This window comes from Carettochelys insculpta, chromosome 14 (genome assembly GCF_033958435.1).
Source record: "Carettochelys insculpta isolate YL-2023 chromosome 14, ASM3395843v1, whole genome shotgun sequence".
Lineage (NCBI taxonomy): Eukaryota > Metazoa > Chordata > Testudines > Carettochelyidae > Carettochelys > Carettochelys insculpta.
Window position 1 is genome coordinate 21,177,233 of NC_134150.1, and position 63,726 is coordinate 21,240,958.

The 63,726-nt window shown below is 45.0% G+C and overlaps 1 protein-coding gene and 1 long non-coding RNA gene across 5 annotated transcripts; one reads left to right on the forward strand and one right to left on the reverse strand.

The window, feature by feature from the left end:
* Positions 1-21,395: 21,395 nt before the first annotated feature.
* LOC142020557 (uncharacterized) lies at positions 21,396-28,227 on the reverse strand. The gene is made up of 3 exons (XR_012647440.1): positions 28,093-28,227; positions 23,808-23,943; positions 21,396-21,525 (listed from the first exon to the last, which is right to left on the reverse strand). It is a non-coding gene; the product is annotated as an uncharacterized LOC142020557 (long non-coding RNA).
* A 78-nt stretch (positions 28,228-28,305) lies between these two features.
* On the forward strand, positions 28,306-41,953 carry PLEKHF1 (pleckstrin homology and FYVE domain containing 1). 4 transcript variants are annotated; one of them, XM_075008522.1, is made up of 3 exons: positions 28,306-28,443; positions 36,516-36,581; positions 39,133-41,953. In XM_075008522.1, exon 3 carries the CDS (start codon positions 39,138-39,140, stop codon positions 39,966-39,968), a length of 831 nt encoding a protein of 276 aa, XP_074864623.1. In that variant the 5' UTR covers positions 28,306-28,443; positions 36,516-36,581; positions 39,133-39,137; the 3' UTR covers positions 39,969-41,953. The 4 variants fall into 4 exon arrangements, with proteins under 4 accessions (XP_074864623.1, XP_074864620.1, XP_074864622.1 ...); XM_075008519.1 differs by lacking the exon at positions 36,516-36,581 and having other exon boundaries at positions 28,311-28,443; positions 39,133-41,952; XM_075008521.1 differs by lacking the exons at positions 28,306-28,443; positions 36,516-36,581 and adding an exon at positions 28,457-28,870.
* Positions 41,954-63,726: the final 21,773 nt, after the last annotated feature.

Sequence of the window (63,726 nt, forward strand, 5' to 3'; positions counted from 1 at the left end):
CACTAAAGAAGGCCCTGGCACATGAATTTGTAGACCACTGGTTTGTCTCCCCGCTCCCCAATTGTGTAGTGGGGCCAGTTGTTTATGCCCAGTTTTTCAAAGCCAGGTTTCCCTACCTGCAACAGAATGGGCTGCAGCATCAAGAAGCCCAAATATCAATATTTAGGGCATGGCTTTGTGTGGTGGAAATTGGAAGTTAGAGAAGCTGTGTAATACTGATCGCATAATATCAGATTCAAAAAGTTAACTTTCTGGGCCTAAGTTTTCAAACTTGGGTGACTAATATTAGGTGCCCAACTTTAGGCATCCAAATTTGAAACTCTCAGCCCTGGCTTTTCATACCAAGGACCTTGCATGCAACTGGTCGGCACTAGGCCCCTTATCCTGCACTGCACAACTTGTGATCTAACTGCAGATGTGCAAAGTGGGGGGTACACCACTAGCATTCTGATTTGCACACACCCTTCAGTTGTGAAAATGACACAAGCTGTTAGGCTGTGGCTAATCCATGTATAGTATTCTCATGCCAAAAGTTTTATACCCATGAGTTTATCCTCAGTGCAGGCCCATCTAACTTGTTGCTAACAAAACTGCATTATTCTTACTCGCTGCTTGTTCTTCTCTATTGTATGCATAACAGTATGACACATTTTTGCATTAGTACCAAAAGGTGGCGCACCCTCCTCACAAAGTGAGTTTTTCTAGCACTGCTGACACACTCTGGGAGCCAGCATTGCTGGCCCTAACTTTGAGATGTCTGTAAGACCACAAGGAGCTCCCCAAAGTTCTTAGGCTGCCACTCCAACATGTCACAAAAGACGGGACCCACATAATGCAGTTTGCTAGGCAAGGAGCCACCTAAGTGAGCTAATGGGAATTGCTAACAAGCAGGGGGTGGGCTAATTCCCTATGTGGCTCTGCTTCCATAGACCTCTTGTAAGGGGCCCATTCCTAGCTCCCCAGACTCCTGTGTTGTGCTCTTGTGGTGTGTACTAAACACTCGTTCTCACATCTCTCCCGCACACATTACTGCGTGCTTACTGCCCTGGCATGGGCTGCACCTCTGCTGGAGCTTCCTGGGTAGTTTGCACCATTGTAAAACCAGGTCAATAGAAAGGACAGGCTCTATTTACCAAATGATGCCAAAATTGTGCCCCAGGTACAACTCTGGGTCTTTATCTGGCATACCAGTCCTCAAGCCTAGCTGGCTCTGCGTTTGCACTGCCCAGTTAAACACAGGTCATTTACAGCGAGGGGAAGGGTGCTGAATCACTGGACCACGATCCCAACTTTGCATCACAACTGGAACCCAAAGCCTTCCACTAGCACACACATTTCCAGGCCACTCTGATTCCAGGAACTTTAGTGCACTTGTATTCGAACTGAGGCTATGTCTATATGTACCACACATTTGGCGCACTGCAGTTGATCCTCTTTCCATCCCAAGAACAAGTGTGAAAGAGCTGTTGTGGTATGTCAAAAACCCAACTGCATGCTGTTGCTTTGGCAGTCTGTTCCTTACAGGCTCTCCAATGTGGCAGCAAAGGGGGCAGTTGCCTCTGGGCCCAGCATTCCACAGGAACTGAAGCTCCAGCCACTGCTGCAGTAGCAGCTGTGACCATGGGAGCTCCAGGCCTCTTTGAAGCTCTGTGTGGCTCTGTGCTGCTGTTCCATGCATGGTGGGGGGCACTAGGGCTGACTGCCCTAAGCCCTGCCCCTTCCTCCCTGGGCCCCACCCCTTCCAGGAGCAGCAAGATACATTCCCTCCCACCATGCCTACAGATCTGCAGTGTCTGTTCCTATTTCCTATTTCCTATTCCTATTTCCTGTTCCTTGTTCCTATTATCTACAGTGCAAGAGTTTTGAGGTCAAACAGCAGAAACTCAAACATGGTCACACATCAAAGATGGTATGACAATCCAGGAGGTAGCTATGTCACTGCCCTTTTCTGGCTGTATAAATTAGGATCATTACTTTGAGGTCATGGCATGGACAGACCAGACCTGTCCTAACCAGAGTGTTATTGACAAACCAAGCAGTCCCCGAACAGCGCCACTAAAGATTTGCCTTGGGTAACTGCAATGAAACCCAATGGCAGCTGTTTGTTTCACTGCCAGCAGTCTGTATCTCACAGGTGTCTTCATTGTACTGTGTTAAGTATTGGGGTTTTGCTGAGACCTTTCCCACTCACTTATCCAAGACCTCTGACTACAGTTTTGCCACTTGGGTTTCTTTATGAGCAGCCCTGCAAACTACACTTGAATTCATTAGACCACAGTATACCACATCTCCAAAGTTACACAGCAAACCCAGCTTTATATACATAACAAACTACATTGCGGTTACTATGCATCGCCCCACATTTGGGGATTGGCTTGGTTGTCTTTTAAGAACCAATCCCTGTACAGCATACACTGTCCACACACATCATGTATGGCACACTTTTTAGTCCATCTTTGCATTCCTGACTTCTCTCAGCCATTGTATCTTGGCCATTGTAAATAGTTTCCTGAGTGGTTCCCTTATTTTTGCTAGTGCAGACATTCTGTTTCCAATTTGCTGAGCTGTTTATTGCTCTAATACTGTCGCCCTAAAAATGCTGTTGTGCTTAAAGCACTGCATGGGGTCTTTTTCAGGGTGATAAGACACAAGGCCACATTTACTGGTAATACATATATCAATCAACACTGCTTCATCTCACTCATGCACACACTCACACTCCGCCTAGTTCTTACCAACTTGTTGCCCCACTTAACTTCACTGGCTAGGTGAGTCAGATGGGAGAAGGGGAAGAGCTGGGCTTCTGCCAATACAGAAATATATTCTGATGTTAACAAGATGAGACCAGGGTCTCCTGAAAGACACCTTACATTTACATTGGCCAAACTGGACAGTCTCTGTGTAGAAGAATAAATGGACATAAATCAGACATAAGGAATGGTAATGTACAGAAACCTGTGGGAGAGCACTTTAATCTCCCTGGACACTCAGTAACAGATTTAGAAGCAGCACTCCTAAAACAAAGAAATTTCAAAAATCAAATGGAGAGAGAAATCTCTGAGCTGCAATTTATTTGCAAATTTGACTCCATCAATGAAGGATTAAACAGAGACTGGGGGTGGCTCACCCCTTCCAAAAGCAGCTTCTCAGCCCTGGGTGTTAATATCTCCCCATTAGATTCTGACAATTGGCCTGTCTGATCTGGCTTGTTTTTCACGCTTTTGATACATACTATTGATAATGGGCCATTTCCACCTTGCTGAATAGACCTTGTCAGCAGCTCTGGCCCTCTCTCTTACTGGGACCCCACTCTTTAAATAGCCCTCGGACCCGCCCTCCACCTCTGATGCATCTGATGAAGTGGGTCTTGGCCCACGAAAGCTTATGCTCCAAAATATCTGTTAGTCTATAAGGTGCCACAGGACTTCTTGTTGTTCTTACATTTATAGTAGCTTCCCTCTTATGCAAATCTATTAATCATCCTCTGCAAATGCACGTACTCTAGCAGTGTCAGTTAGTGATCTGTGGTGCATTTTTCCGGGTGTTTTCCTCAATGCTGCCACATTCAATTTCAAAGAGGGTTTTGAATTTGCTTTCAAAGAGGGTGCTTGCCTCTGACTCCCAAGGCTGTCAATGTGTCTGACCTTTGATCAATGAGCCCACCTGACAGGTCTCAGTGTCCTGGGATCTGGCTCCTGTCCCGTTTCCAACTGTTGCAGCTGTTTCAAGGTACTTGCCTTCCACGCCTTAGTCATTCCCACCTCATTCATTCAACAGGGCAATCAAGTCAAAGGGGAGAGTTCTTTTCTGCTCCTGGTTAAAAGACATTTTCTTTGCCTTAATTATTCCTAAGGACTATAACATAAGTACCAAGTTTCTCTAATATAAAAAGACAATACAAAGTTTCAATACAAAGTTATATGACAGGCCTCAATACAAAGTTATATGGAAGATATAATACAGGGCTTTAGCTACAATGCAGCCTCAGCCATCTCCAATTACTCAGATCAAACCAGGCCTCCAGTGAGAAGCAAACGTCTCTGGCTAACGTGTTACAAGTTGTTTGTTAAGCAGAGTAAAGCCATTGAGAAACTGCCACTGGCAGTGGCTTCCTTCAGGCAGTACCTGAAACACACAGTCATAGGTATGGAATTACCCAACAGATCAGTATCTTCAAGTGTCATATGTCAACAACAACAGAGTAGCAAATGAGGCTTATTGGGCAAATGTTTATGAAACCAATTAAGAGCCAAATTGCATAGGCTAAGAAATAAAACACATATGTCATCCATGGTGCAGAGGTGGGTTACAGCAGGAACAAGCACTCACTATGGTTAACAATTGTACGGTGTCACCCACCTTGCTCCGGATACATGTGGTAGGAAGATGACATTTAAGCCAATAGTGCAGGACACCTTGTTCCTAAAATGATGTTGTTGTTGTCATATGCTACAAAAGCCGGTCTCCCCTTTGTGCAATGTAGCTGTGAGAGTATTTGTGCAACAAGGAGATGAAAACCCCAAAACTGGGTGTGTTCTCATATTTGCAACTGTGACAGTGACACATGTTGCAAGCAAAACAAGAAGTGCTGTGGTACCTTATAGACTAACAGATTTATTGAAGCATAAGTTTTCATGGGCAAAGGCCCATTTCGTCAGATGCATGTAGTGAGAAAGTGGGTCTTTACCCATGAAATTTTACATTCCATTAAATCTATGAGGTGCCACAGGACTTTTTGTTGTTTTGTAAATACAGACTAACACAGCTACCCTCTGATACACATAGCAACAGTGTATTGAAAACATTAGACACATTCTGAGGGAGGCAGTAGAATTGTCTGAAATATCTGCAAATTGCTGTGATTGTTTTTATGAGTAAATATAGCTCAAAGGGGTGTTATTCAGTAGCTCATAGCTATATGTCGGGCTATATGTGTACTTAGTTATACTTTGTTACTAGCACGATATAGTCATGTAAGACATTCTGCAGCCCTTCTGCTAAAAATCATTAGTGTCTGCATCTACACTACATTCCTCTTTCAAAAGGGGACTGCAAATGAGTGAGATCAAAAATGCAAATGAAGTTCTGATTTACAAATCTCATGCTTTATTTGCATAAGCTCATGCAACCATGTTGTTTGGAAGAGACTATTTTGAAAGCAAAAACAGCCATGTAGACAGTGTTCCTTCAAAAATAAACCCCATTTTTGAAAGAATCCTTCTTCTAGAAACAAAACAGGAAAAAGGGTTCTTTTGAAAATGAGGTTTATTTTTGAAGGAACCCCATCTACATGGATGGTTTTGCTTTTAAAATAGTCTCTCCCAAAAATGCAATTGTGTGGGATTATGCAAACAAAGCCCAAGATTTGTAAAGAAGTGCTTCATTTGCATTTTCGATCTCCCTCATTTGCATTCCCCTGGGGAATGTAGTGTAGATGCCACTAATGTTACATAAATCTGTTACAGGTATTGTATTCAGTGACAGTAAGAAAATAATAGTTGTACTGGGTGTGCTTTCTCCCAACTTATTCAGAAGAAAATATAACATCAAAATGGCTGTGTCTACACGTGCCCCAAACTTTGAAATGGCCATGCAAATGGCCATTTCGAAGTTTACTAATGAAGCGCTGAAATGCATATTCAGCGCTTCATTAGCATGCGGGCGGCCACGGTGCTTCAAAATTGACGAGCCTTGCAGCCGCGCGGCGCGTCCAGACGGGGCTCCTTTTCGAAAGGGCCCCGCCTACTTCGAAGTCCCCTTATTCCCATGAGCTCATGGGAATAAGGGGACTTCGAAGAACGTGGCATCCTTTCGAAAAGGAGCCCCGTCTGGACGTGCCGCGCGGCTGCGAGGCTCGTCAATTTCGAAGCGCTGCTGCCGCCCGCATGCTAATGAAGTGCTGAATATGCATGTCGAAGTTTGGGGCACGTGTGGACACAGCCAATATGTTTTATAATTAGGGGTGAGGGATCTCGTTATCTGCACAACTTCAGAAAAATAGCAGACCAAACAACTTGTCTCAGATCAATCTGTTCTACAAATAATGGCAAATAGTTGCTAGATTGCACCGTACAAACAAGCTCAGCATTTTGTTTTTACAATTTTTGCAGAAATGTGTGACCACATACATAAAATATACCAGCTGGGGTTAAATATTTCCCAAACTTTCCAGTGATGCTCTTTTGAATACACAGTTGCATTATCAATTGCATTTAGCCTATCTGTTTAACTTTGACAAAAATTGAACCATGTTTCTATGAGTTATGACTCTTCTGTGATTTTATGATTTTTTCAGCTGATTTAAACATTACATAATATATTTGAAAAGAGTCTACATCTCTTTCCACATCTATATCCACCTTGGAAATGACCACTATAGGCCTAATGTGGTAGCAATAAAATTTGTTCTAGCTGATGAGTCACCCTTTAACCTCCAAAAACGAATACCAGCTCGTAGACTAACAGAGGAAGAGGGCTATAAAATCAGGACTGGTGTGAGAAATGTGCATAAAGAAGAGTTATTTGCTCCTCCCCATAACACAAGAACTAGGGGTCACCAAATAAAATTAATAGGTAACAGGTTTAAAAACAAACAAAAGAAAGTACTACTTCACACAATGCACAGTCAACCTGTGGAACTCCTTGCCAGAGGACGTTGTGAAGTCCAAGAATATAACAGGGTTCAAAAAGATCTAGATAAATTCATGGTGGACAGTCTCTCAATGGCTGTTAGCCGGTATGGGCAGACATGGTGTCCCTAGCTTCTGTCTATCAGAGGCTGGGAATAGGTAACAGGGAATGGATCAGTTGATGATTGCTTGTTCTGTTTGATCTCTCTGAGGTTCCTGGCATTGTCTTCTGAAAGAGGATGGGATGCTGGGCCGGATGGACCTTTTTTTGACCCAATATGGCCATTCTTATGCTCTTCGGAAGAGAGACACTGCTGCAGTATATGGAAAATGTCCTATCACCTTCCATGAACTTAGCTATTTTACTGCACTTCTGCCTGTGGCCCCTAGTGCGTGTTATCTCCTACTGCCAGTTGCTGTCCTCTATTGTTTCTAACACAATTCAGTTTTTCTTATTAAAAATATGTTCCCTAAATCACTTTCCTCATCAAGATGAAAATTGGATACAGACCGAAACCAAATCAAGCATTTTCATCTTCTGAAACATCACCTTTTATTTCATCATCTAAAGAATACATTCCTAATGGAAGCTGCACACATTACAGACCCATTCATCAAACTGAGAATACAACCTCTTGGCTACATCTACACATGCACGCTACATCGAAGTAGCTAATTTCGAAGTAGTGACATCGAAATTGCCTATTTCGATGAATAGCGTCTACACGTCCTCCAGGGCCGGCAACGTCGATGTTCAACTTCAACGTTGCGCAGCCCAACATCGAAATAGGCGCTGCGAGGGAACGTCTACACGCCCAAGTAGCACACATCGAAATAGGGATGCCAGGCACAGCTGCAGACAGGGTCACCGGGCGGACTAGCGCTTCCGGGGCAACAGCTAGCCGCTCCCTTAAAGGGCCCCTCCCAGACACACTCAGCCTGCACAGCACACGGTCTGAGGAGCCATAGGCACACAGACCCCAGGCGCCGCAGTCATGGACCCCCAGCAGCAGCAGCAGCAGCAGCAGCAGCAGCAGCAGCAGCCAGAGGTCCACCCAGCCCTCCCGGCAGGAGCAGGGCTTGCCCTGCTGTGTGTCATGCGGGAGGCAGCTGAGCACCTCCTTGCCCCAGAGGAGGAGATGCCCCCAGGGCAGCAGGGCTCAACCCCTACCCCTGCAGCACCCCGCCCCCCCGCCTCACACGCTGGCGGCTGTGGAGCTACCCCACCAGCACCAACTGGTGGGAGTGGCTGGTGCTTGGGGAGTGGGACGATGACCGCTGGCTCAGGAACTTCAGGATGAGCCGGCAGACATTTCTGGAGCTGTGCCAGTGGCTCACCCCCGCACTCAGGCACCAGGACACCGCCATGCGGCTTGCCCTCACAGTGCAGAAACGGGTCGGCATCGCTGTCTGGAAGCTGGCCACTCCCGACAGCTACCGATCCGTGGGCCAGCAGTTTGGTGTCGGCAAGGCCACCGTCGGGGCTGTCTTCATGGAGGTAAGCGAACCCACGGGGGGAGGGCAGGGCAGGGCAGGGCAGGGCAGGGCCACGCACACCCTGCTCACCCCTCATTGGTGCTGTCCCATGTGCTTTCTCTGCAGGTTGTGCGTGCCATGAACGCCATGCTCCTGCACAGGCTCGTGAGGCTGGGGGACCCAGATGCCACCATCGCCGCCTTTGCCACCCTGGGCTTCCCCAGCTGCTTCGGGGCTCTGGATGGGACTCACATCCCCATCCGCGCCCCGCATCACAGTGGAGGACAATACCTGAATCGCAAGGGCTACCATTCTGTGGTCCTCCAGGCCTTGGTGGACAGCCGGGGACGTTTCCAGGACATTTATGTGGGCTGGCCTGGCAGCACCCACGACGCCCGGGTTTTCCGGAACTCGGGCCTGTGCTGCCAGCTGGAGGCGGGGACCTACATCCCCCAGCGGGAGATCCCTCTGGGGGACACCACCATGCCCTTCTGCGTCATCGCAGATGCGGCCTACCCCCTCCGGCCGTGGCTCATGCACCCCTACATGGGCCATCTCTCCGCTAGCCAGGAGCGCTTCAACCAGCACCTGAACCATGCGCGCCAGGTGGTGGAGCGCTCATTTGGCCGCCTGAAGGGACGCTGGAGATGTCTTCTGACCCACCTGGATGCAGGCCCCAACAACATCCCCCAGATTGTGGGTGCCTGCTGCGCCCTGCACAATTTGGTAGAGAGCAAGGGAGACACCTTTTTCCAGGGCTGGGCTGCGGAGGCCGGCAGGGCAGACGTCCAGCCACCTGCTGCCCCCAGTCGCCAGGTGGACCCCGAGGGGACCCGGGTCCGGGAGGCCCTGCGGGCCCACTTTGATGAACAGGCCGCGGGGTGAACTCTGCCCAGGCCCCCTACTGCCCGCCCCTTCCTCCACCACACTCCTGCCCCAACGTCTACACCATGGAGCACCCCACCGCACCCCCCTGCCACTTGTCCTGGACAAATGACAGCACGCACTTGTGGCTGAAATTAAACTTTTTTTTTTCTTTCCGAACCTTTTTTTTGTAACTGTAAATAAATATTTGAACCAAAAACCAAAAACTATGTACAAACATGTTGAACAAAAGCAATATGTACAAAAATAAAACAATACAAAGAAACAACAGTCCTCAATAATCAAAAGAAAACCAGGGAGGATAAAGGGGAGAACTGTTTACATGGGGGGGATGGGGCAAACTGGGGGCAGAAAAGAACAGGGTCCAACTATATACAAGGGGGGGGGCCACGTCCCGGGCCCCTCGCCCCTATAGCCCGGCACCGGGCGTTGGCGGCCGGGAGCCCCGCCGCGGTTGCAGCCTGGTCCGTGGCTGGGTGGCGGCGGGCTGGACTGGAAGGTACGGTGGCCGGCGAGTGTCAGGTGGCTCCAGGGGTCCCTCGGCGCTCCAGCCCTCGCCGGTGGGTGGCGGGGCGATGGCGGACAGGACGGCGACGGGCGGAGCAGCTGGTGGTGGGGCTGCAGGAGCAGGCAGGGCGGGCGATGTGGCGGCCGGCGCGGCATGGGGGGGCCAGGTAGTCCACCAAGCGGTTAAATGTCTCCATGTAAGCCCCCCATGCCTCCTGGCGCCAGGCCAGCGCCCGCTCCTGCAGCTGGAGGTGCTGCTCCGCGACCTCCAGCTGCCGACGGTGGATGGCCAGCAGCTGGGGGTCCGTCGCCGTCGGCTGTTGGTGGCGCGGGGTCCGCCATCTAGCCCACCGTGGGGCCGGTCGGTCCTCGGCCGAGGGGCTGGCCTGGAGCGATGGTCCCGGAGGGCTCTCCGGGACGACTGACGCCTCGCCGGCGCTCTCTTCCGGTCCTTCTGATGGTGCAGGTGCAGGACACAGGAGAGGAGGGGGGGAAGAAGAATGGAGACAGGCGTTAGTGTGGGCAGCGAGCCGTGGCCTTTGTCCCCCCAGCCCTGTGCTGCAGGTTCCCCATCCCCGTCCCCAGGAGATGCTGCTGTGATGGATGGGGTTCAGGGGTCCCCCTGCCCTGCACCCCGTCCCCTGGTGGGAGTGACTCTCACTTCACCCCCCAGGGTCTGACAGCAGGAGAGGTTTCTTAGGCCACAGATGCCCAGTTTCTCCCAGGAGTGACAGCACCAGCTGTCGGAAGAGACAGTCCTTCCAACCCGTCCTGGGGAGAAGACCCCAAGGGGTGCCCCTCTGGGATGCAGCTTTCCCCCTCCTCAGGCTGGCTGCCTTCCAGCTCTCCCTTCCCCTAGCCTCTACCTGTGGGCCCCGCCCTCCCCCCCCAATTCCAAGCCAGCTGGGCTCCTCTCTCCTCTTTGTTCAGGGCAGAGGTGTCACCTGCCAGCTGTAGCCCCAGGATCCTCCTTTGCCCCTGGGAGCTATTCGGCTCTTGTTGCTCATATGTAGCCTGAGTCTCCCTTTGGCACTCCCCCCACTCCATCACATGCTGCTGCTGCGGGGTGTCCCACCCCCTTCTCCCGGGGGCCCCTCGAGGTTCCGCTCCCCCCTGGCCCGGGGATGGGGCATGGCACTGTCGTGCGGGTTGGGGGGCGGGGCAGGGGCTGATGCACTGCTGTGAGGGCCATGGCCCTGGTGTCCTTGGGGCCATGGCCATGTGAGCATGTGAGGGGCCCTGGACACATATCTCTTACCCCCGCCCCTCAAGCCCAGGGGTGTCCACCAGAGGAGGGTACCTACCTGTCGGTCCACTCCCACGGTCTGGAGATCCACAGGTGGCGGAGGCCCTGCTGCTGCTCCGGGATGGCAGGAGGAGGATCTGCAGCCCAGATTCTGCGGAGGAGGAGCCCCCCTCCTCCTCCTCCTCCTCCTCCTGCCGCGATGTCCCGGGGGTGGCCTCCGGGGGGGGCCCCTGGGGTGCGGGGCTTGCCTCCAGGGCGGACTCTGGCTGCAGGGCCTGCTGGGGCTCGTCGGCCGAGGTGTCAAGGGTGGCCGGAGGGGAGGAGGTGTGCCGGGGGCCCAGGATGTCCCTGAGCTCCCTGTAAAAGGGGCAAGTGACGGGGGCGGCCCCAGATCGGCTGGCCGCATCCCGGGCCCGGGAGTAACCCTGCCGCAGCTCCTTGACCTTACTCCTGACGTGGTCAGGAGTGCGGGCAGGGTGACCCCGGGCAGCCAGGCCATTGGCCAGCCGAGCGAATGCATCCGCGTTCCGCCTCTTGCTCCCCATTACCTGGAGCACCTCCTCCTCGCTCCAGAGCCCCAGCAGGTCCCGCGGCTTGGCCTCCGTCCAGGAGGGGCCCTGCTGCCGCTTGCCAGCCTGGCTGCCCTGGCTCCCCTTGGGGGGGGGTCCCCTGGGGGCGCTGGGGGGGCTGCTGGCGAGCCATAGCAGCTGTGTGGGGGGCTGAGGGTGGTGCAGGCTGGCTGCGTGTGCAGGCTGCAGCCTGCACATTCCCTCAGCATCCTGCACAGGAAGGGAGGGGGAGGGGACCTTTAAGGGGCCGCTCCACGCGGCCACGAGTGAGCTGAGGGGCTGGAGAGAGCGTCTCTCAACCCCCCAGCTGATGGCCGCCATGGAGGACCCGGCAATTTCGACGTTGCGGGACGCGGATCGTCTACACGTGCCCTACTTCGACGTTGAACGTCGAAGTAGGGCGCTATTCCTATCCCCTCATGAGGTTAGCGACTTCGACATCTCGCCGCCTAACATCAAAGTTAACTTTGAAATAGCGCCCGACGCATGTAGCCGCGATGGGCGCTATGTCGAAGTTAGTGCCGCTACTTCGAAGTAGCGTGCACGTGTAGACGCAGCTCTTGTCTTGTTCAAGGCCAAACAGCTATAGATATAATATTGTGCTTTTTCTTTGTTCTCAGGATTCAAAATACAAACAAAACCATATAACTTTTACAAACTGAGGAATTTTATTCTCTTGTCAGTGCTTAGGAGGTATAGCTCTGGACAACTCTTTTCATTATAGCACAACAATTCATTCATAATGAGCCATGTGTTGGTATAACAGTGATATTTGCACTGGCTACAGGAGCCTTTAACCACCCAGGACATGCACCAACAGTGCATTATTGTCCATCTCATCAGGGCTTGTTTTTACTAGAGTAGGGCTCCAGCATTTGACGGTAGTATAGACCAGTAGAACTGCTGCTCTGTCTCAAAACCTGGTTCCCAACTAGCACCAAGAGAAAGTTTTCTACAGCTTGAACCTCTCTAGTATGGAACTCTCTTATCCAGCAAGATCTGTAATCCAGCATAATTTTAGTTCACTAGACAACCACTTATCATGGGTGTGACCAAGTTTCCTGTGATCCCATAAAGTTGGTTTACAGCCACCTGTCCTGGCTCTCAGTGGTCTGTGCTGTTATTTAGCTGCAATTTACCCCTAAATGTCTTCTAAGAGCCCAGTAAGCAGTGGAAGTGTTGGTAAAGGGCTGGACAATACTGACCTCTTATGGTCCAGCAAATTCTCCTGTTTAGCAACAGTCAGGTGCCAAAGTACAGAGGTTCCACCTGTGCTGGGTCAGCCGCTGTGCCCTTCCCATTGTGCTTCAAATCTGACAAGGCTGGACTGCTTCTAGTGTGAAGAGAGGAATACAGTCTTCAAGCCTGTCCAGTCCTGTGCTTGGCCTTTTCTGCGACTACAGACAACCAGGCAAATTAGCTTCCACTGGGGGATGGGTTTTACCATAGCTGAGGCTGCTGAGTTGCCAGTACTCAGTACTTGCAAATATCAGCAAAAAAAAAAAAGCACTGGGTTTTACATTTACCTGCTAGGAACAGGCCTGAGAGCCATTACGTCATTCAACAAGCACCACTGAACAGCCAGCAAATCAATTTTGTTTTCACATTCCCAATGGCAGTGCTTACATAGAAAGGGCTATTTCCAGATCTGACAAAGTGGGTCTGTCCCATGAAAGCTCAACTGACAAATTATTTTGTTAGTCTTTAAAGTACAACACGATTTCTTTTTTTTTGTTTTGTTTTATTAAAAAAACGGCAAAGTGCACCATCCAACTGGAGCCAAAGTCTCCCTCTGGAATCCTGCACAATGATGACTCTAGAGCCTAGGGGCCCAGCACACTGCAGTCAACTGAAGAACTACCACTGCCCTTAATGAGCTTTGGATCAGTCTTCTAATTCATCATTCTATGATTTTTGAGATGCATATTACTGTGTGAAGCTATCAAGCAGCATTTATGGTGAGCTGAACTGCGTGTCCTCATAAAAACTTCTCCCTGATGTGTGACAGTCCTCAGCAAGTTTAGTTTTGAAAATGGCTTGTATTTAATTCCTCTCCGCTACCCCACCGAGTAGTTTCTCAGCTTTCTTTTTTACCTCATGGGGTCATCACTGTAGTATATTAAGATCTATTAATGCAGGATCCTGTAAAATGTCATAACATGCCTGAAACATTGTGAAGGAAAGGAAAGGAAATCACTGAACTGATTTATTAGAACATCTTCAGAAGCTGCCTACTAAAACTTTCATTTATTGGCTACTCAACTTTGGCTGTCTCAGTGAATTAGGTGAAAGCTCAAATAATATGAGTTCTGATAAAGTTGGCACATATCTGTGGGTTATAAGGCTTATTTTAAAAGTAACACTCTGCCATTAAAAGTCATTTTTCCATGTTACAGGTCCTCCAGGATCAGGGTGGTGGCACATGCCTGTAATCCCAGCTGCTTGGGAGGCTGAGACTAGCAAATTGCTCAGGAGTTCTGGGCTGTGGTGTGCTATGCCAATGAGCTATCTGGTGCTGCTGAAGGACTGGCTAGAAGAAGGCCAATGATGGGTTGTGAGCGGCACGCTCTCTGTAAGTCTTGCTGGACTGATTGATCAAGGTGATATGTCCTAGGTGCTTAATAACATCCTCAAGAATTACACTGGAATTTTTTTAAAATTATTTTCAGTAATTCTTTTTGGTTACATTTCATTAAGTTTGGACTTTTAAAATAGCCTGGTCAGTTTCACATTTCCTTACTTCTCACTTTCATTTTCTGGTTCTCATTCATTAGCTCAACAAGGGAATTTTTCAGGTGAGAGGCGCTCCACAGCAGCATTAAAATGTGCCCTACTGTATAACTTTAAAATCTAAATACTTGATTTTTAAAAATTAAGTCAGGAATTTAATCTTTATGGTGTTTCTAGTTGGAGAGAACCTTTTTGATCAAATGCATTTTCATTTTTCTTCAAAAGATGCTGGTTGTTTTAAGTGGAAAGATCGTGTTGAAACATTAATTTCAGTGATATTTTTATGACAGCTTGTCATACATATAGGACACTTTGGTCACTGGCCTGACGAGACAGAATGGGAGAAAGAGAGAACCTGACTTTTTCACCTGAAAATGGACATTCTGAAACAATTCCATTTCACTTGGAAAGTGTTGTCTTTGTTCCAGTGAGTGAAAACAAATTTCAGACGCTCACAGTTACCTTGAAAGAGAATTATCAGCCTCTGGCCTTGTCCAGTGGCTTATGAAACTCAAACTTTTTCTTTTTTTGAAGAAATCTAAATTTGTGACTGAAACTGCCTAACTATTTGGATGCAGCATCATTTACCATTTTGACTTCTCTTTTTCTCAGCAACACTTGCTTACATGTTTTCATATAACCATTTCCCTGTCCCTTTTCCAAATTACTTCATTTTCTTGTGAACAATACTTTCTTGAAGAACAAGCATTTAATCCATGGAATTGTAAATGCATGCGCACTAGTGCCCTGACCAGTTAGCTAGCTAATTTGTTGTCATGATGCCTTTCTTGACTTGAAATTATTGATGTCTTAGCACTTTTGGGTCTCACTAGGTGGAAAACACAGGTTAAAAATGACTGACTGTGGATTGTCATGCCAATAAACTGTCAGGGAGCAGGTAAAGAGTGGTGCTTTTTCTGCATCAAAGATTGATTAATTTTTTGAAAGTAGTTTCACCTTGTCCTTCTTTTCCCTTAATAGAAAGGTATTTCTAATAGCCTGATCATAGATTTGGTAACTGGGAATCCTGGATTGTAATCTCAGCTTTCACACAAATGCCTTCTGAGGGTTCACTCACTTAAAAGCTCTGACTCATTTTCTCCCTTCTGTAAAACCGGGATACGAATTGCCATTTGAACAGGGATGCTATGAGAGCTAACTTGTAAATCATCCCAGGGATGGTAAAATCCTGAATAAAAGGATGGTAGTTACAGTGGGAGAGAGGTTTTGAAGGGCATGTGTGAAAATAGAGAGGGAGACTTAACTATGGAGATATACTTCACTCATAGAACTGAAAGGGTCCTTGAGAGGTCATTGAATCCAGTCTCCTGCCCTCACAGCAGGACCTAGCACCACCCCTGAATTTGTTTTTTAATCTATTTGCCCCAGATCCCTAAATGGCCCCCTCAAGGACTGAGCTCGTAACCCTGCAGGCCAATGTTCAAACCACTGAGCTCTCCCTCTCTTCCCTGGGGGAACTTTCAGGTCAATGAGGGAAGCAGAGAGACTTTGTATGTCTGTAATGTCTGCAACATAAATTGCTGGGTTAGGAGAGCAAATGTATCACGGAATAAAAACAAGGCGTCCTACCATGAACCTCACGTCCCCATATTTATTCCTGTCTAAATACAGCAGCACACAGCTTATAGAAATGGTTTTACGTCTAACTTCAACCCCAAGTGGTGAAAAAATGGATTGTGTCGCACAACATAAATTTGCATCTACCATCATTTAATGGCTGTTTTATAGAGGCTATGTACTACTGTGTTTTTATGGAAGGCAAAAAAAATGAATTACTTGGGAATTTGTTTTTAATTAAGCAATAAGTCTCAATGGGGTATTGCTAGCATGCAGTAAAACCACTCCTGGGGTGTTGTGAGGCATTTGGTCCAGATGAGTGCTTCAAATCACCCCCAGATTGTGATTAGATGATTACTCCCTGGAGTTAATATTCAATGGTTCTCTCTAGAGTTGTCTTATTGCTTATGTAAAAAGGCTTTGAAGTGGGGAAACTAAGTAGCTTTTGTGCTTGAAGAAGATGAAGTTGGCAGTTTAAACTGTTGAGCAGCATGTCTTAGCTCTGTGGCTTCCATAGATCAATTCACCTATTTAATATGCTTGAAAGACAATCACAATGCATTCCCTTGATCCAAGCAGATTTACAATTAAGTGACTTTATTCTCCAGGAGGTGGAAAGATGCAAAGGGGTAAATAGCTCCAAAATAAAGCCAAACAAGGGGCTGAGGTATTTGATTCTGAGATATGCATTACTGCCTCTACCCCCTTGTAGTGAATAAATGAATCCTAATCAGAATTATGCTAATTGTATGAATGAAGGATAATTCATGCAGTGATAGCAAGAAATTCTCCCAAGCTGGGTGCCGTGTGAGGTATGGAGCCTAAGGCATTAGAGGAAGCCCCCATTAAAGAAATTCAAACAGCCAAAAATGTATAGAGGCAAACTAACAGGAGTGCCCTTTACAAATATTACCAAGGGGAGAGAGGGAGGAGGCTGGAAAAGGAAACCTCTGATTTCGAATCAGAAGAAATATATCTTGTGTGCATCCCAATACACCAGAATGAGAAACAGCTAAAAGTATGAACTCATTCAGACCCCATTCCTCTCCTCATTCCAGGCACTGAAGTTGGGGAGCAGGACGCTAGGGCATGCTCAGAGCATGTGACATGCCTTTTGGAACTGGAATGCAGGGAAGAAGTTCCTAGTTCATCACCAACTCCTGGGATATATTGCCAGGCAAAAGGTAGAGCTCTCTGTCCCATCTTCCATCCCGAAACTTACCCTCTTACCCAGGGACAGAGTGCCACAGGGTCTCCCTGAGCTGCCTGGAAAACTGGTTTCCCTTTCACATGCTTTTCTGTGAGATGGGATTTAGGGTACCATATCTGACCTTTCCAAAATGAGAACACCCCTGGGAAGGAGTGTATCTATATCAGTAACTACCAACTCATGTTGTATTTATGTACTCTAGCAATTGTGTTGCTGTCTTTCTCCTCCATACCTTCTCATCACAGTGTTTCTACAGAGGCTGGGCGTGGGAGAGTGTCATTACTGGGCAGGAGCATCACTAAAAAGGCAGTCCTGGCCTGTGATCTGAATACAGTCAAAGGAGGGCTCAGCCTGAGCGCTGGGCTCATGCAGTTAAAGGCATTCTGACTGAACACTTGATGGTTTTATCCTGGGCTTTCCTAGTTACATTGATAACAGGCCTACCAATGGCGGGAGGGGGAAAGGGCGCAGTTACTCCAGGACCCAGTGGTGCAAAAGGGCTCAGAACTCCTGGCCACTGCTACCACAGCAGCAGCAATGGCCAGAGCCTTTGCCCCTTTAAATTGCTGCTGGAGCACCCTGTCGGTGGCTCTCAGGGCTGGCTCAGGCACGGAGAGGCCAGCACCGTGTGCTCCGGTTAGCGCTGAAGGCTGATCACCCCACCTCCACCCCTTCTGCCCAAGGCCTTGCCCCTTCCAGACATGCAGAGCCAGACCCACCCCCAACACCTTGCCCAGGGGACCTGCATAGTCTGTCAGCACCCCCAGATCATCACAGATCTCAGAGGCATTTTGGCTCCTAACTTCCACTGAAACCAATAGGAGATGGGCACTTAAATACTTTTGAGGATCCGAGGGACTGTCCCTGCAAAGTCCAGCTCTTCTGGCTTCCTGTGGGTATTTGAGATCACCAACTTCAAACCTACTTAGGCCTGTGACGATTAAATCAATAACTTTGAGGAGTCCTGTGGCAATTTAAAGACTAATGAATTTACTTGGGCATAAGCTTTTGTGGGCTGGAACCCACCTCGTCAGCTGCATGAAAGGGAAGCTTCAGCTCATGAATCTGATGAAGTGGACACCAGCCTACGAAAGCTGAAGCCCAAATAAATCTGTTAGTCTTTAAGGTCTCCACAGGACTCATTGTTTTTGGTGAATCAAACTAATGTGGCTACCCACCTGAGACTAATCAAGAGCTTTGAATCCAGCCAGAACATGAACAAGAAGCCTCTGAGCTGCAGAAACGTTACATCAGTCTTTGCTGCTCAAAGAGCACTCAGCTTCAGGCTGTAACTGTAGCTTCCCTGTGACATAAAGTAGATTAAGTTCCCATAGGCTACGTCTACACGTGAAGCCTACATCGAAGTAGCCTATTTTGATGTGGTGACATCGAAATAGGCTATTTCGATGAATAACGTCTACACGTCCTCCAGGGCTGGCAACGTCGATGTTCAACATCGACGTTGCGCAGCACCACATCGAAATAGGCGCTGCGAGGGAACGTCTACACGCCAAAGTAGCACACATCGAAATAAGGGTGCCAGGCACAGCTGCAGACAGGGTCACAGGGCGGACTCAACAGCAAGCCGCTCCCTTAAAGGGCCCCTCTCAGACACAGTTGCACTAAACAACACAAGATCCACAGAGCCGACAACTGTTTGCAGACCCTGTGCATGCAGCATGGATCCCCAGCTGCCACAGCAGCAGCCAGAAGCCCTGGGCTAAGGGCTGCTGCACACGGCGACCATAGAGTCCCGCAGGGGCTGGAGAGAGAGCGTCTCTCAACCCCTCAGCTGATGGCCGCCATGGCGGACCCCGCTATTTCGAAGTTGCAGGATGCGCAACGACTACACGGTCCCTACTTCGACGTTGAAAATCGAAGTAGGGCGCTATTCCCATCCCCTCATGGGGTTAGCGGCTTCGACGTCTCGCTGCCTAACATCGATGTTAACATCGAAATAGCGCCCAACACGTGTAGCCGTGACGGGTGCTATTTCGAAGTTAGTGCCGCTACTTCGAAGTAGTGTGCACGTGTAGACACGGCTACAATCTAACCTGGGGATGGTGTGGCAACTCAGCATACCTAGGTGCTTAAAAGAAATGGGCAGGCACAGTCTCCCAGCCAGCCAATGCAGAAGAAGCAGTGCTCACCACTGCTGCAAGCAATGTGCTGTAGCCTTTCTTGGAGTAAATTGGCATAGCTCCACTGACTTTAAGAGTCACAGTCCCTCTGTAGCTCACAATCTCATCTGCAGAATGGGGATCTATATACATCCCCATCTCATAGGAGTGGGGGGAGGACAAATTCATTACAGCATCAAAAAGTCTGTGAACAAGACAGTATATAAACTGGTAAGGAGTTCACAACTAGGAAGATGATATAAATCTCTAGAAACTGGCAGTAAATCAAGCTCACAGGTAGACTTACTAACCACAGTAATTACTCACTTTTGAACTGCTGGTTACTCTGAAATGGACGTATTTTGGAGGCTTCTTGTTTATTTTATGGGCGTTTATACAGCGATGGTAATGTTACTAACGCTCCAGCAATTACTCCACATTTGCTAGAATTTAAATTATCGGGGTAGCGGCTTTGGGCATACACTGGTTTCCTTTGATGGTAAATACACTAGACATCTTTAAGCTGGCTAGTTCAGAAGCAACCAACCAGATCCCAGGCCAGACCATCCTGAACACTTTTGTCATCAGGATTTTGAAGGGAAGTGCAGGAAATCTGGTTCAGGGTGTCAGGAGCAGAAAGGGGCACGTTCTGGCTCTGCTACATTCCCTGCACTTTGACATGCATTTTGACTTGTGACCCTGCCTGCTAGTCTGCCACTGATGCACAGTTTTACCAAAGAAATATAGATACTTAGATTTTACTTGTTCAAACCTTTACATGGTCAGCTGTTCTGAGTCTGTTATTTATCTGCAACTCATTCCCCTTCATACAGAGCTATACGTATTTACAGCATGTCACAAAGCACAGTTCATAGAGGAGAATATTCATCCTCAGTAACTTGGGGTCAAAAAGATACATGAGGAGCTTAAACTCTATATTATGTCTTGGATCCAAAATCCATTGATGTCAACAGTAAAGCTCCCTTTGATTTCAAGGCTTGGATCAGGCCTGATATAATTGTTGAGGTTAAATGTATCATCTTGAGGTCCCTTCCAGCCCTATGATTCTGTGATCTACTGTGAACAGAACAAGCTGTTAAAGCTGCTATTTGCTTCCTAGGGAAACCCCTTAAATGCCTCTCTCCATCTGGAGGCCTCATTATTGCCATTTGTCATCCCAAACTGGCAGGGGACAAAGGAAGCACATGTTTCCTAGACTTTTTCAAGAGCTGAACAGCACAAATTTAACAAAAGCAAAGTACTTCTCCAGAGCCTAAGGATAAAAATGTTTCGAAAGCTTGCCAAAAATTCTGCTAAATAAAAAGGGTTTTATGATAGCTTAACACTTGTCTTTCCTATTTTTTTTCTTAGTATTCAACTCTTAACAGCAATAGCTTGTTGTTTCTATATAGGCCATAAGAATATCTTGTGTAATTATCTATTCATGATTGATGAATATTTAAGTTGCAGCAACACCTAAAGACCAATGAGCCCCTTTGTGCCGGGCATACATACAGCAAATGCCAGATAAGATATTAATTTATCCAGGTTTGATAGGGAGGAATCACAACCAATTACAATACTAGGATGATTCAAATGCACTACCCTAGACTTGTAAGGTGTTCTCATACATTTTATACAGCTTCCATCATTTGCACATCAAGGCTACGTCTATACTAGCACACTATGTCGAAGTAGCCTATTTCGACGTAAGAACATCGAAATAGGCTACTTCGACGCATATTGTCTACACATCCTCCAGGGCTGGTGCTGTTGACGTACAATGTCCAAGTAGTGATGGAGAATGTCAGAAGGAGCCACTCCGGAAGGAAATGCAGGGCGTCCACACACACAAGTGCTCCCCGTTGAAATAAGGGGCCAGCAAAGCCCCAAGCCGCTCCTTTAAAGGGCCCCTCCCAAACACACTCGCCCTGCACAGCACAAGATCCACAGAGCTGACAACCAGTTGCAGACCCTGTGCATGCAGCATGGACCCCCAGCTGCAGCAGCAGCAGCAGCAGCCAGAAGCCCTGGGCTAAGGGCTGATGCACATGGTGACCATAGAGCCCCACAGGGGCTGGACAGAGCGTCTCTCAACCCCTCAACTGATGGCTGCTATGGAGGACCCTGCTATTTCGACGTAGCAGGATGTGGATCATCTACACACACCCTACTTCGACACTGAACGTCGAAGTAGGGCACTATTCCTATCTTCGGATAGGAATAGCAATTTCAACATCTCACTGCCTAACGTCGATTTCAACATCGAAATAGCTTGTGGCACGTGTAGCCGCGACGCGTGCTATTTCAACATTGTGCCAGCTACTCCAAAGTAGCCGGCTAGTGTAGCCGCACCCCAAGAGACAGAATATGGTCAAGTAGTTAGATGCATGGTACTGGGTATCATGGACTACAAGGTTTTATTTCAGAATCTGACAATTATTCACTGAATCCAGGCTACTCCCCACTGAAATTGGTGGCAAAGCTGCCATTATTCCCATCTTCAGGTGGTGTGTGATCCAAAGCTCTGCATGACCCTGACTTTTGCTCTCTGCTTCTCTGTGGCTTATTTTATCTGTTGGGAAAAAAAGATACAAAATGCCTACTTTGTTTACAGATTGTGTTATGCTTGATTACAGTTAGTAAAACACTTTTACAATCACTATAGCTGTATCTACACAAGCAAGTTCTTTCAAAAGATTTTTCGAAAGAAGGGGTTTCAGTCAAAAGGCCTTGTGGAGCATCTACACACAAAGAGTGTTCTTTCAAAAGTAAATTGAAAGAATGTGGTGCTCCTGTCAAAATCGCTCTTCCTTTCCCTTTTCCAGCATGAGCACCCCCTTTCAAAAGCGCCGTTTGAAAGACAATGCGTGTAGACACTTTGCAGGCCCTTTTTTTGATCTCTGGCCCTTCTTTCAAAAGAGTGGGAGCTGTTTGGATGCTCTCTTTCGAAAGAGCAGATCACTCTTTTGATCCGCTTTTCTGTGTGTGGACGCACTCTTTCGAAAGAAGTTCTTTTGGAAGAGATCTTCTGGAAGGGCTTCTTTGCAAAGATCTCCGTAGTGTATACATAGTCGATATGAGCAAAATACAGTAGTCATGTTTATAACAGAAAAAGAATATATTGTTCATTTTGTAGCCAGACTGACCTGGACAATAGTACCAGGAAGATGGGTCTTTCCTCTATTAAGGACAAAGACAGGTTAACTTCAACGTCAGTCTGCATCAACATTTACTTCCAGCAAATGGCTTGGTGTGCCTGACAGAACTTCAAGACTTCTTTATTTGGGTTAATGATCTGTTGAAAGCTTGTCATTTTTAAGTCTAAAAAAACTATTTTAGCTCATTTGGCAGATGGTTTAGAATCACTTAGGGTAGGAAGAGACCTCAAGAGGTCATTTAGCGCAACCCTCTGCTCAAAGCAGGAGCAACTCCAATGAAATCATCCTAACCAGGGCTTTTTCAAGGCAGGTCTTAAAACCTCTAAAATGGAAATTCTGCGATGTCCTTCAGCAACCCATTCCAGTGCTTCACCACCACCTAGGCTGTGTCTACACTTCCATTCCTCTTTTGAAAGAGGCATGCAAATAAGGGAAATCAAAAATGCAAATGAGGTGCAGATTTACAATTCTGACACATCAGTTGCATATTCTTATTTCAAAATAGCTTCTTTTGAAAGAAGAAAACCAGTGTAGACACTGCTCTTTGGAAAGTAAATGAGGTGCTAGATATGTAAATCTGCACCTCATTTGCATTTTCGATTTCCCTCATTTGCATGCTTCTTTAGAAAAAGGAATGCAAGTGTAGACACAGCCCTAGTGAAATGCTTTTTTTCCCCAATACCCAACTTGGATTTACCACACTGCAACTTGAGGCCATTGCTCTTTGTTCTGTCATCTGACACAAGTGAGAACAGCCTAGTTCTATCCTCTTTGGACCTCCACCTTTTCCAGTAGTTGAAGACTGCTATCAAATCCCACCCCCCGACTCTTTTCTTCTGGAGACTAAATGAGCCCACTTCCTTCAGCCTCTTCTCATAAATTATGTCTCATAAATCATGTACCCCAAGACACCTAATTGTTTTTGTTGTCCTTCACTGGACTCTCTTCAATTTTTCCACATCCTCTATGTGGTGGGAAGTCCAAAACTGGATGCAATAGTGCAGATGTGGCATCACCAGTGCTGGAAAAAGGGGAATAATCACTTCCCTTGATCTGCTGGCAATGCTCCTACTAATGTATCCCAGTATGCCATTAGCTTTAGTGGCACAAAGTCTCACTGTTGACTCATATCCAGTTTTCTGGCTACTGTAATCCCCAGGTCCTTCCTCTGAAATGCTGCTGCTTAGTGTGTGGGATTCTTTCATTCTCACTGCAGGACTTTGTACTTGTCCTTGTTGGACCTCATCAGATTTCTTTTGGCCCAGTCCTCCAACTTGTCTACATCACACTGGACTCTACACCTACCCTCCAGCACATTTACGTCTGCCCCAGCACAGCATTGTCTGCAAACTTTCTGAGGGTGCAATCCATCCCATCATCCAGATCATTTATGAGGATGTTGAACAAAACAGGCTCCATGACCAACCTCTGCAGCACTCTACTTGGTACCAGCTGCTAACTAGATATCAAGCTGTTGATCACTACCCACTGAGCCCAATGATCCAGCCAGCTTTCCTTCCACCTTATAGTCCAGTCATCCAATCTATACTTCTTTAACTTGCCATCAAGAATATTGTGGGAGACCATATCAAAAGCTTTGCTAAATCAAGGTATATCATGTCCACTGCTTTTCCCATAGCCACAGAGTCAATTCTCTCATCATAGAAGGCAATCAGATTGGTCAGACATGACTTGCCTTTAGGGAATCCATGTTGACTCTTCCTAATCACCTTCCTCTTCTCCAAGTGATTTACTGAGGACCTTCCCCATGATTTTTCTGGGAACTGAGATGAGGCTGACGGGGATGTAGTTCTCCAGATTCTCTTTCATCCCTTTTCAAAAACATTGACACATTTATTTGCTCTATTATTTCTGTGAGCTCTGCACACTTGAGCTCAAAAGCTTTTTAGGAAAGGGATACAATAAATATTCCTAATATAAATTCTATGAACTCTAAAATACTCTGATCCAACCCTCACCTCATGAATCTTTCCACTTAATCTAATGGGAGCAGATCAGACTCAGGTCAGAGACAGGGTGGTGTGGTAAAAAGCTTTTACTGGCACTTGTTATTGGTACATGCATATCTTGCATATTGGCTGTGCCACTCATAAGCAGTATGATCATTGCAAAGTCATGCTGATAAACCTTTATATTACATGACACCCTGTAGATTTCCTGATCGACTAACACATATATGGTACCGTTTTTAAGGCTCCATTTGTCTAATGTTACATTTTATTAACAAGATTAAAAAACAGTATCCACTGGAATTCTTAGGATCATATTGGTTTTGTAGACCAAAGTATGTTAATTGAGTCTTTCCACTGAATTGTGTTCAGAATATTTTCTAAAATGCCTGTTATTTGTAAATGCTTAGTTAAACGAACACTGAGCTCAAGATTCAACAGCTGTTTTGTTAACATTATAGACTAATCCTTTTCCTGCAGCCTGTTGTAATAACTTTGCTACTAGAAGATAATAAAGAGCTATCTTCTCCCCTACAGAGTTTACCTTTGGCTGACTCAGCCTGAACAGCTGCAATTTCTTTTATTTGCTTTGGAATTATTGCATCCCACTTGGGCTGAAGATATTTTTGCTCCTGAGAAACTTGTGTTTTTGGAGGAAAATGGAGATGGACAGTAGATTAGATGGCTACAACTACAAACAGGTAATGGACTTTAAAAGCTGGTACTTCATGTTGCCTGTATTGCATAAGTTGAAACTCTCTAATTCGGAACTCTCTTATCCAGCAACATCTGTAATCCAGCATGGTTTTAGTTAGCTGGACGCCCTCTTATCATGGATGTGGCCAAGTCTCCTGTGGTCCCATGAAGTTTGTTTACAGCCACCTGTCCTGGCTCTCAGTGTTCTGTGCTGTTATTTAGCTGTAATTTACCCCTACATGTCTTCTAACAGCCCAGTAAGCAATGGAAGTGTTAGTGATGGTCTAAAACATGTTGACCTCCCATCATCTAGCAAATTCTCTCATCCGGCATGGATCAGGTCCCAAGGGTGCTGGATGAAAGGGGTTCAACCTGCACTTGAATACATCATTGAGTAATACAGTACTTTATAATGAATCCTTTCCGAAACCCTGTTTTTATGCATTATAATTAATGTGTCTTGTTTGCAGTCTGGACCTCTCTTCAATGCGACACCCAAAATATGACAATTGAGATGTGATGCCCCAGGGCACTCTGACAGGGATGGCCCTACACAACATGTGCAAATGTTCAGGTGTCCCTATTCAGCCATATACTTAGTGGTGCGAGCAGAGGTAGGCAAGAGGAAGGTTCAGCACCTGGGCCTGCCATTTCTGGTTGCCACATGCTGCTGAGAGCTGGGGCCCCCTGGGACATGGCTCCCATCTCCTCCCTGCACTCTCAGACCCCTGCCAGGCCTGGCGCAGCACTGGTGGAAGGGGCTGCCTGGGCAACTCTCCGCCCCCCACTCCAAGCACTGGCTTGGTCCCTCCACTATTCAACTGAGGCGGCCAGGGACCATGGGGCAGAATCACAGACTATTCAGGGGCATTCTTATGAGAAGTGGCTTTCTGAACAACACTGGTACCATGCAGAACATGATGTAATCCAGAAAAACAATAAGTGTTGAATTACTTTGAAGTGGTAGGAGTCAACCTTTGCCAGGTTCTCCAGGGCAGTAGAATGTCTAGGCCTAGCACAGAGAACAGGGTGCACCTGGAAAGCTCTATGTAAGTGGATGCTCTGGGCAGTATCTGCACAGCAGTCCCATCCATAGGCTGAGGTGGGGAGACAGCCCCAGACTGCACTTTTGGGGCCCCCGGTGGCTGCCCTAGCCATTCCATGGATAGGAGGGACATGGAGGGTTACCGGGGCAGGGTGCAGCCTCTGCTGCCCACCACCTGCAGAGAAGCAGGGCTCAGCGGGTCAGGAGGGCGTGGTACAGCAGAGTGGAGCTGGCCACCACATGTTGAGAAAGACAGTGAGGATTTGCTGGTCTTGGCTGGAACCAGTATCCAACTTTGGTACTAACAAGTGACAACACACTTAATGCTGGTCTCCAGTTTGTCGTGTTTGTGGTATCACTTGCTTAAAGAAAAAGTATGATGTGACAGTCATGTTTGTTTGAATAAGTTGTATCTCCAGCATTGTTAACAGACACGTTAAGTACTGGCTTATCAGGCTTTCTGATAGGAGTACAGTCCAGAGGATTGGTGGTTTGTAGCCTTTTTGGCAAATTAAGCTCTTCCACTTTTATTACATATGGCGTGTTCATGTCTTGAATACCGCACACAGTTCTAGTCTGCTGGTCCGCCCATCTTATATATATATACTGTATGTTGGAGTCAGGAAAGGTACAGAGAAGGGCAACTAAAATTATTAATGTAACAGAAAAGCTTCCACATGAGAAAGGCAAGTCAAACAGTGGTTGTGACACTGGGGCACAACCTATTGCACCAAGCAAAACCCCTTTCCATTCCCCACACTGACGCTTGGCCAGCCAAACCCCTTGCTTGTCAAGTACTGTTCAGCTGAGGGTGAACAGCACTTCATTTGTAATAGAAGTGCCAGGAGCCACTTTAGTTTTTCTTTCATATCTGATATGGCAAGCCTGAGGTCCTGGGGCTAAGAACTGCCAAATCCAGAGGTGCTGGGCCTTAACCCTGCCAAAAATTAAGCACAAGGGTGAGCCCCGTAATCAGGACAGGCTAAGTACAATGCTGCTGCCTTATATTCACAATAAAAGCCACATTACATGACCCCTACATTCAATACTAAAATGATGTGTAACCCAACACTAGGCAGAACAGATCACACGGACAGCAAAGTTCTGCCTGCCTGCCTAGTTCATGTAAATAAATTCTGGCCCAGAAGCCTTCCTCCCTTTCCTGGGCTCATCAAGGGAGAGATCATTCAGAACCTGCTGACATATAATTTTAAATTATAAAGTTGACCAACATTTCTGAATTGAATATGCCAACTTTGTCAGCAAAAGCAACATCTGTGTGAGAAAGTGAGTCTTTGTTTACACTTTTCAAACCAAATATATATTTCCAGGTAGACATATTTTATTGTACACTCTATACGTTTTTAAAGCGTGTTTTAATGTTTCAATTTCAGTTCAGATGTGCAATGATTAAATAGGCAACATTACAAGTCACTGAGGATTGGGAGGGTGTTGGGAATATTTAGGGAGGTTACACCCACTCCTTGGGAGGTTTAGGGAAATCCCTGCATCTATCTCTGCCCCGGGATTCGGGAGCGTCAGTAGGAATACAGTAGGAAAAGCTGGCGATGTGCTGGAGAAAGATTTCTAGGGAGAGAAAACACTGGAACAAGAAGAAAAGGTGCAATTCTTAATCCTGCCCTATGGGTAAATTCCCATTGATTATAATGGAGTCAGGATTTCATCCTTGAGGTTGAGCACAAACTAGAAGAGAGAGACATTATTTTTACCACACCCCAAACCCCACTAAAATAAAAACAAACAAAAAAAGCAGTCTAGTAGCACTTTAAAAATAAAATAAATTATTTTGTTAGTCTTTAAAGTGCTACTTGACTACTTTTTTGTTTTGATAGTATATAGACTTGCACGGCTCCCTCTCTGTCACTGTCCCACTAAAATAGCGCAACACACCACAACAGGAAACTTCTCCAAGCCTTTGGCGCTTGGGAAGTTCCAGATCTTCTACTTCAGCGCACTGAACCACTCATCACCCCTCTGGCCTCAGCAATGCAGGGCATGCGTTGCCCCATCTCTCACACACCCTGCGGCACAGCGATCCGCTCCGGCCAGAGCCTGCGCCCTCAAACGGCTTCTACTCCTATTCCCTCGGGACAGCCGGGTGTCTGCTCCAGCTTCCCTCCTCTCTCCAGCCGGATACCGCCGTGCCGCCTCCTGCTGCCAGAGAGTGCCCTCCTCCCCCGTCCCAGCGACCGATCCCCCCTTCCACCGACCTCTCGACTCCCCGCCCCACCCAGCGCCCGGGCTCGGACCTCTACGCCCCACTGTGCGCCCCTCCGCGCCCTTCTGTCTTTGTTCCCCGCTCGCCTCTCAGGCCCCCGGCCGGGCTGTCGCTCTGGCTTTGCGATTGGTGGAGATCCTCCAGAGGGGGCGTGGTCAGAGCGGAATGCTGAGTCAGAGCGTTCCAGAACGGGACGGTCCTGCTCCGGCACCGCGCACTGATTGGCCGAGCGCTTTCCCCTCCTCCCGGGAGCGTGTCAGGGTGGAATGTTGCGGTGCGTTCCAGCCCAGGGCGGTGCGGTGCGGTGCGGGCCGTGGGTGGCCGGCGTGCAGCAGCCCTGCCAGAGGGGCGGCTCGAGAGGCGGAAGATCCGGCTGGGACAGGTACGGGGCAAAACTCGCCGCGGACCGGAGGGAGGGTTGTAGCAGCGCCGGAGCTGCCCTGTGCAGTGAAGAGACGTTTGCTGCCGCGGCAGGACCCCAGCCAGTCTCAGCTCCCGCTTGGCCAGAGGGCGCTGAGTCACTTAAGAGCAGGGACTTTATCGCACCCAGCTCCTATCCCACGGTTCGCCAAGCGCTGGCAGAACCCACGCCTGGGACTGCGCCGCGGCTGCATTTCCCCTGGGAGCGCCCAGAGCGGCTGGTCGATAGCAGCACAGGAAGCTGGGAAATGGGTGGTAAATCCATGCCAGAGCTGGGCTGTTGACATGATTGTGCTGCTGGCTGACGAATGAGGCGGGGTCTGTTTATATACGTACGTCTCGAGTCCCAGAGACTCACCCGAGAAACTGAGCACATTTTACCCAAAGAGGTAAGTAACCAGTATTCTCCCCAGTTTGCAGCTAGGGAACGAAGTGACACAGCGTGATCCTGCCAGTGCTCCTCAGACCTGGCGCCCCAAAGTTTAGCTAAAATCAGTGGGACTGCTTGCTAAAGCAAGGCAGTACTCTCTGTGAGTAAGAGTGACAGACTGGAGTACGGAGAAATCTTCCCAGTCCAGTGTAATACTTCCCCTGGGTCAGTTTAGAAGTGTCTTCAGTTGAGCAACATGTTTGGAAAACATGAATGTGTATTGCTGAACATATTAGTCATAAGATCCAGTAATAAGAAGCAGAAGGCTGGATTTTAAACAATGGTTAGTGGAGAAAATGCCTAACAGTAAACGCTCAAAAATCCTTGACGATATGATTTAGTTCCACATACCTCCTGGCTCTTCTTTTGTTTGGTCTGACTATCCTTTACTGTGTACTCTTCCTAGTTGTGTCTTCTACAACATGGAGCAGCTTATTGGTGCTTTACAATACTGTACTGAATCATAATAACAGTAATAATAAGCCTCCACAGTGTGATCACAGTTTCTAATTTCTTAAAGTATATAATTAGCAGGAATGTATTTATCTGTAAAATAGTATAGTCACCTAATTAACATGTTTGTAAAGCACTTTAAGATCCTTGGTTAACAAGAGTGTGTGCTCTCTCTCTCTGTCTCTATGCACCAAGCATTTACTATTTTTTTTTCCATTTGGAAAATGAGGGTTGGTCCCTTCTAAAATATATGTCCATGTTCCTGTCTGAGATTATATTTATTCTACAGGGAAGATCGACCCTGCCATGATTGATTTTCAGGTGTTCAATTTAGCACCGCTAACTGGTACACACTAAACTGAATTTTCAGGGAACCCGCATTCACCATGCTACACCTCCCTGCCCCCATTAGGAGTAAGGAAAGTCAATAGAAGCATAAGCTCCTGTCCATCTCTGTTAGTGGAGACTGCATGAAAGCCTGAATTAGGGTACACTGACTTAAGCTACATATTTAACATAGCTGAAATTTTGTACCTTAATTCGACCTTCCCCTATAGTGTAGACATGCCCTGAATTGCAAATTTTGTAACTTTGTGCTATCCAAATAATAGCATCAGTATTCATATGCATATTAATGTAGTATTCTTATCTGCACAGACAGCTTTCAGGTTCTGGGAGAGCAGTGTCTGTGTGGGACTGAGGGAATCAGTATTAAAACTGAACCAATGTAGTTTGAAATCAGGAAACTGTTCAATCCCAACATTTTCACAAACAGCTATGTGCTTGATTTGCCTGCACGGTTACTGTGTTTCTACAAGCAACTGTGTATTTGTTCATGGAAATGACTCCAGCTTTCTATGTATATTCATAAACAACTGATCCATGTCAACAATTAACATTTAGTTTTTCATGTGCAGCTATGCTCCTGCATATACCTACTGTTGCAGAGTTTGCACCTCTAGCAGCTTAGCAGTTTGTAATAGCATCCTGGGGCATTTGTTGAATACCAAGATGAAAGAGAAGAGTGCTATGGGCTGAGCCTCTCTAGTCTGGCACCCTTGGGACCTGACCAGTGCTGAACAAGATAATTTGCCAGAGGTCAATATTGTCTAGCAGCATTACCAACACTTCCACTACTTATTGGGCTTTTAGAAGACATTTAGGGGTAAATTACAGCTAAATAACAGCACAGAATGCCGAAAGCCAGGACTGGTGGGTGGGCATTTATGGAACCACAGGAAACTAGGCCAAACCCCTGATAAGTGGCCTTCCGACTAACTAAAATCACACTGGATTATGGATGTTGCTGGATGAGAGGAAACCCACCAGGCATGTGGTTAGCACTGAAAAGATTGCATGAGTCATTTTGTGTATATTGGCTTGAAGAATGTGCTCAACATTTTTAACCAGAGTGAAAAATACCAGTGCTGCACTGTCCGTGAGGCAGAGTTCCCCAAAGCTATGTTCCCTTGCAGTTTAAAAAAACAAAACAGCAGTGCGCAGTACTTACTTGTTACTGTTAATCAACTGTTTTAAAACATATAATTGATTGAATAGTAGAAAGGAAAGAGGCCATTGTATTTCACCAGTATTTGGTAACTAATATACTAATCAGCTGTAGAGCAAGTTGAATGCTACCAAAAAAAAGGTGCTATGTTAGATACCAGGGAAGTTAGAATAGCAGGCAGCCATCCCCACTTATTACACCTCTCACTTTGGTGTGCCTTCATTCTATTCTGTTCCACTTCTTGACTTTCCTTCCTCCTACAAATCTGGGTGCATGTGCAATACTATTCTCGCATGGCTATTCCCACTGGTTGCAGCAGGCTGAATTGGGCCTTGTTCTATAGCAAGAGAAAGTTTTTACTATTTGAGGGCTATGAATTGATGGACAGGGACCTGTTCCTTATGGACAAATAATCACATTACACAAACCCACCCTCACAACCCTCTGTGCATGTGTGTACAGGCAGGCACATGCTTTACTATTTATTGGTAAATATACCATAGTGCTTTAACGAGCTCCAGAGCATTTACTTAAAAATATAATTTCTCTGAGCCAACAAACTTTGATACAATCAGAAGAAAACTGCCTGATTTTCCCAAGTTAATAGATGGGATCAGAAATTACATTCTGAGTTTTTAATTTGCTTCTTGTTCTGTTATTCCTAAATTTATGGGGATCTGACTTCATTGGTGGCCGGGGGGGGTGAGGGGGGCGCAGAATACAGTTCTGCATAGTCCCAAAAGTCTGCTTTATTTATCAAAGAAAACCCAAAATTCATTTTGCACAGAAAACTAACAAACATTTGAAATTAATCACAGTATTATTAAAATAAAATTGGTTTTGCAACATGATGCATAATCCAACAGTAGTTTACATTGTATCTGAGAAGTACATGCTACTCTTAAAAAGTCATTTTTCCTTGGGGAATAAGATGGGATGTGAACATCTGATATCTTTCTGAACTGCTTAAATCAGAACAAATTTTGCCCTATATGCAGAAATCTAAGATCATGCGACATGAGGGGATGTGTAATGTTAACTGTTTTATCCATCTGACTCCCATACTGGTAATAATACGCTAACAGGCTGTGATTTGGAAGATTTTTTTTTCCTTATGTAATTACTGGTTCTTCTTTCAAAACTGACAGGTTAGGTTACTGGGTTTACAGGAATACAATCTCCAGATCCAGATATGCCACTAGACAGGTAGTTCCTTTAGTTTCTTTCTTATTTGAAAGTGAGCAAGCGCTTACGTACAGACTGTTTGTCCCTGTGTCCTGGTGCAAAATAGAATTGGCAAGTCTTCAGTGAAGTGTAAGAGCCAAAATAAGCATAACAGTTTTCCCACTGACATTCAGTAAGGTGCTTATAAAACTGTTACCCTATATCTTCTGGCACCATATTCTTAATCTGGGGTTACATTACCAGTTTATTTAAAAGTTTAGGAAGTCTATAGAATTCTGTCCCAGCCCCTCTTTCCTGATCATCCATACACTCCCATTCCCTAGAAAACTTTACCATACTTCTAAATACAGAGGATTAACCTACAAGTCACAGATAATACAGAAGTTTGGGGTTTCGCTGTCCAGCACCAATGTCTAATGAAAACCGAATCAACACCTCAGCATTTGAGAAAAAAGAAGGCACGGTGGGATTCTCACCAAGGCACTGTCCTGAACCCTGCTGCACTTTTTAATTAGCTGCTAAACGCATTGTACATATGGTATACTTCCTAACACACTTTATAACCAAATAGTGTCTCACAGCCCTTCTGAGAAATCTAAGGCTTATTTTATCCACTGTATAGCTAAGCAATGTGGGAAAGAGAAGAGGCGATCGCATGATGACTCAGTAGTTGAGTTGGAGGCAAGCTCTTGTACCACCATTCATTGAAATTACCAGGATCAAGAATCTGTATAAAACTTGTCCAATTCTGCACTGATAATTCCCAGATTTATCTGCAGTGTTTTCTTGTACCCTGAATTCCCTCACACCAACCTGCCCTTGTTTTGCTCTCTCCTTTAGTATTCTGTTTTCAGTTGTGTATCATTGTGCCTTTCTTAACTCCTTTGTGCTCAAGGCTCCTCTCCTAAGGTTTTGTTTTGTTTTATTTCTGTGTGTCCAAAAGCAGGCAAGACTCCAGGTCTGGAAAATCAGTGTGCATGGCAATTATCTGAGGGCCGTGCTGTGCTCGCTATGTACAATCCTTCTCCTGTTTGAACCGTTCATCCATTTATTGTGCAATTTCTGCATAGATAGGAGGGAGTAAAATGTTTGCAGGTTGTAGACTCATTGTAATGGGAACAGTCCACATTAAATCCTGGCATTGCTATGCCGAGTCTCCTTTGCTCTAACCAACTGAGCCATGACATGGAGACACTCTCTCTACTCTCCCCAACATAAAGGCAGGACAGTTATTCCCATAATGCAACAGTCAGCATTTTTATTTAAAGGGAAAATCTCTAGAATGTGACTTCAGACAATGTAAATCTAGTTGCTCCCTCAAAGGTGCAGGGAAGGCCCATTCGAGTATCGTTCCTGGGCACCATCTTGAAGTAACTAGGAAAGACTGGCTGCAGCAGCAATCTTTTATGGCAGCAGTTCTCAAGCTGTGGGTTGGGAGCCCAAAGGAGGTCACAACCCCATTTTAATGGGCTCACCAGAGCTGGTTTAGAGGTTCTGGTTCTCAGGATTGAAACCTAAGACTGAGCACCACCCACTGGGCAGTAGGGTCAGGTTACAGCCTCCTGTCCCCTATGACTGAAGCCCTAAGGCTTTGATCCCTGAGGCACTGGGGCTTGGGAGGGGTTAGGGTCTGATACTAATTGTTTTTGCCCAGAAGGAAGTCATGGTGCAGTGATGATCAGGGACCCTTATTTTAAGGGAATGGCTGCACAGCTGTGCTATATGGGAGTGGAGTAGAGAGTTTCAGTTGGGTTCGCAGATGGACGGTCCTGGAAGTGTTTGCATTGCATTAAACATCCCTGACATAATTATCGCTCTCTCTTTTACCTCGGTTTGTACTTCTGAGAGCAGAAGTCATGATCTGTCCTATTTCATTTCTTAGAGAAATTTTCCTGACAGCAAAATGGTTTTTCCTGTCTTACTTTTGGTGGCAGAGTGAATAAAATCTCTGCCATTTTTGTGCTACTCCCCATCACTTATCTGGGTATGGTAGAGGTTGCCGTTGGATATAGACTATGCCACACCTTGATGAATAGATGTTTTTACAGCAGTCTGAAGCCATCCACTCTTTTTATCTCAAAAGCCTTGAAATACTGTATATCCTGACCGAAGAGAGACAGAGATTCATTAGAGCCTTCTCCTAATTTGAGGGCGATCATGGGTTTGTCCTTTTCTTTTTTTTTTTTTTTTTTTTGTTGCTCCTGGTTTGCATTCACGTGATGCCCCAGTGGGACATAAGTTATGGAACCACAACAACAATCACAAGGAAGAAAGATTGCCAAGGAGTTAACATTGGCTTTTCTCTGAAGACATACAGTATGGCATTTGGGGCACTTTGCTGCTGGAGGCACCGTCTGTGGCAGAGATGTAAATACAAGGTCCTGATCATCTGTGGTCAGGAAGAGCCAGATTCAGCAGTGCCCGTTGTACTCAGTGGCCACTGATGAGTGCTTGGAAAATATGGCCACATCATCAAGGCTCCTAAGTGGGAGCTGAGCTCTTGAAAACTTGACTCAAAGCTTCCTGTAAACTCTAGGGGTGTTAATAGCAGCCTCCTGGCCATGTTCTAAATTGGGGAACTTAATTAATTGTTTCCTGTAATTTTAACTGGCTGCTGCTTCTTTTAGAAACTGCTTAGTGTCCATACATGGTGTTTGAGCTCTTCTGCAGGTGATTGTGTTTTCCCTATTACTAGCCTGAAAGGGAGTGTTTGACATGAAAAATGCTATATGAATGGAAATCATTTGCCTACTATTTTCCCCATGTAGTTATCCATCACTGATGCTAACAAGTCTGAATGGCATGTGGCTTTTAGACCTTCTGAGAACTAAGTTTTTAAGATAAGTTTTTGTGTATTAGCTACTAAAAGAAATGCTTAACAGAAGCAAGGACCTACGTACATCCCCTCTGAACTCCGAGCTACCTCTTTCTTAAAGGAAGTGACTCAGTTTCTGATGAAGCTTCTTGTGGATTATTATGCCTAGGCGCACAGTCCTGGGGCCAGAACTAGTAACACACAAGACCTTTTAATTGTTTAATTGACCTGAACTAGGGACATAATGAATTACTTTCACCACACTTCACTTTTAAAGTAAAACATATGTAACCAGCAGTAGTGTTGTGGAGGTGGGAGGCAGAAATGAGCATTCTGTGCTCTAGTTCCTTTAACACAATGCAGAACGTTTTCAGTATGACGTGTCATAACTGCAAATACAAATAACCAAAGAAACACTTGGTGTGATGAATGCAGGGGTTGGGTTTTGTCGTCTGAGCTGCTTAGGGTTTTTAGTCTTGTCAGTCCCATAAGAGGAGGATCACAGCAAGTCAGAGAATTGGTAATAGAGCCTGCAACCTTCCACTTTGGGAATTCTGGTTTGGTTCCAGCCTGGGTTTGCAGTGATTAGAGCTGTAACCATCTGGGTGGTAAGTTGTATCCTTCAGTTCAATTGATCATTCATTCCAATGCCTAGAGAAGAGTGTCTGTCTATGCAGCTTTAGCTGGGAGTTTCACCAGAGGTTTTAAGATTGTATGGGGTGTCTCCATGACCAAGTTTTGTTGACACCCAAAAGTCAACAAAACGAAAATCATAAGATGACCAAACTTGCTTCCTCTGTTGACAGATCTGGAAGAAAATAAGGGTGATAGGTAACAGCCAGCATGGATTGTAAAGAACAAATAATGTCAAACAAATCTCAGAGCTTTCTTTGGTAGGATAATAAGTCTCGTGGATAAGGAAGAAGTGGTGGACATGGTATACCTAGATTTTAGTAAGGCATTTGATAGTCTTGCATGATCTTCTTATCAATAAACTAGGTAAATACAACTTAGATGAGGCTACTATAAGGTGGTGCATAACTGTCTGGATAACTATTCTCAGAGAGTGGTCATTTATGGTTCGCAATCATACTGGAAGGGCTTAACAAGTGGGGTTCCACAAAGGTCTGTTTGGGGAGTGGTTCTGTTCAATATATTTATCAACGCTTTAGATATTGGCATAGAGAGTACTCTTATAAAGTTGGCAGATGATACCAACCTAGGAGGGGTTGCAACTACTTTGGAAGATAAGGTCAAAATTCAAAATGATCTGGACAAACTGGAGAAATAGTCTGAGGTAAACAGGATGATTAATAAGGACAAATGCAAAGTATTTGTTCCACTTAGGAAGGAACAATCAGTTTCATACATACAGAATGGAAACTGGCTGTCTAGGAGAGAGAACTGGGACCTAGGGGATCACTCAGGTACTTCCCAGAGCTTTGAAAAAGGAGGAGTGCATGTCTGCAGGGCAGCAAAGATCAACACACTGATCAAAGCAAGCTTTGTGGGATATGTGCAGAAGCCAGTTCTGTAAACAAAACCGAATAGCTTTGTCTACACTGTCTCTTTGTTGACAATAAAGGGAGGGAAAAGGAAAAAAAAAAGTCTCTTGAAAGTTTGAAATTGTGACTTTTTTTTCAGGAAAAAATACCCATCACAGTGTGTATGCTCTCACTGTTTTGTCACCAGAAATCAGCTAATCAGAAGGTACCCAAGTCTGATATTTTTAAATTATCAGGTCCAGAAAATATGTATCCAAGAGTTTTAAAAGAAGTGACTTAGAGAACTGGGGAATTAGAAGGCAAAAGTTATGCCTGTTTCCAAAATAGACATAACAGGATGCCCAGTCTGACATTAGTGCCAGGCAAGATAATGGAGCAGGTTGGTATGGGATTATTAAAAAAAGAATTGAAGGACAGTAGTGCAGTTAATTCAAATCAGTATGGCTTTATGGAAAATAGATCTGGACAAACTATTTTATTTTGATGAGATTACACTGGTAAATGTAACAGTGTTGATATCATATACTTAGTATTCTGTAAGGTGTGTTTGACTTGGCACTATGCAACATTTTGATTTAAAATAAAATAACACTCTCCCTTGTCGTCTTGGCAATATGATGCACATTAAACAAATTAAACCACGGCCACCAGGTAGATCTCAACATGTAATTTAAATGGATGCAGACTCATTGAACCACTGTGTTCCCAGTGGAGTCCCACTGGGATAAGTTCTTGCAATCAATGACCTGTAAGGAAACATAAAATCATGGCAGATGAAGTTGGAAGAGAGCACAAACATTGGGGAGGTGATAAGTAATGGAGAGGGAGGTTCATTGATTCGGTCATCTGGAGCTCTTGGCAAACTAGGCACAGACAATATGCATTTTAATGGAGTTAAATGTAAATGTGTATCTCTTGGGTCAAAGAATGTTCCAACTTTTAGGATGGGGTAGGAAGTTATGATGCTAAAAAAAAATTTGGGCATCATAGTGCTTCAGCTAATGGGATCCTGGGATGCATAAACTGGAGAACTTCAAGAAGGAGCAAAGAGCTATTTTACTTCTATATTTGGTACTGGTGTGACCCCTGTTGGACGACTGTGTCCTGTTCTGGTGCACACAGTTCAAGCAGGATGTTCATGAATTTGAGAGGGTTCAGTGAAGAGCCATGAAAATGATTTGAGGATTAGAAAATATGATTTATAGTAACAGACTCAAGCATCTCAGTCTATTTAGCTTAACAAAGAGAAGGTTAATAGGTGATACAAGGAATAAATCTGGAATAATTGACTCTTCAGTCTAGCAGAGAAAAATACAACATGATGCAGTGGTTGTAAGATGAAGTTACACAGATTCAAACTGGAAATAAGTTTATACATTTTTAACTGTGAGAATAATAAACCAGTGGAACAATGTGCCACGATGGATTCTCCATCTCCAACTATTTGTAAAGGAGAATGGGATGTTTTTCTAACATCTGCTCTAGGAATTATTTTGAGCAAGTTCTGTGGCCTGTGGTGGCCTGTGACAAAGAGATCCAACTCGACAAGTACAATGGTCCTGCAATGTCTAGAACTGTCATAGAACAGGGGGCTTTGTTAGTGCTAAACTGTGTGAAAGCTCCTAGCTGGTCAAGCAAACTCCTTACGACTCATCCTACCATTACTTTGCCTTGCAGGGAGTACTTGGTGCACCCCTTTCCTGAACCCCTTTTGCAGTATCCAGTCCCTGTGCCTGGACACCATCAGAAATTAAGGCTGCTGGTTCAGTCCACACTACACACCAAGTATGTAGTTTACATTGGAGAAGGGAGATAGGAGGGAAGATAATTATCTAGAAAAAAACCTGTTTTTTCCCCTTTTGTTTCATTAGACTTTAAAACATAAAATCATAAGTATCTATAGTTTGCTAGTGTGAACAAATACATTGCACAATATTGATGACCAGTGTGTCACTGGCTTTCCTTTGACATCTTACACAATGCTCCTTATGCATAAGTATCATGACAGCAATAAGTCAAATGTGGTGCATTTGTCAGGCTTGATGCAAGTTTCTGTTATATGGCAGTGAACCCTTTGCCAGTGAGTCTTGAGTGGATGGTCCTTTCTGACCTTGGAATTTATTAATGGGAATAAGCTACACTCGTATAAGCACTTTTTTAATATACTGATCTAACAGTGCAACAACTGTGTTCCCTCTACTTTTTCCATGCATGGGTAGAATAAGTTTTGTTATGTGCACCAAGGTATGTACAGATGTGCACCACATAAAAACACATGCTCTGCTAATCAGCTGGGCGGCACCTGAATGTCTCCTGGGTGGTTGCCCAAGCTCTCAGCTTATAGGGAACCCTGGCTCACAAAAGAATGCTTGGTCCTGCCATGAGGGCAGGGGGCTGGACTCGATGGCCTCTCAAGGTCCCTTCCAGTCCTACTCTTCTATGATTCTATACCTTATACCGTGTGAGATATAAGAGCGTGTTTGGTAACTGAATTCTGCTGATTCCTTAGATGGGCAATATGAGCCTGCTACCAAATATATCAAACTCTTCAAAAGAAAAGGTAAAACCCATTGAAGAGTGCCTTAATAAATTATTGCTGTGTGGTACTACTCATACAACTTAAACTCATCTGCTGGTTGTATGAAACACTGTTTACTGCTGTTTTAAATTTTCTGTTCAGTTTCAAAGCTAGTATTGATTCAATTGTTGGCTGACCATTGTTTCATACCTTTTATTTTCCCCCCCCCCGACTCTAGTGTGAATGAAAGAGATGGTGGACCATCTGGTTAACACTGAAATTAACAGCCAACGCATTGCTGCTGTGGAAAACTGCTTTGGGGCATCTGGACAACCCTTAGCTGTGCCAGGAAGGGTCCTTTTGGGTGAAGGAATTTTGACCAAAGAATGCCGCAAGAAGCCGAAGCCTCGGATTTTTTTCCTTTTCAATGACATCCTTGTGTATGGGAGTATAGTGATAAACAAAAGGAAGTACAACTCCCAGCACATCATACCTCTGGAAGATGTCACCTTAGAGACCTTGCCGGATACCTTACAAATGAAGAACCGGTGGATGATTAAAACTTCAAAGAAGTCCTTTGTGGTTTCTGCAGCCTCCCTCACAGAAAGGAAAGAGTGGCTCAATCACCTTGAGGAGTGCATTAGGCATCTGCTGACAAAGACAGGGAGGCAGCCCTCCACAGAGCACGCGGCCCCCTGGATACCCGACAAGGCAACTGATATCTGCATGCGCTGCACACAGACCAAGTTCTCCACGCTCACTCGCAGGCACCACTGCCGGAAGTGCGGCTTTGTTGTGTGCGGGGAATGCTCCAGACAGCGGTTCCTGATGCCACGCTTGTCCCCCAAGCCGCTGAGGGTCTGTAACTTATGCTATAGACAGCTGATGGCAGAAAAAAAGAAGGAAGCAGAAGGTGGCCAGAGGCATCCTGACCAGATCCACTCTGCCATGACTGGTTATGAACCATCTAGTGGTGATGACAGTGACAAATCAGATGATGACAAAGTGGAACAATGGCCAGCAGATACAGAGTTTTATGCCTCTGAAGTACCTTGGTCATCATTTCATAGCTGACCTTTTTACCCTGGGCATACCTTGGGGAGTGGAATTTAGCCCCTTTGTGTTGTTTAACTGATTAAGTCAATCTCTAGTGATTAAAAGATTGGTGTTGTGTCATATTACACAGCAGAGCATGACCTACATTAAGGCAGTGTGGCATAGTGGACAGAGCACAGGATTGCCAACCAGGAAATCAAGGTTGTGTTTCCTGATCTGCCATTGGCCTGCTGGGTGACTGCAGGCAAGTCACATCCCCACTCCATGACTCAGTGTCCCTGTTTATAAAATGGGGCTAATTATACTCACCTCTTTTTAAGAGCTTTTCAATCTACTGAGCTGTATATAGTAGTTAAGTATTATTGTCTCAAATATGCTACTCAACTGAGGTGGATCCTTTGGTTGACATTACAGACTCATCAGTGGGGTAGCTTGTGCTGCTACTGCCTGTGTTATGCCTCCTCTGTAGGGATGAGAAAGGACTTTAGCCTCCAAGGCTGACATTTGTTATGAGCACTAAATACATATAAAACGCTAGAACTAGAAATCTGAAGTAATGAAAACCTAGACTGGTGACCTTTGACCCCAGTATGATAAGATTCTGAAAAACAATACCTGGGTTAGACTTTTAGGCCCTGTCGACATTAGCCTGGAAGATGGATGTGCTCAGGGTTGATCTTCCAGGGTTCAATTTTACACACCTGGTAGGGACATACAAAATCGACCTATCATGGATCGGCAATCAACCCCTGTACTCCTCGCGATAGAGAGGAGTAAGAATGGTCAATGGGAGAAACTCTTCAATTGACCTTCTTCAGTGAGGACGGCCGGGTAAGTCGATTGCAGATACATTGATTCTAGCTACGCAGTTCCCTTAGCTGCCTAGTGTAGACATTGACTTAAATACTGTCTCTTGCTCCCCAAGCTGCCTGAAGCTGGCAGCAGTGGGGAAAAGGTGATCACAGGAATGGGGAAGTCTGGAATGAAACTGGCTGACTTCTCAAGAGGGGCATTAGCACAGCGCTGGAGAGGCCCTCCCACCCAGCCAGAGAACAGCCACTGTGATGACAGAAGGTAATGGGATAGTCAGGCTTAGGCAAGGGCTGAGGTGAGAATGTAGAGGCTGGCTCAGCTCATCAGAATCATCTCGCCTCTGCTCTCCACATGAATATTTCTAGGTCTGTAACCCAGGGAGGGAACCACCCACAGCCCACTGGGCGATGTAGCACAGGGTGCTAGAGCTAGGGGAAGGAGGTAGAAAAGGGATGGGTCAGTGGCCAAAGTGAAGGTTGGATTCTATGATATACTGAACGTACTCAATGCCCAGTGACTGACTCATTAAGGCACCAAGCCTTTGCTGCAAACCTGTGGTATAGAACTTCAAACCTGAGCAGTCCTTTCAAGTGAAAAATACTATCTATTCAAATTGCTGCTTATAGGCTCGTGTAATTAAAACCATATAGGTAAAAATTAGACAATAGCAATCGTATTTCGGCAAATACAACAAAAGCTCAATTACTACCTTTTATGCGTATTTTATATTGTGTATTTTATACTCGGGCACTAATTTAATTAAAATTGATTTTCAGCATGAATTTTTCCTAACTATAGTTTAGTCTGTTGAAACATTGAATTGTAAACCAAATGACCAGGCTGGGATTTTTTAAAATTAGTTCAAAGTAACTACTCTCATGGATTTGTATATACTGCCAATGTCCAGCCAGTTTGTATCATTCAACTGATTGTGAATAAAGATCTGGCCAATGAGGAGAGAAAAATGACAGAAGTAAATGTTCTGTTATTTAACAAAAAATCCTGAACAAGTGTTGGGTCATATGCATTTCTCTGAACGCATCCGATCTTGGGGAAATTCAGTAGCTATTCTTCAATTATGTACTGAACATTCTGGCTTTCTACAATAAAAGCTTTATTATCTTTGGGGATGCCGGATAATATGTGCTGGGTATTCAAGCTGGGGCCAGCACCCGGCCCTGCTCTACCCACCCCCAGCCAGGCAGCTTGCTCTGTGGCATGCCAATTAAATTAATGTGCCAGTTATTCAGGTGCCAGATAACTAAGCTTTTAATGTATTTACTACTTGAAAGAGAAAATTACTGAAAAATATCCAAGTGCTGCTTTCTGACAGTTTATTCCATTCTTTTGTGACACTGTTTTCCCCAGACTATTACTTTCCCCCGCAGCAGACTCAAGTGATTTTTTTTTTTTTTAATGGGGTGCATGTGGTGGGGAGAAGGGGCAAGGACAGACAGAAAGGACTTAAAATTTTCATGACCAAAATACATGTTTCTCAGTTTTAGAGCAATAACCTATTTTAGAGCAATAACCTATTTTTTCCTTCCCTTTTCAAATTCCAGTTCATAATTACGAACAGTAGCAAGTGTATTTATAAAACCTCCCTCCCACAAGTGAGAATAGGCTTCAAAACCACAGTATGACCTTAACAAAAATAAGTAATAAATACCATCAAGACTAAAGCCCTGAACAGTGCAGTCATTCAATAAAATTTCTATAATGTAGGGCCTGATCTGTACACCTTAATAGGCAAAACTCCCAGTACGGGGGTCAGCAACCTTTCCAAGGCAGAGCGCCAAAATTTGACCTTTTGACCTCTACGTATAGTCAAACTGCCTGTGTTGCTTTTTAAAGTCATGAATAGTCCTACTTACAACAGCTTCATTAATAAATAAATTAAGACGCAGAGCTTTACTGTTTAGGTGGTGGTTGGTAGGATTAGCTAGTCCTTTGTTAATCCACAGGCAGCGTGGCTTTGAGCAAGCTCCCGGCTGCCTGGGGGAGCAGAGGCTGGGCTGAGCTCCCTCCTAATGTGCCACTGAAGATCATCTCTTGGCATGCATGCTGGGGGTTGCCGACCTCTGTCCTAGTGTCTTCAGCTGAGTCCTTAACCACTGACTGCAAAGTGAGATTCCATTCCTCCTTCCCACCACCCCCCAGATCAGTTTTCCTTCTTCTCATGTATAGACACATACAGCAGTTAATGGGACCTAGTCACTGCATGGAGTGGTTTACTCTGTAGTGAAAGAGTCTTACATTTAACATAAGTCTTTGATTCAGAAAAGTTCCTTCTTTAAACTGCGGCAATGAACTGGCATAGAACCCAAACCCTTGTCAAACGTGCACAGCAGTGCATGCTCTTTCCTGGAATGCTGAAACAATCTACCTATTCTGTCCTCCCCTCTGTCTGCCGTCACAAAAGTCTGGGCAGTAAAAGTGGGAAGAAAACAAACTGAGGAAAGGGCTGATGACTAAGTGTCTCAGTAATTAATATTGCTGTGAATCCGACCAAGATCCTGGGGTTGAAATATACTTTGCATTTGTAAGAGCTCTAAGGAAAGTGGCTGCTATCTGTGCTAAGGATGCTTATCAAAAACTGGGCCTTTTTTCCACAAAATTTTTCACTGCTGCCAACACTGATTCAGCACCATCGGTCAGCACGTTCATCTAGACAGGATAGTTTCAGGTACGCAGTACGTGAACCAGCAGGAGATGTGCCTTCACTAGCTCTCCCATGATCACTACCACCAGTACAGCTAACCTAGTACCAGCAAGGAGACTGTTCAGAGAAAGGCCCTGACAACACCCTTATTTTGGTAAGTATTAGAAGCTGAATCATTGCTAGGCAGGAAATGGGCAGGAAATTTCATAAAATGTTTGTTTCTTTTAACTTTCTAACCGGCTTATTGTGACTTGGCCATGACCACAGAGAATGGATGTTAGAGCCTGGGAATTCCTGGCTCCCAACCCTGTGAACACACAGGTTTTGCAGCAGCGTTTGTACTGATACAATACAACCTGTATTTTTAGCATCACTAGCTTTTTGTTCACGTTGTTTTGACCTGATCCAGTGTCTGCTCCAGTTAGAAAGCACTTCCTGTTTTGGAATTAAATCCTACCACTGGCTTCATGGTGGAATTTTAAAAAATGGAGTGTGGCAATGGGCAGGTTTTGTGTGTTCGTTACATGGCAAGTGAACATAACCAGGACCTGTGGTAATCACAGATACTGTTGCTGAGGGAGCAAGTATTCAGGTTTGTTTTATGAGGGACAGCATAGTCTAGTTCTGTAGTATTGGCTGGTATGCAGTGATGCTCCTCTTGTTACCAACTCATCCAACTCTGGGGCAAAGGCCCAATTTTGCAGCAGTTTTGGGAAGTGTTGCCAGATGTTGAGGTCTGCAGCTAGGCAGTTGGCTCACTGCAGTGCTTTCAGGAGAGCAATGCAAGGTGCCTGTGACATTGGAATGGTGACAGCCAGCTCCACACACAAATGATGAGCTAGAGCAGGGAGGACTTCAGGCAGCTGACTATGCCTGGGCTCAAGTGGCTGTATAGGCTGAGGAGCTGCAGGGACCAGACGGAGAAGTGATAGGAGAGGTGAAGAGCTGCAGTTACAATGGCTGTCAGGTAAGAGAAGGTACCTGGGCCAGGAGGTAAACCGGGAAGTAAATCCTGGATACTAAGAGAAGCTCATGGCTACTTCAACAGCCACTGGGGCAAGCAGGGTGACAAGCCAAGCAAAGTGAAGACTTGAGGGACTAATTGACATCCAACCATTGCGTGTGTTAGGAGATGGTTTTGGCACTCACTGGGACTCCATGCCAGTAGCGCCAACGCATGCGAACGAGCTGCTTTTCTGGTGGGTGCAGAGGAGGTAACCTTTCCTTTTTCTGCAGCAGAGTAAGGGGCGTCCCCAGAGCTTTTGAGAGCAAAGAGAAACATTCCATTAGTTGAGCAATATAAAGAAACACAAGCTGTGGAGCATGTGACCCAGTGAATGTGCTGGAGGCTTTCCAAGCACAATGACAGGAAAACAGCTAAAGTTCATGGAATGCTGAAGCCCACAGCTTCCATGCTCCAATATAATGAAGTAAACAAAGCAGGTAGTGGAGCAGCCTGCTACCCAGGCAGCAGAATGAAAGGTAATGGTGACAGATTGGAGTTATGAGTAAAATGAAATGAAAGGCTGCAGTAAATTAAAGATATATACAAGGCTTCTAGCCTCCAGAGGGTATTGCCTGGATGCTGCCCAGGTACAATGATGGTGCTGCTGCCTGAGGGCAGTTTACAAATATCTGAGGGTGCCTCAGTAAGATAAGTTCTGGAGGATGGGTATAGGAGTAGCCAAGTCAGAGATCAGGCCTGTCATTCAGACAAAGGTCCTTTGCAATCTATCACTCAATGTGGGATTATTATTGTTCTTTAAACGCAAGGAACTGAAAAGGCAAATGTAGCACAGGGAGTACTGACCCTTAATGGGGCTCACCCTGAAAGTACAGGTTCTGCTTATCTAACTCTTTGGGTAAGTGTTGGTTCTTTATTATGTAAAAACAAGCTTGCTAAAGCCAAATTTGCTCTCCTGTTCAGCAGGGGATCTTGTGGTATATTTTGCATGGACCCCCAGGGAATTCCCCTGCAACTTGTACCTGAGTGCTGAGCACTGCTTATGCCCCAGATTGGCTGTGTGCTAACTTATCCCTCTGCAGCACCCCAGCTAGTCCATGGCTGGGGCTTTCCACAGCAAAGCTATAGATGACTCCCTTGCATTGCACTGTGTAGCTGTCTAACATGGAGGACTAGGGTCAGACTTCCAAACTTAAACAGCCTGCTTAGAATGCTCTTTAAGGGAATGGTAAAATTCATTATTTCACATGATAATGAGCACCAGCAATAGCCAAAAAGCAGCCGCCCTTAGCAGTTTGGTTCAGATGGAAGAACTGTCTTAGAAGAGGAAGAGGGTCCACTGAATCAGAGCAGTTTTGCACCTCTCAGCAGCATAAAAGGTGGCCTGTAGTCAGTTTAGTTGACCTGACAAGGTCTTTCTCAAGCATGCGAGGGCCTCAGGCAGAGTAAGTATGCCTTAATCTATGCTATATCCTCCTCCACCACCAAGGACCAGCAATTCCTGGCTCCTGCTGGCAGCTGGTGCGAGCTAGAGCAGCCTTCAAAAGACGTTAATAGCACTGGGCCTATTCTTCCATAAGCAATGGCAGATACTCTGATTAATTCTGTAGCATGCAGCCCACAGAACTAACTGGTGAAAGCACAGTGATTTCCCAAAGCCAGCCACAGCAGAAGCAATGGCAACAGAGGTGCTCATTTGAGCCTAATCACAGCCTGTAGTTTTCAGGTATTAGGATGTGTTCAGAAAAAGTTAAGCATGGCTGCATTGGTCCAGATTATGCCAAACTACTATGAGCTGAGCGGCCTCCCAAGAACTACCTTCACACTACTACATGGACCACTCAGTACAAGAAGCGTGACCAAATAGGCTCTTGTGCACACAGCTTGGTGGAGTTGCCAACTGTCCCATCAGATGGGCCAGACACCATTCACAGTGATGTTGTCTGGTCAGGAGAGTTGGCAACTCTATGTGATAATGTAGCTGAGGTTACACTGCAAGCAGAGGTGTATGAAACGCAAAGTCTCTCAGGTTTGCATGCTGGGTTTTAGCAGGTTGCTTGGTTTTCAGAAGCTTCTTTCATCAGGAATGGAGAATAACAGCATGCGACTTCAGGGCAGGAAGTAGAGCACTATTTATTTCCTTTGGTCTTTTGCAAATGCAAATCAACCTAAAACAATGTATGTTGCAATGACGGGTCCTGCTCCCAGCTCTGCCAAACCTGAGCCACCATGTTCTGAGTGGGCAGCCAAGCTCCACAGGACAAAAGCTGCAGAGAGAGAGAGAGAGAGAGAGAGAGAGAGAGAGAGTGAGTGTGTGTGTGTGTGTGTGTGTGTGTGTGTGTGGAGGGGGCGTGTGAGTGCAGGACAGGTTTGCTCTGCAACTAGCTCTTAACTTGTTCCAGACCTGAGCCCCTGCACTTGTAGGCTGGGAAGTTCACAGCCCCAGCACTTCTTGGCTTGCTGCGTTAGTTCTATAAGTAATGCATTGTTTGAGCCCCTGCCCCAGTTTCATTAAGTGCTGCCTGCAATCCTCTCTTCCAAGCTCTTCCACCCCACCAGGGACCAGAATAAAACAACACATTCCCGTTAAAATGAAGAATTTTAAAAAGGAAAAAGAATGGCACAGGGCTCTAAAAATAAGGTATCCAATAGAAAATGCTGGTGCAAACAGTATCAGAGCTTGAACAACGAGTAACTGCCACTCACATTAAACTCGGCAGTAATTGTGTGTGTACATTGAGCTCATCTTCAATGAAAACAGTTAACACTTGCAAGCAGGATGTCCTAGCAAGGCTGCCAAAGACAGTTTGTGCTCTACTTCCACAAGTTCAGGGAGCTTTTCTTTACTTTTGGATTTTAGTCAACTGCATTGTGTTCCTCTTTCACAAAAGTATTGAGATTTTCCACCTAATCTGAATGTCTAGGGGAGGGCAAAGCCAGGACTGAATATCAGACTTTTGTCTTTTCAAACACTATTACACAATGTAATGCCTTCATGTGGACTTGTGAAAAAAACTGCATATTCTGCAGGATAGTAATTACTCAGCAATCAGCTTTCATGCCGCTGCTACAGAACACTTTGTAACTCACTCAGAGAAGATCAAAAACTCACAATCCCCAAGGCAGCCAAACGTCCCCCCCGAACTAAATATATTTTAACTCGTTGTTTTAGTTATTTCATCACATCACATGCTTTGCTTTTATATTTTGACCCAAAACAGTTTCAGAACATTTCCGTGTGGCCACTTACTCAAACAGGCCCTGAGCAAGAAAAATGTGAGCTCGGGGCTGGGCAGCCCTCTTACCTTCCTGACAATGTAACAAGAAAGAAGTACTGTACTCAGTCGCTGTTGCAGAAGCGTTACATCCATGGGAGAACAAATGTGCCTATGTATTTTTTCATATAGAAGTTGAATCTCTCTAATCCAGAACTCTCTTGTCCAGCAAACTCCATAATCCAGCATGATTTTAGGTAGCCAGATGACCATTTATCATGGGTGTGGCCAAGTCTCCATTGGTCCCATTAAGTTTATTTACAGCCACCAGTCCTGGCTCTCAGTGTTCTGTGCTGTTATTCAGCTGTACTTTACCTCTAAATGTCTCCTAATATCCCAGTAAGCATGACGTGTTGGTAACATGCTAGACAAACCTGTACAGTAAACCTCGAAATGCGTGATTTCCCATTGCGCTTACCTCGCATTAACGCAGGTTAAGCGCAACTCAAAATCCAGCTCCCCCCAGCCCTGGTTCAACCCCTCCAACCCCAGTTCAAACCCCCCATGCCTGGATCCGGCTCACCACCCCCACACATGACTCTGGCTCAACTCTCCCCCTCCCCACCATAGCTCAAACCCCCTTTGCATGGCTCCAGCTCATCACCTGCATACCGGTTCAAACCCCCATCCCCCACAGGCAGCTCTGGCTCACCACCCCTGAAGCTCCGGCTTACCACCCCCAGCCCCAGTTCAAACCGCACATGCATGGCTAAGGCTAACACCCCCCACTGCACATGGCTCTGGCTCAACCCACCCCAGGCTTAACTCCCCTGCCTCCCTCCCATGGCCCCAACCCACTGCCAGGCTTAAGCCTCCCTAACTGCCCACCCCCGCCACAAGACTTACGTTTCGAAAGGAGCTCCAGGTGCTCCTACAGCTTCCCCAGCTGCAGAACAGCCATTCGGCTGGGGAAAAAGCCGCCCCCAACTTACATGAAATTTGGGTTATATGAGGGTGCGTGGGAATGGAACCCTCGCATAACTCGAGGGACAACTGTACTATGTATCTTCCATTGGCAGCTGAGGCTTCTTTGGTTTTGTGATTAAGGCATTGGATCAGGCCTTAGATCTGGGTTCTGTTCCAACTTTCCATACCAATAAACGACTGAAATCAAGCTCCTTAACTTCATGTGCACCAACACACTCAGGTGGTGGTGCTCATGAAAGTGCTCTGTCCCCCCATCGCCACATTAGGCTGGCAGCAGCTCAAGAAAATTGACTGTAGTTGGCCACTGTAGTATTTTCAAGCGCAAAGCTCTTCATTGAACTGTATGATGTGATGCATCCAAATTAGCCCATCACCTAATAAATTATTTTGTCAGTCTTTAAGGTGCTACGTGACTGCTTGTTTGTCTTGTTAGAATACAGACGAACACGGCTACGTCTCCGTTATTATTCTGCAGCAAAGCAGATAACTCAGACAAAGAGTGTCTAAGGCCTCCAGGGGCAAGTTCATCACCAGTCTAAAACAATGGACTTCAGCAGAACATCTATTGACCCAGTCCATGGCAGGCAGGCAGCAATGAAAACCTGTCCTCGTGTGTGTCCTTGTCTGCAAAAGGTCTTTTTTCTACACACTGCTACTCTGCCAGTGGGATTATTTCTGCAGCCATAATACTGGAGCCACAGAGATGCACTATCAACAGGACTTTGCATGAGAGCAAGAGTCCACCTGCACAGCCTGCTGGACCAGGGCCTTCATGAGGCATTACACGCTGGGTGCAAACAGGGTATATTCATACAGGGAGGTGCCTAATTAAAGCTGCCTTGTCCACTCATCTAATTTCTGAAGGCTTCTATGACACCCCTGATGTTCATATAAAACTGTAGCAACAGCCATTAAAAAGCAGTCACAGGTGGATTGACATCCTCGCTTTGCTTTACATTGACTTTTATTCCATCATGGCAAAATGTGTCAATATATAGTGCAAAACCCATCGGAAATGCTCAGCACTGCTGCTTGAGAGAGTAGCGGGGTGGGTGCCTCCATTTTTTTTTTAATCATTAGCATATTGCGAAGGAGGAAGCATACAATGGCTATCCTGGCTTATAAATCTATTGTACTGTCTGAGCTCACTGCTATCTCATTCAGCTCTTTACCGCTCTATAAAAGCATAATAGGGTAAAACAGGCATCATCGTACTTGGCAGTTCTTCAGACAAAATTATTATTTTTGTTCCAATCCAAAGTCTTAAAGAACCATATCATGCTACCCAGTAATTTTATATTTTATAAAACATTAAGGATACCCACACACTGAAGAGTAAACACAGAATAGCTCCCTTCCCTGAGCCATTGCTGGGTTCTTTATTACCGCTCTAGTCTGGCACGCTTGCATCCAGCAATATTTGTAATTTGGCATGATTTTAGTTCGCAGGGTATTTATTTATCGTGGGTGTGGCCAAATCCCCTGTGGTCCCATAATTTTGTTTACAGACACCAGTCCTGGCTCTCAGTGTTTTGTGCTATTAGTTAGCTGCAATTTATCCCTTCATGTCTTGCAAGAACTCATTACGCAGTGAAAGTGTTAGTAATGCTGCTAGACAATGTTGACCTCCAAAGGTCTGGCAAATTCTCTGGTTTGACACCGGTCAGGCCCTGAGGGTGCCAGACTAGGGGGGTTCAACCAGTACATGCTGGGACTTAAATATTATGCCAAGATTTTCAAAGGTGATCCATGAATTTAGGAGTGCAACCCTCAAGATATGGTTGATTTTCAGATGGTGGGTGTTTAACACTGTCTGAAACTCAAACCCATTTAAGGTTTCCCAGATTGGGAACCTAAAATCAGGACACTCAAAATGAATAATTGCTTCTGGAAACCTTGACTGTATTCCTGTCAGGCTGGGGTCCAGGCCAGTCGTTGGCAGCTTGCAGGTCCAGCTGTCTCAGCCGGTCCTCAGCCTCACAGGTAGGGAGCACTGGGCAGACCTCTGGTTCTGCTGGAGGCCAGAGACTGACTGAGCCCTCAGGCAGAACTTTTATAGTCCTAATCCTGCCTCCTGACTTCTGGTCAGGTGACTGGAAGGGGTTATGTTCACTACAAATGGCTCCTGGAGGGGTTCCTCCACCTCCAGGTCAGTGGGCGGCCACTCTGCCCCACTACAGATGCATTATGGCTTACTTCAAAATTGACTCTATTCCCTGTCTTAACAGCACCTATTTTGAACCAGCTATTTCAAAATAGGTGCTATTCCTCGAATATTCCTCAAAATTCTTTCGAAATAGCAGTTGCATTGTATAGATGCAAGGACAGTTATTTCAAAATAATGGCTGTTATCTTGAAATAACTTTGCTGTGTAGACCTACTCTCAAAGAAAATATGAAGACCATAGTGAACGCACATTCATACAGACCTCTCCTTCGACTCCCATAAACAAAGAGTAACCCAGTGAGTGGTGTCTCAATGCAATGTGCATTGTATCTGGGCTTGAGACAGTCATATGACCTTTGTAGCCTTGAACTACATGATTATTTGGCTTTGGATGGCACGGAAACATCATGGGAAAGGACTTCTCTGCTCAAAACAAGCCTTAAAAATATTGAATGTAATTTTCACTCATACACTGCCACTGAGATCCAGCTGTAGGACACTATATGAGAGACCTCAAGTGACTGACATGTTAAGGTCAATTTTTCCTATACTTTGTTTAATTACATGCTGGTACAATGGGAAAATTTCAAGGAGGAAGATCAGATATGAAAGTAAGGGGTGAGTCTTCCTCTATAACAGGAAATATTTTCCATAACATCAGATGTGTTGCAATAATCTGGTACTTCGATTATTTTAGACACTGTGTGTCACATTTTACACACGATAGCATATGGTCTGGAGTATTAACACAGAGACGACGTGTGTCATGTATGCCAGGCTGAACATCTATCTCTAGTCTGGCACCCTCAGGACCTGACTGGTGCCAAATGAGAGAATTTACCAGACCAGAGGAGGTCAATATTGTCTTGCAGCATTACCCACAGTTTCACTGCTTACTGGGCTCTTAGAAGACATTTAGGGATAAATTACAGCTAAATAACAGCACAGAACACTCACAGTCAGGACTAGTGGCTGTAAACAAACTTTATGGGACCACAGGAAACTTGGCCACACATGATAAGTGGTCGTCCAGCTAACTAAAATCTTGCCGGACTACAGATGTTGCTGGTGAGAGTGCCAGATGAGAGCTGTTCAATCTCTGGGGGAGTTCTAGGGATAAGGAGGCTTCATGGGGCTGAAAAGGTTTGAAGTAATGAAACTGAGACAAAGTGTTCACGTATCCTCCTAAAGTTTCAGGTCACATGTCCAGTGGTTTATGACTTTGCTATAATGTTTGAACTCTGGACCCTGGGTTGTTTAGCTCAGGCATTGGAGGCTCATAATTTCAGATCAAAAGTTCACTTGTTCAGCCCTCTCCACTGGCACTATATCTGGATGCCTTGAGCTATAGCACAGCTGAGCCTTGTAACTGGTGCTATATATCTGTTAGGACGGAAGTGGGTGGGAAGAATATGTGCACAGAAGCTGGGGTGTTTTAAAGCCTGGGAGACAGCAGTCTGCTAGATTTACTCTGTACAGTTTCACATAAATGCCTCATGTTTATAAAGACATGCCAAAACCAACCAAAAACAACACAGCAGCTGGTCCATTTGCCCTGGGTGGATCAACACAGGCAACCTGTGATGGGTTAATTCATTCCCTGATTTCCATGTAAAGGCCAGTCTGATTTTATTTACAAAACAAACAATCTCATAAAGCTAATGTTATGCAGAATAGAAGTGCACATGTACCTTCCTCACAAGGCTGCTCTGAGGAAAAACTAGCTAATGTCAGTACACCACTTGGAAGATATATATAAATAAAAATTGGAGATACCCATCTCCTAGAACTGGAAATGACCTTAGGAGGTCATCTAGTCCAGTCCCCTGCTCTCTTGGCAGGACCAAGCACCACCCATGACATCCATTTGCCCCAATCCCTAAATGGTCTCCTCAAGGATTGAACTCACAACCCAAGATTTAGCAGGCCAATGCTCAAACCCAGTACCGAAGTAACTATTGCTTAGCAGTAATAACAAGAAATCTGCTCTTCACCCCTTACTTGAGGGGATTGTGGCAGCCACTGGCAATATGCACAGATCCACGGGCACTGGGCTTTGGACATGAAAGGCCCAAATCAAACTTAAGCTCTGCAGCACCACAGGCTCTGGCAGCACCAGACTTCAGAGTGGGGAAAAAACCTCAAAGACACAAATGGCTGCCATGCAATGGAAGACTGGTCACTACAGTTAGGGCAGAAGCATTTTCAGTGTAATGGGCAGAGATGGAGGAACAGATAAGAATAGCCAGTGCTTTTTTCCTAGAAAAGAAGGTGCCAGACCTCAAGCCCCAAACTGCCCCTCCACCCCCAGGCTTAACCCCCAGCAGCCCAGACCGCCCCCAGGCTTAACCCTCCCACACCCCTCCTGCTGGCAATTCAACCAATTAAATTGAGTCCTACTCTTTCAGTGTGGCAGGCAGGGAGCAGGAGGAGTGAGCGGTGGCAGTGGCAGGTGCCACAAATGGCTCCTTAAAAATGACAGCACTGGGGAGCTGGGGGAACACTTTCATCAGCGATAGAGGCATCTATCTTATGGTGCTACAGCTGTATACTGCATGGTCTGGCCTGCTGTAGCACTATAGCTGTGGCCACTGAAGCACATTGTGAGATCTTGCCAGAGTGCATCTATGCACACAGACCAGGGAGGTCACTTATCAGAATTGAAAGTGAAAGGGACTTGAAATATCACAGACTGTTAGAGTTGGAAGAGACCCCAGGAGGTCATACAGTCCAACCCCTGCTCACAGCAGGCCCAACCTGAACTAAATTATTCCAGCCAGGACTCTATCAAGTCTGGCCTTAAAAACTTCTAAGGATGGAGGTTCTACCACCTCCCTAGGTAATCCATTCCAGTGCTTTATCACCCCCCTAGCGAAATAGGTTTTGCTAATATGATGTGCATTACTACTGAACTTTTTAACCATTTGCACTTCACCACCATATTTTGAAACTCAATCAGTTCCATATGCAGTGTCTGAGGAAGCTTGGCCATGTGAATTGGTGGAACAAAACTCCTAACACAGAGGTTCTTAAGCTGCGTGGTGTCATGGGCATGGAAACAATGCTTATGAACAGACAGTTTCATGGGATTGGTCACGTTATGAGGATGGATGATACACGGATACCAAAGATGGTCTTCTATGGCCAGCTTGCTCATGGAAAACACCTTATTGGTGGTCAGTATAAGCGCTATAAAAACACCTTAAAAACCAATGTGAAGTCATGTGGCATAACTCCCAATGATCTGGAAACTCTAGTTCAGGACAGATTGTCCTGGTGGCAAACTACTGTACAGGCTCCTAATTGCTTTGAGAGTCAGTGTATCCAGACACTACAGGAAAACTGTGATATCCTAAACGAACATACAATGCTTGCAGCTGGTGGCTTTTTATGTGAGCTGTAATCAGCTCTGCTGATCAAGGATGGTTTAGTCACTCACTAATGGCATCACAGAAGATGAGATCCATCAACTGATGGCTCAGTCCAAGAAGAAGTGCCAGAAAGGGCTGGATTCTCTTAAACCAGTTTAGCAAGTCCTATTCATGCTACGAATAGGAAGGTTTTCTCCTTTTATAATTTGGAGGACTACATTACACAGGGAAGAGGAGTGAGAGTTGGCTGAAAAAGTGGGAAGGAAGCTCAGGAGAGATGCCAAATTTTGGCTTTAGCACAGGAAGTTTAGATGAAAGGACGAGTTCATTAGAACAAGGGTGGACATGAATTAGAAGCTGGGCCTGGGGTAGAAGTGATGGGCTGCCCTATCTATGTGGTAGGATCAAACAAAGTTGCATGCTGGATTTAGGGTAATATGTAAATACACACTGGCTTTTTGCATTTTCAGCTGCATGAAAATGAAAACTGAGCTGACCATAAATACAAATGTAAGGGAAAATTACCTGCAGTGCTGCTTTTTTGAAGATACCCTTTTGACAGAATCCACATTCCAGAGTGTGAGCTCCATAGCTTAAGACTGGCAGAACTTCAGCTCTTAAAAAAGGCTGACATCTGAGAGAAGCAATATCAGGGTTCTGACTGAGGTGCTGTTATGGGCCAGCTGCAGCAAAGGTCACCTCCAGTATCCTTGATCTTTAAACCTATAAGTGTTCAATGGGTTGATTCAACATGATTAATTTGCAATAGCTTCTTTTCAAGACATGCAACTTGTGTGTGAAATACAGTATAGCTGAGATAAAGTTATAAATCCATTAAGGACAGTTTTATTAAATCAGTTTTGAGCCAAAATTACAATGATTATTCACTCCCATCATTTCATACAGTACCAGGTCATCCGGCGCTTTCATCAAACTATACAGAAGGGGAGTATCTGACATATGCAGCATCAGAAAAACCATTTTGACTTAAAATAATGGTTCCACTTTTCATCTTGTGTGTACACGGACTGTGGAGAAAAAAGGTTAGCCGGAAGGACCTAAAAATGTTTCAATTCCATTAGATAGATTCCTAGAGGGCTATTAAAGAGAGTACATACTGGCTGAGTTCAAGTATAATACAGGTTGAACCCTTCTTGTCCAGCACCTGATCAGTGCCAAATGAGAGAATTTGCTAGACTATGGGAAGTCAATATTGGCTAGCACATTACCAACACTTCCACTGCTTGCTGTGCACTTACAAGACATTTAGGAGTAAACTACAGTTCAATAACAGCACAGAACACAGAGAGCCAGGACTGGTGGCTGGAAGCAAACTTTATGGAACCATGTGAAACTTGGCCATACCCAAATAAGTAGTCATCCAGCTAACTAAAGTCATGCCAGATTATGGATGTTGCCCAAGGAGAGAGTGCTGGATTAGAGAGGTTCAACTTCTAGTTTCCCATTGGATACAGTCTCTCAGAGAACAATTATCAGCCTTTTCAAATAGCTGGGCTCATGTTCTAATATTTTTTAGCCCTCTTACTCATATTAACCTATGCTAACACCTATATTCTTCCATGTTTTCACATCTTGATTGTAGAAATGGAGAGAAACAAACAGCAAAATAAGAACAACAACCAAATACTTACTTAGCATTCTTCATCTTAAAATAGGTCAGGAACATCATACCCATGTCACAGAAGGCGAAATAAAAGTAAAGCACACAAAGAAAGGATGTGACTTGTTTACTCAGCAAACCATCAACAGAGGCAGAAAGTGATGATGGGCAAAATGTGAAAAGAAAGACCCCTGCAGAAACAGAAACCATACTGTTCATGAATCACACAGGCAGAGAAATTCAAATACAGGCACAAATCTATTTCAACTTAATTTTGGGGACTTTTTTCTTCAACCTCCGTACAAGCTCATCACAGAGAGCAGCAGGGTTCTGCTGCTATCTGAGCCACCAAATTAAACTGAAATGTTGGAATTTTTGCAAACTTTAGAATAGGATTTATGTATTTTCCTCTTATGCTCTAGTAGAAGTCATAAATCGTATTTAATGGGAGATATTAGCATAGAATTACTGCAATTATGTGAAAAACGTTCAATTTCTGGCTTATAGCTTGAGAAATGCACTGGATTTCTGTGATCTGTAGAAAAGGGGGGAAAATCTTCAGTTCTAATTAAAGGCTAAAAGCTTTAGTTCACTGCAGCGCAAAGACATTAGCTTAAAAAATCATCACTACCAAGCAGAAAGTCTGCTGTTCAATTAGACTTGAGCTATAATTCAAATTTGCATTCTCTTTTTATCATCAGTCTCCCCAGCCAACTAGTGCTACCAGCAGGAGTGCATTTACAATAAAAAAAAAAAACAGCAGCATTACTACAGCAACAATCAACAATGGAACAGCTGCACTGGTGCTAAGCAGTTAGTATAGACAGAGCTCAGGGGTTACCACCACGAGCTCAGGGCAACCTACTCAAAGCAACATTGACACAGTGGTAAGACCCCCACTGCCCTAGAAAACTCTATCTTTACTAATACTTATATATCGCATTCTACCACTAGTGCTCTTGTAACACTGCTAGCAATTACTAGAGTAAGAATACTAATATTTCTAGTGCAGACAATGCCTACACGAACTGGCCTTGAGAGCATGTGTGTTTAAAACATCCAGCCATTGCATCATCAGCCAAGTAAGTGTCAGCTGAGCGCCATGATGGATGCTTGCAAGGTTAACAGCTTGACACGGCTTGTGCTAGAGTGGGTCCTTCTGCCAAGTGCTTCATAGCCCTTCGCCATCAGCATGTTCTCTCCTAAGAGATGCTCTGAAAGGTAAGCAACAGAATGTTCAGGTTGCACCTGCCCAGCATGAGTGCACTTGGTAAAGTTGTGTATGCATGTAAAACTGCACACATCTGTGCAGGAGAGGACCCCACTGAAAGTCAGATCCTCTAAGGTAGTGGTTCTGAAACTTGCTGGTCTGCGGCCCACCCTGCTTAATGTAAACTTTTCTGCAAACCACCAGCCCACCACCCATGATGACAAACTGCATTCGCTTACCTCTAAATACTTCAAATACTAAATTATTCATATTAGTCTACTCTAGCCTTATAATGTGGATATGCAGCTATCACTTAAGTGGGGGCTATAGGTCTGGAGAGCCAGGGTGGGGTCCCTGCTGCTGCAGTAGGGGCAGAGGAGGGAAGTCCCAGGCCCGCGGCCTGCTTGCAAGCTGGTCATGGAGCACTAGTGCGTCCACAGTCCACATTTGCAGAACCACAGCTCTAAAGATTCTCCACTGTCCTGAAGGATGAAGCAATCAGAGTGCTATGAAGCACAGACTGTATCAGTGGGATCTTTTATTTTACCATACTTCTGGCACATAATCTAGCATTATTAGTAGAGTGGTGACACTGTGGTCTCCTCTAGCTCCTTCCAAATGAGGGCCTCCAGGCACTCTATGTTGATGATTAACAATGAGAATATCAGAATGGCCATACTGAGTCAGATCAGTGGTCCATCTACCCCAGAATACACTCTTCAGATGGAATGAACAGAACAGAGTAATTTATGGCATGAGCCATCTCGTGCCTTCCAGTCCCATGTTTTTACAGTTGGATGTCTGGGGGGGACAGAGTCTGGGGCTGTGGCTCTGCCCCTGCCCTGTCTTGTCTAATAGCCATTAATAGACCTATTCTACATGAATGTATCTCATTCTTTTATTAATCCAGTTATAAGCTTCTGTGGAGCAGGTCAATGTCATCAGCCCCATTCTGCAAATGAGGAATTTAAATTACTCATGCAATGACACACAAGGTGTTGCTGCAACAGCTCTACTAGCCACTTTCAAAACTGTACCCCAAAACAACTGCACAAATATTTCTCCAAACTGCTCAGCTGGTCAAACAGAGAAGGAATTGGCAGTACAAGCTGCATGGTAGCAAAAGTGAGCTAGGCCTACCTTCTTCGAAATATTGCCATTATGTCTCCTCTTGCAACAGAGCATACAGCATAGGACAACAGCGCCCCATGGTGGCAGTAAAAAATCCTGCAGATGCAACATCTGGAGAAGGTAATTAAATGCAGCAGTTCTGCAAATGTTTTTCAGCAGCAAAGCCAGGCTGAGTTGATTGTATGTACTGTGGGAGGGGTAGAGATGGTCCTTTAGAAACAGAAGTGGCTGAAGTGTAATTAATAGCCATTTGCCTCTCATCTCTTTATGAGTCTTGGGTTTTTCCATACTTACATAGCAGTGGTGATGCATGTTGTCGTGACTAGTATCAGGCAGGGATTTCCAGATCACTCTTGGCCTGAGTGCTTCTGGGCCACTGCTTGTGAAGGGACTATGTCTGCTGGTTAAAGTACAAGGGCAGGAATCCTGATTCCTGGGTTCAAATCCCAATTAATTCACCAACTTGAGCATGTCAAGTTACCATCTATAAACTGAGGACAACAATTGAAAAAGCTTCTTAGGAGTTTTGTGTGTGTTACACAATTCTCCTGTGGACTTCATACAGCTCAGGATTTTTAGGTATCGGTGGTTGTATGTTCACCTCTCACTGAAAAGACAGTACTGTCAAAGCAAAATCTGGGTTATTTGAGAGGGAGCAAGACAGCGGTAGATGTCATAATTAGGGGGAGTGATTTGTCATCGTACGTGCATTGCATTAACACTTCTCTGGGATGCTTTTAAAAAAATAAGTCACTGGGAGGTTCATTATAGGGAATGTTCCTCTACAGCCCTTATCTGAGTAGCTCCACAAGGCTCAGCTCTCTCCCAGTGTCATTATTCAACCTCCACCTGAAAGTTACTGGAACAGATAGTTGTGGGAGCACGAGCACCTGCTGACTAGGCCTCACTCACAAGGCAGAATGACCATACGCTCCATCTTGTAACGCTATCATACAACAGCGGGAAGGTCTGAAGTCAGGCCAGGAGAAAGAAATCAGAAAGTTGACAAGTAGTTGGAGAGTCCCCAAAGAGAACATCCTGACAAGTAGATAGTAAGTCCCCAAAGAGAACAGCTGGGGCAAGTAGCTGGAAGCCCCCCAAAGAGAACACCTTGGTTGTGCAACATCAGAGGGTCCCGGGGGAGGTTCGGAAAATGACCAAGGACAGTTACAAGATTTCCTCTATGTTCTGACAGGCCAGGAGGATAGAAAGCCCAAATAGGTAACAAACGCTTTAATTGGCCAGGTATTGAACCCCCACTTAAGAAACAGTATAAAAGGTGATTTAGCAGGGACAAGGATGTGGGCTCCTGAACACTAGGCAGAGGCTAGCAACTTCCAGTCCAGACAGCAGACCCCAGCCTCATCACCCGGATGTCACCACCACGAAAGGTCCCAACCAAGCCATATCTCTGACTTGAAGGGCCGCTGTAACGTAGTTGTTGGTAAGATGTGGGAGCATTGGATGTTATTGGTAAGTCACATGTAATTATATCCAGCTATATGTAACCTGGTGTTTAGCCTATGCCAAATAAATAAGTGTTAAGTAGTTATAGTTACGCATACATGAATCAGTCGTTATCGGTAAATACCACTAGCTGGACTAGCTGGGGCTGTATAGAGAATTATTGGGATTTAGAACAGCCACAGGGCAGTGTGGTGTTCACAGTCGGAGTGTTATTGTTCCTGGTACTCATAATACTGTGGAAACCCAGGTTTTAAAGTAGATACACTGAATCACATATTGCTGCTACACTATATAAGGCTGCTATAGCAGTGAGGTGGATGGTCCCGGGCCACCCGACTCCCCCCGCTGTATCAAACCCCACGCGCACCAGAATAGGTCAGCACATCGTCAATAGTGAGACCACAGAGGGTGAAATGCCAGCAGTGCACAGCTTATCACCCCATCTCTGGCTCTTTTATGTCAAACTAGCATCGCTCCATTCCTTAACTCATCTAAGGGTTTTTTGTTTTTTTAAATAAAAGGAAAAGGTACATGCTTTATGTAATGGAATGCAAATGATTTTTTTTGCAAAAATAGCGTTAATTTTTGTTTCAGATTATTTAAAAAGGGATTGTTAAAATTTCTCTAATTTAAGTAATTTTTTTTAAAAGGGGAATTCCATCGAGAATTTTTTCTTCATCACTATAAACTGAGCATTCTCTAGCTTTTAGTGAAAAAACACCTGTAGTTAATTTGGTTTCCAATATAATTTTTTCCAGTTTTCAAACCACAAGCATTGATTTAGCTGTGCCAAAACAAAGCACTACTGCATATTTCTCCATTTTGTCTCTTTTCTCTAAGATTTACTGAGAAGCAATTTTATTCCAGGTTCATTCTATTTTTCTGTCTCACCTTGGTTCAGTATCTTTCAACAGTTGCTCCGTTAACGGCAATTTTGAGGACTGTAGTTGGTTTGGTGATTCTCTCTTTTACGCTTGGTTTTACAAGAAACAAACAATCCCATTCCAGGCACATCGCATTTTCTTGGCACAAAGCAATGTAAGGATTTGGTTAAGCTATAATAAGAGGGTGCTGTATATCAAATTTGATGGTCCTAGCTCTTACTGTTCAGAAGGCATTCTTGATCAAACTTTCAAACTCTTTACAATATATAGTACAGGCTGAACCTCTCTAATACCGCACCCTTGGGATCTGACCAATGCCAGATGAATTTGATGGACCACAGGAGGTCAATATTATCCACAGAATCCTAGAACCTGAGAACTGGAAGGGTCCTCAAGAGGTCATCGAGTCCAGTCCCCTGAACTCATGGCAGGACCAAGCACTGTCTAGATCATCCTCAATAGACATCTATCTTACCTGCTCTTAAACATCTCCAGTGATGGAGATTCCACAACCTTCCTAGCTAGTTTATCCCAGTGTTTAAACACCCTGAGAGTTAGGAAGTTTTTTCTCATGTCCACCCTAAACCTCTCCTGCTACAGTTTAAGCCCATTGCTCCTTGTCCTATCCTCAGAGGCCAAGGAGAATATTTTTCCTCTCTCCTCGTAACCCTCTTTTAAGTACTTGAAAACTGCTATCTAGCAACATTAATAACACTTTCACTACTTATTGGTCTCTTGGAAGACATTTGGGGTAAATTACAGCTACATAACAGCACAGAACACTGAGAGCCAGGGCTGGTGGCTGAAAACAAACTTTAGGGTACCACAGGAAACTTGGCCACAGCTATGATAAGTGGTCATCCGGCTAACTAACATTATGCCAGATTATAGATTTTGCAGACGAGAGAGTTCCAGATTAGAGAGGTTCAGCCTGTAGATGTAAACAGCACCATCTCCCATCTGTCTGAGTGCCTTGCTAAAATCAAGGGAAAACAACACTGAACAACCAAGATTCAGGTGATGCTCATAGATGAAGATAAGTCCTTTAAAAAAACCCATCTGTTCTGCAATATTCCTCCCTACCAAAGATACGTGTTCTGACATTACTGCTCACTACTGATGTTCAAAAAGACATGCTGGCAAAAAGAATCCATCTTCCCTCCACAGACTGCCAGGAGACTGAGCTTCATAGGATCGGAAGCAATATTGGCCAGAGATCCATGCGTTACTCCTGGTGGACTTGTGCACCAAAAAATTAAAAATTCGGTGTCTATGACTAATTCAAAAATGGACAAGCAAGCCACCAGACAAATCACCCTATAAACTAACAACTATTTATGCTGCAGCCTCGGAGTTGAGGAAGATTGTTCCTGTTACTTTTATTTTTTAAAATATTTTTCAAACATTTGTGAGGGGGGTTTAAACACCAGAAGGGGGGCATCTTGATCACTAGATGACTTAGTGGAAGCACACAATACCTATTTTAATTTTGGCCAAGATAAAATGTATACATCTGGTAACAAAGATATTTTTAGGATGAGGGACTCTATCCTAGGTAGTTACTCCAAAAAAAGATTTGCAGGTTGTGGTAGATAATCAGCTAATGCGAGCTCCCAGTGTGATGCTAACACAATTGTCACAAGCAGAAACCAGGGAATCTTGAGAAGGAGCAGAGAGTTTATTTTTAGGGCTGCCAAGTGACTTAAAAAATTAATCGCACACTGTTAAACAGAATACCATTTATTTTAAATGTTTGGAAATTTTCTACATTTTCAATATTGGTTTCAGTTATAACACTGAATGCAAAACACACAGTGCTTACTAATTTTGATTGCAAACATTTTACAGTATAAATTTTTTTCCCACTGCATGATAGTACTGTAGTACAATGTGTGCATATCTGGCAGTAAATACCTTGCAATATTGGCTACAAAAATGCCACATGAATGGTTGGCCTCACTTTCTGGTCACAACGTAAATAAGAAGCAGGCAGCAGAATGCCCCTTGTGTAAACAAACTTGTCTAAGCAATTGGCAGAATAAGAAGTAGGGCTGAGTGGACTTGCAGGCTCTAACGCATTGTATTGGCTTTGTTTCTGAGTGCCGTTATGTAACCAAAACAACTATACACTTGTAAATTATACTTTTACAAGATACTGTTCTTTGGTACTTCTGTGAAGTTAATTGAAAAATACTCATAATTTTTACCATGTATCTATTTCTAATAAAAATAATACAAAGTGAGCAGTGTGCAGATGGTATTCTGTTTTGATTAAAATCAATATAAAAAATTTAGAAAAACATCCACACATTTAATAAATTTCCATTGATATTCTATTGTTTAACAGCGTGCTTAGTCACAATCATCATTATTAATTTGAGCTAATTACATGAGTTAACAGATTAATCAACAGCCCTAATTATTTTATCTGTGTGTTTGGCACTGGTGCAACCACTGCTGGAATACTGTTCCATTCCAAGCAGGACGTTTATAACTTGGAAGACATTGAGAGAAGAGCCACAAGACTGATTAGAGGAGTACAAGACAAGCTCGTAGGGATAGATTCAAGGAGCGCTCTCTCCTTAGCTTCACAATGAGAAGGCGAAAAGGTGACCTGGTTAGTCTGAGTACTTACATGGAGAACACAAGTTTAATAATTGGTTCTTAAGTCTGGCAGACTAAGGCGTAAGAAGAGCCAGTGGTTGGAAGTAGATGCTAGACAAACTCAGACCACAAATAAGGTATAAATTTTTAACTGTGAGAGTAAAACCGTTAGAACAATTTAACAAGGATCACGTTTGATCCTCCATCACTGATGATGTTTAAATGGAAGACTGGTGTGTTATTTACTTATTGTTTTTTTAAACAGATCTGCTCTAGAAATTATTCTGGAGAAGTTCTCATGTTTGCTTTATACAGAAGGACGGACTAGATGATCAAAATTATCCTGTTTGGCCTCAAAATCTATTAACATAGTACCATAAAGCTACTGTTTAGTAAATAGGGCCAGTTAGGGCTCATGCAACACTGCTGCTCCTGAAGCCTTTGCTGCTCTGTCAGGGATGGATCCAGCAATGCAGTAGGACAGTGGTTTTTAAAGGTTTGATGATACTTCTGGCAAATTGTCAGTTCTTGACTTTCTGTACTTTACTTTAAAACCCACCCTATTTACAGTGCTTACCTCATAGGGGAGTTCTGCCAAGGATTACATCTTAGCGTAAAAGCACAACAGTTGCGAAGATGTGACCATCACAGTTGGAAAAGCATTGTACTAGTCTCATATAG

Excerpts from the sequence above, each read along its gene's own strand:
- PLEKHF1 (XM_075008522.1), top strand. The coding sequence starts at position 39,138 with ATGAAAGAGATGGTGGACCATCTGGTTAACACTGAAATTAACAGCCAA.